A 72,089-nucleotide genomic window follows, 5' to 3' on the forward strand; every position below is an offset into this window, starting at 1 on the left:
TTAGTTTCGGATAAGACACCTTTTTAGCGAGTATACACGTCTTGTATTTTTATTTTCTCTATATGAAAGGGACGTACCACCTACGCATACAAACATTTTACACTGAGGTGACAAAATTCGTGGGATATCACCTAACATCTTGTCGGACCTCCTTTTGCCTAGTGTTGCACAGCTACTCGAAGAGTAGTTGGAAGTTGTAATGGTACTTGAATTACGTAACCATTACGGCACCTCACCTCAATCTCTCGATACCAGCAATATTCTACTGTGTTTCTGTAAAGTAGTTAACATATGTCTGAGCCAACATTCAGATTTGATTTCATTAATGTAGAGGTACTTTGATACATCGATACGTTTTTATTGCAATGATATTATTCTTATGTGAATTCTTTCTTTTGTCACTATGATCTTTGACGTACTTGTAACTCTGATGTTTGGGCGCGTAAGCGGTTATTAGAGAGAGTCAAGTCTTGGTCGTCATGTTGAAAAGACACAAATTGTAGACAGTTTATAAAATGTGAACTTTAACACTGAGGAAGATATTTTAAAGTATGTTTTATATTGTGTAGTGACGTTTTGTGAGTTACGTGATATTGCAACAAAAGTAATAAAAAAGAAGTGTAACTTAAATTCGGAGTTCTCGCGTCCGTCGGCCGTCGTAATTTAATATATTATTATTGTTATTATTATTTTTTGATTGTTGCCGACTTACGTGGTGGGCCTTAATAAAAATGATATTTAAGTTGAACAATGTAATAAACTTTTCATATTAATTTCCTCGGCTAGTCAGTCCACTTTAAAGCAAGAAATCTTTAGTTATTAATTAAAATTGCGGCCCCACACGCGCGCGAGAGTATTTTTCTTACCTCCGTTAACCATTGTATCGTAGTCGGAGTCCTGGCTCTGGCTCTCGGCTATGGTACTGAAAATAAGAATCTTAAAGCTAAGTATTTGCTGCAACGTCGGGCGGCTGTGGAGAAAAATTAATATTATGCTAATAGCGGGCGAGTTTTCCGCTTCCGCTAATTTTTCATAAGTTAATATCGCCACGTAATGGCGTCGTTGGCTGCATCGGCCGCTGCGATTGTTGAACTGTAAATTACTTGAATGCAGGTTAATTCAAGGAAGGCGGACATGAAATCGGGATCACCTCTTACAAATTAAAAGTGCACAATAATATTCAATTAATATATTATATGCTTAACTCATACAAATACGCTTACATTTGCCAGCACTCGCAAGATGTCCGTCTGTACATTATCAAGACAAATGAAGAAGTGAAGTCGACTAAAAAAATTAACAAAAGAGCGTATCTTGTTGACTCTTTAGATCATTTTGTCATAAATTATTTCTTTGCATTGCATTTCCTTGCATTTCTCGACAGAGAAATTATTGTTTTACGGCTACATGATAAAAATATATTATTCAATTTTTAAGTCTTTTCGTAATATAGCACTGGGAACGCTATAGAGTGCTGATTATGTTTTTTACGTCACCATTGTGCTAACTTGCAAAAGTTTAATCTTCAAGAATGGTTTATGAAACACATCTATAAAACTTTTGAATATCGCAGAATAACACCTAGGCCTCTTTGCATCCGAGCTTGGAATCATCACTACCTAGATTTTCGACGATTGAGCCATGATTTCACAACGAGACCAGCGTGGGAAACACGAAAAGACGAGTGCCTAGTTTATCCATTATTTCATTAAATGACTTTATAAACTGTGCTCTAATGACACCTACCACATAATATAACTTTGTTGTTGCCCGAAAATGCAATATTTAGCAGCGTGAGCAACACTACAAATCATAGCTAATTTTTGACCTTTGTTGTGGTAGGGTTGTTAGAAAGTGCCCCTGCAGAAATATTGAGCCTCTATATTGCTACCTCTATAGCCGTCCATAACTTCGAAAGTGTTACCAGTGCAGGATTTTATACACGAAAACACCTCTCGATTATGTCCCATGTCGGGTGATGTAGATGGCCAAATCATTTACTTGAATTGTCCAGGATGCTCTTCAAACGAATTGCAAACAATTACGGGATGGTGACACGGTGCACTGACATCCACGAAATTTCTGTCCTCGTTTGGGAACATGACGTCTGTCAATGGCTGCAGATGGTTTCCAAGTAGCCGAACATAACCTTTTCTAGTCAATCATCGGTTCAGTTGGATCAGAGGAAAAGTCCATTCCATATAAACACGCCCATGACAGGTACTGCAGGCCATGTCGTGCTCTTAGCAAAGGCACTCAGTCGTCTGTTGCTGTAGCCCATTAACGCCAAATTTCGCCGCACTGTCCTAACGGATACGTTAGTCACACGTACAGAATTGGTTGTTGTGTTTATTTTACTCATTCTAGCTTGACTGTTAGCACTGACAACTCTACTCAAACGCCGCTGCTCTCGGTCGTTAAGTGGAGACCGTCAGAGGTAATGCCTGATATGTGTTATTCTCGAAACATTCTTGACGCTGTAGGTCTTGGACGATTCAATTCCCTAACGATTTCCGAAATGGAATGTCCCATGCACCTAGCTCCAACTACCATTCCGCGTTCTAAGTCTGTAAATTCCCGTCGTAGGAACTTAATCACGTCGGAACCCTTTTCACGTAAATCACCTGAGTACAAATGACAGCTCCGCAAATGCACTGCCCTTTTATACTTTGTGTGCACTATACTAGTGACATCTGTCTATGGACATATCGCTATCCCGTGACTTTTCTCACCTCAGCGTAAGTTTCCCTGTATGGGAGGTATATTACAGATAAAGTACGTCACACACTTTCTACATTATGTATTTATTCGCTTCTACTGTTTTGTTTTAAGATGTGGCTCGTACACGATTGTATATTTAGTAGGCTTCCTTGCTTTAGAGTTGGAGGCTAATATCTTGAGTCAGCGTGAATCGATATCAGCGTAAAATCAGCACAGCGGGATCTTCGCTGAGAAATACCTGCGCCGTCTGCTTGCGTCACTTTGACGCATCCGCTTCCCACACCACCCATCGAACGGGATCCGCCGTCAGGAAATGCAGTTCCGCCTAACAGTCGCCAGTAATGAAAAACCAGCCGTAGCGGTCTCGGTTAACTATACGCTCTTCCGCTCGTTGCGACACGGAACGACTCTACGCAGTCAGGCGCTGTGGGAATCCACGGGACATCAACATTTCACGCACAATATCTCAAGTGGTAAATCGTTGAGATTCTACATATCCAGACAATAACTCACGCTTCGTACTCGACCCGTGTTTTGCACGCAGATAACGTTGCACGATCTGAGACAAGAAATAATGTCGGTTAAGAAACTGCCGAGAGAGGCTGTAGCGAGAAGTTTACGATAATAAGGAATACTACGGTACTCGCCGTTCTTTTTAAAAATACTAAATCGATACTGTCCACTCGATTTATTTGTTTGTTTCAGGTGAAAACTCCTTCGTAAATTATGACCTTATATTCTACATCATAAAAACTGATTCTGATGTAAAATAACAGTCACTTTCGGTGACTCAATAAAACTGCTGGAAATTTCCGTTTACATGTCTATATTATTACATGCATATACAAACATTAACTGTTTTCTTCGCGTAGTACAAGGTTTAATACTTGGTTTCTCTTTTAACAGTGATCCGCATCTGTACTAATATATTGTACTGGGAGTCATAATCACCTCTTATTCAAAGTGATGCAACATCTTTTCTAGGAGATAGCTTTTATTAACTAATCCTGCACAGCGTGATATCAGAGCACTCTTCATCTTAATTTTTGCAAAATCCTTTCGATAAAACTGATGTAGGCCTTATTTCAGTCGAAGTAACAGCCGGCTGGAGTGACCGAGCAGTTCTAAGCGCTTCAGTTTGCAACCGCGAGACCGCTACGGTCGCAGGTTCGAATCCTACCTCGGGCATGGATGTGTGTGATGTCCTTAGGTTAGTTAGGTTTAAGTAGTTCTAAGTCTGGGGACTGATGACCTCAGATGTTAAGTCCCTTAGTGCTCAGAGCCATTTGAACCATTCGAAGCAACAGGTCAAAACACATCTGAATAGTCAACTAGTTTTATTTACATCTACATGTACATTAAAACTTCGCAAGCCACCTGACGTTGTATGGTGGAGGGTACTTCTGGTACCACTAACTGATCCCCCCTCCCCTGTTCCACTCGGGAATGGCGCGCGAGAGAAATTATTGTCGATAAGCATATGTATTAACTCTAATTTCTCGAATCTTCTCGCCGTGGTCATTACGCGAGACATATGTGGGAGGACGTAAAAGTAGTCTCTCGAAATTTCAGTAGTAAACATCTCCGTGATACAGAACGCGTCTCTTGTAGTGTCTACCACTGAAGTTCGTTTGAGCATCTCTGTAAGGCTCTCGCAATGACTAAACTATCCCTTGACAAAACGCGCCGCTCTTCTTTGGATCTTCTATATCTTTTCTATCAGTCCTACATGATAAGGGTCGCAGATACTCGAGAATCGCTTGACAAGAGCCTCGTAATCCATTTCTTTAGTACATGAATTATATTTCCTTAAGATTCTTCCTATGAATCTCAGCCTGTCATCTGCTTTCCCTACAATTTGTTTTATGTGCTCATTCCACTGAAGGTCGCTCCGGATGATGTTTTAATCACAATGAATTAAGTAAACCGTCGTAAAGAAGTATCGACAACTCTCGTAATATACAAAATCCAGTCATGGTTTCGTAATCCTATGATCAAACAGAATCGTTTGATATGCGTTACAGCAACATTCTATTTAGTTTTTGTTTTAACATATTTCTATTGATTTTTGTTTTTGTATGTTTCTAGCCATCCCACTCCCTTTCAACCCGGATCAATCATTAGGCTATATTATAAACAAGATTTGCAAGCGAATAGAGGCAGCCATCTATGAGGGACTACTAATGTCATTCAGATGCACTGAATTAGCCACATTAGTGGCCATCATCAGCATAAATTAAAACTCTATGGATCTTAATTTATTACATAATTCTGACGTACGGCTTGTCTAACATTATAGGAATGATGTCACTAGCTACCACCATAAAAGAAGCAGCCTCTTCTGAAAGCGGGCAGTTGTGTGGGCGGCTTTGGAGATTGGTGAGGTAGTTGGACCAGTGACTGAGATTTTTCGATTTCATGGAGTAATATGTTGGCAACATGTCTCTATTTTTGAGCTATCCAATAATAAACAACCATTACTCAAAGTTTTCCCTTTTTACGAAGTTAAAAAAGGCCTGTATCAAAAAGTGAGTCCCTGAACCTTCAGCCTTTCACACAACCAACGATCACAAGATAACTGTATCCGCCAAAGCTATGTATTTGAGAATCTGCTAACGGGAGCTCGACTTTTGTACAAGAAAGATCGACAGCTCACGGTTATATTTCATACTTCGCTCTCATTGTTTTATTTCTAGTTTAGAAGGAATTCAGTTATTTCCTTTGGCGACGTGCAAAATTACGAAAAAAGTCAGAATTATCAAACCGATGTAAATAGAGGATATTCTTATGCTCGCTTGCAAATAATTACTATAATTACTGAGAATACATTGTTTTACTGAAAGACGTTCAGGGAGTAACACAAGACCATATGGAGTTCGTAATCACTCTTGGATTGTAGTAAAAAGGGCGCACATGGAAATATATTTAGAATTTAATTGAAATAAAGTAAGCTTTGGAAAAAGGAAACAAAGGTGTTGGAAGAAACAGTCTCATATTTTCAGCTGGCTTTGCTATACTTTCTGAAAACGTGGCATCTGCTGAAATGCAAATTAATCTTTTAGAAGAAATAGTCAATAGTGCCGGCTTAAGAATTCCTGCAAAAAGAATTCCCAAACGCTCGAGCAGTACTCAAGAATAGGTCGTATTAGTGTTTTATAAGCGGTCTCCTTTACAGATGAACCACATCTTCCCAAAATTCTACCAATGAACCGAAGACGACTATCCGCCTTCCCCACAACTGCCATTACATGTTTGTCCCACTTCATATCGCTCTGCAATGTTACGCCCAAATATTTAATCGACGTGACTGTGTCAAGCGCTACACTACTAATGGAGTACTCAAACATTACAGGATTCTTTTTCCTATTCATCTGCATCAATTTACATTTATCTATATTTAGAGTTAGCTGCCATTCTTTACACCAATCACAAATCCTGTCTAAGTCAACTTGTATCCTCCTACAGTCACTCAACGACGACACCTTCCCGTACACCACAGCAATCTTCTAGACCCTTATCTATCGACACTGTTCCCCGAGAACTCCATAAAGCGAATATTCATGGACGAACTGCTATACCGAAACCAGGTGTAAGGAGCATAAATCCTGGACGGATGATTAGTGGAAACACATCATTTGGTTGACGAGTCAACGTTTTCGTTATTTCGTACATTGGGACGGGTTTACGTTAGGAGAACGCCAAAAGATGCCTACAATCCTGTTTGCTCGATACCAACGGTAAGTATGGAGATGGAAGTGTAGTGGTGTGGGCAGCCATATCGTGGTATTCTGCTAGTCTCGTCATTTCTCTCAAAGGCCCTGTTACATTCAACGATTACGTGAACATTTTAGTTGATCAGGGACACCCCATGATTCAAATGTTGTTCTCCAACAATGATGCCATATTTCAGGAAGATAATGCACCCATTCACACAGCCAACACAGTACAATCGTGGTATGGGCAGCATGCAACTGAACTGCATCTTCCCTTACTACCACAGTCCCCGAACTTGAACATATTGAACCCATGTGAGAGGTATTGGAGTGCAGACTCCGGAGTAGATTTCCGCCTCCCTCGTCACTACAGGAATTAGGAGAGGTTCTCATCGAATAGTGGCATAAAATTCCACTGGAGACTATGCAATCATTATACGCCAGAATTCCAAGAAAAATCGCAGGTTTATTATGGGCAAATGGGGGTCCAGCCCCTTATTAACAAACCATTCTCAAGTAAGTATAGGTGTTCACATTATTTTGCCTATCCGCTGTAGGTTCAGTCATGGGTAAAGCAGGTGGTAGACTTCGGTTTGCTGGTAGAATACTGGGGAAGTGCGACCTATTCCAAAATATTTCTTAAGTGTGTGGGACCCATACCAGATAGCATTAACTGTGGATATTGAACGTATACAGAGAAGGGTTTGTTTAATATGTGGGAGAGTGTCACAGAGATACTGAAGGACCTGAATTGGCAGACTCCTGAACAAAGACGTAAACTATCCCGAGAAAGTCTGTTAACAAAGTTCCAAGAACGTGCTCTAGCCCATTACGTATAGCTCACATAGGGATCGTGAGGATAAGATTAGAATATTTGCTGCACGCACAGAGGTATTCAAACAATCATTCTTCCCGCTCTCCATACGTGAATGGAACAGGAAAAAACCTTAATAACTGGTAGAATGGGACGTACCCTCTGCCATACACCTCTGATGCTTTGCAGAGTATATATGTAGACGTGCTACTGTTCCCAATGAGTTAACATAGCAGACTGTGGTAACTAGGGCCAGTTTCCGTACCAAGCGACTAAAAACGCAGTTCTCCGTTAGTAGATGGTTCCTTAAACTCACAAATTCACCCGTACGATAGTTAAAATTGTATATCTCTTGTTCTTACCGTCTTATGATATCATATAATAGAAAATTTAGAATCTGACTCACGCCTTAGATGTTCGTAGCATCTATCAAACTCATCTCGTTTCAACTAAGATCGTTTTAGTACCAAATGATCAACTTCACTGCTGACAATCTCACTCTATATCGCTCTGGAACCACCTACCGTCAACAGAAGAACAGCGTTTTTAGTACTTGTAAAAGTAGTTTAGTTTTTGTATGCGGCTGCAGCTGTATTTCAAGACAATGGGCTCTGCCACTTTCGGTGACGATGTTCCGTCCACCTGGTGCTCGTCGGTTTCTGCCTTTGATCTGCTTTCTCCTTCTCGTTAACACATCTACACTAATTTTATTTCCATTGTTTACATACAGAAAAAGAAACAAATTCTTAAACCTATAATCCTACTGTCAGAAATATTAATCAATTCCAATGGGTCATGTGATGAACTCTCTCGCCACAACCCATCTGCTACTTGATGCGTCACAAAATGCACTAAATAAAAGGCGTAGGACCGAAGGTGCACGTTCAGGTGTTCAGCGGGGCTGATGATTGCAGTACTGTGTGCAACGTTTCGACGTCTAACGTAGTCATCCTCTCCAGGTGCTGTAAGGACTGGTGTAAGACGTTGCTGCAATTCAGAGGAATTCGAAGAATTCTTCTTATATTTTCATACGTCAACAACTACCGTTCTATCTCAGTGTGCTAGAAATGTAACATTCACTGAACAGATAGTATTGGTCAAAGCACCGAGTACAGCAAAGATTTTACTCTAGCATACCTCAAGGTGTGCAGTAGGAGCCATTGTCATCCTATCCAGCCTTTTTGACAAAGACTCAGTGTCATAACAGAAGACGTTTTACTTTTCTGACGGTAGATACAAACCATATGCAAATTTGCGAATCATCTGATGTATCACAAAGGTCGATACGATCAATACATAGAAAGTCGACGAATTTTTCGTCAGTTAAACCATATCAAACTAATTTTCCCCGGCAGTCAGTTATGATCGTAGGCTCGATTAGCCAGAAGACTGTTGAATCATGCGGGCGGAGTAATTTTCCGAGTCCTGGCTTAAATATTGGTTCAAAAATGGCTCTGAGCACTATGGGACTTAACATCTGTGGTCATCAGTCCCCTAGAACTTAGAACTACTTAAACCTAACTAACCTAAGGACATCACACACATCCATGCCCGAGGCAGGATTTGAACCTGCGACCGTAGCAGTCGCGCGGTTCCGGACTCAGCGCCTAGAACCGCTAGACCACCGCGGCCGGCACTTAAATATTCCCAGTAATTTGTAGTATAGCAGCAACCATAAAGGCTGCTCGAGCCGTTATTTTGAGTTTCTGACCACAGCATCTTCGTGGCAGTGGGACACCTCTCCGTCCCTCCCCTTTCGACGAGTTTCCGGCACTCCATGGAACCGTAAACCAAGGCCTTGCAGGTCAGAACAAATCTTAACTGCATTCTTATTAAGTTACCTACGGGTTCCTCTTTCTGCCGGCAGAAGCTTACTGGGTTGCATACTACCATTAAAAAAAGTAATGGGAGAGGCCCTCTCGTCTTCAGTTGCATTCAGTTGTTAGCTGGAGTATGTCCATGGGGTGCAGTAGCACAGAATTTGCCTCCATTTCTATATCTTTGTGTTCGCATACAGTCCTCAGTAGAAGCCAAGGACTTTACAACGGTTAGTACTGTTTCGCATTAAAAGTAATGCAACTGCTATAATTTCGATCATGAACCGTGAGAAATCCAACGATTTGCATATCGATCGGCAGGCGCGCGAAAGCTAACCATGTTTGCGTGACAGTCCTTTGTACTGCATTGGGCTTCAATTTATTGTTTCTCGTTGTTAATCATCATTACGATTTATGACTCGGTGTACAAAGTCTCTCTGTCTCTCCCTCTCTCTCTCTCTGTCTCTCTCTCTCTCTCACTCTCTCTCTCTCTCTCTCTCTCTCTCTCTCTCTCTCTCTCTCTCCCTCTCTCTGATCAAGGGCTGGACGAATTAACAGAACGCTTGTTTCTACTGCAAATTGTTTCTTTTGCCTTGTCCTGCAGCAAGACGTATTCTGTGCAAGCTTTGTGGTATTCGCATGTGCGTAGCATCCGACATTTTAATTTTAATAGTCTACCTTGCATTTCCATTTAACTGTTTACGGAAATATTTACATTATTTTACCAGATCTGTCCGACTTCTGGTCTATAGAACTCCCCTGTTGCCTCCTATAACCCTTTAATAAATAACCTGTTTCCCTGCTAGGGAAGATGAGGTCCGATGCTGGTCACAGTCAAGACAGCAGAAGATAAGCAGATAAGGTGAAATGTGCCTGTTAATTGGGAATCAGAAGTCGAGTAGCCGTTTTATTTCTACGACCCTGTCATCACGTTCGTTCTTTTAAAGAAGAACCGACGGAAGAAGCAACATCTACAGACAGTATCAAGTCAGATTACGATTCAACAAGACGTAGGTGTTTGTACGTAAACGAAGGTTACAAAATTATTACACGGCATACTACGAGGTTTCCCCAGAAAGTAATGCACAGCATTTTTTGTCTTCAACAAATCTTTAGTGAACATAATGAGAATTACACACACGAAAGAATGGTGTTCTATCTATGCACCCTATTTTTTCACGTAATAACCATCCCGTTTTATGGCATCCCGTTCTATGGCCGTCCTCCAACCCGAAACAAGGGTGTGTGTGCGCTGTCGGTACCAACCCTTGTCCTGGTAGTGGAGACAGTGCTTCATTGTGTGAATGCACTTCGCGGCATTGCGTCAGTCACGATGGGTAGTTAAGAAAGTTAAATGTGTGTCTCATGTCGCGCTAGGACCAATGCGCCCTGTGCTACTCTGTGAAGCACTGGAACATCTCTCTCGGTGCTGAACCGTACCACAGCTATGCGTCATCGCGTATGGGACCTGCGTGTGCGCGCCTTTGAGTTCTGTGACGTCAGTGTAACACGCGAAGAATTCTAACTGCATTCACGAAAATTGACCCAACTGCTGTGACCCTGCAGCTGTGTGAAAGCGATGGCTTACGTCTGGCGGTGGCTCGCGGAGGCGGCGGTGGCGGCGGCGGCGGCGGCGTCAGGCGTCGAGTGGCGTGACGTGTTTTTTTATTAGCAATCTTTTGTTTTGACTACATTCCATCGATTTCACCGACCAATAGAATGTTGCGAATTAAGAAAAACTACTCCATACATGTGAAGAATAGCGAGTTAATTAATTTGAATAATTTTTTATATCAATGTGGTGTCAGTGGTACAGTAGTTACGTAATTACGCCTCAGCGTAGCCATTAGCCACTCTGACTTGAAAAGTGAAGTCAGTTTCTTCCTCAACCAAAAACAAGGTTTTACGTTCTGTCGAGCACGCAGCATAATACACGTCGTTACAAGAAATACCGAAAATAAAAGCCCCAATAGTAGCTGCCATAAGGTAATCCAGATCTAATGCTTTACATACATGCCTGTTTCGGCTTATTGCAATTACCAAGTGCTCTGCGAAAATAACACAGGTAAGATTATCTATACGTAAATCGTGGCTGTTCCATGTTCACTTTTGCATTGGCACTGCATTGGTCTAGTTGGAAGTAACGACCATATTGCAACTATAGTAAGTTTTTTCTGTGACGACTTGGAAGATATAGTACTTTTTGTAGTTATGAAATGTAAAAAGTACGTTTTTCATAGATATTTTGACAGTTCCTTACTACGATGTTACGTGTTACGAAAGTATATACAGCTTAACAGAAATGATGTTACATTTTGTTGTTCTTATTTTCCTTAAAAATTTTATCTCTGGTCTGTGTTTGTTTTCTTTTCCCGTATGACTCTTAATGCAGTAAGTTACTTTGAACTGAAAATTAGCAAAGACGACAATCGCCACACATTTGACGTATACAGATTATCTACCACCGTTGATAATATTATAAATGCCAACTATTGTCATCCTAAAACAGAGAAGCATGCCTTCTTCCATTCAATGATTAACAGAATAACCAATTTACGGTAGAACAACCAGCTATACAAAAAGAACTGAAAGTACTCTGTGACACAGCCTACAAAAATGATTTTGATCCAGATATAGTAATAAAATTCTATAAAAAACCACACAAAATCTAAACCCATCACAATACATTATGACACACATCTTACTATAGGAACCTTAACAAAACATAGAACAATCTACATACATACAGTTTAAAAATCAAATAAAAATTTAAAAATAAAATAAAATAAAATAATTATTTAAATCCACACACATATAACTGGGTAACAATCCTACAACTAAATTACGTTGAAGCACAATAAAATTTCAGACTATGCCACTTCTGGAAGTCACCTATGATGCTGCTACAATTTCTATATATGCCAAACTGGACGAAATTTTATGACCAGATTTAAAGAACACACTAGAAACAGTGATAGTAATCCGCCAAGCTTCTCTTTACATCTAAAAACTCAACACCACAAAGTCGAGAAAATTGGAACTGCCTTAGAAATATCGCACAGAATACCGAAAGGACTTACTATGTACATTCTCGGAGAACTGGAAATATACATTCATACAAGAAAATATCCACACGAAATTCTAAATGAACACACAGATTTTACACATGAATACTATCCGGAAAACTTAATTGACAAACAAATACGAAAACATACAGTAATATGGAAAACAAAACATATACATACTGCAGATAAATAAAATTTATAGGAATATAAGAACAACAAAATGTAATATCATCTAAGCTGTATATACTTTGGAAACATACAGCACCGTAATAAAGATGTACTAAAACACTGAACCATCACGTTTCGCAACTACAAAAAATTTTATGCTTACCAAGCTTTGACAGAAAAACTTTGCTATAGATGCAATATGGTCGCCACTTCCAACTAGACGTAGGTAAACTACAGATGCAATATGGTCGTCACTTCCAACTAGACATAGGTACCAATGCAAATGTAAACATAAAATAGGCAAGACTTACATGTAGATATCATCCAATGTTGTTTTCGGAGGTGAGTTGATAATGGCAATAAGCCGAAACAGCCCCGTCGTGTAAAATAATAAGGGGGGGGGGGGGGGGGGGGGTAGGACGTCAAACAGGCCGACTTGGAGTAGGAGAGGCACCACAGGACATTTTAATTTCCACTGTCTGTACTTTTGCAAATAATTTCATAAAACTTTGTCAGCATGACCAGGAAGGATTGAGGATTCACACTCATAGCAGTGGAAGTTCAAAAACGTAGCAAAATACCTTTTTTTTTTACACGTGAAATTTCATCATTTTTTTCACTTACTACTGGCTGCATTTGATGCTATAGATACACTTTTCTTCCTAAGTAAGAGAGATTCTTCGATGAATTTTGCCCAGTGTACAGACAGTTCTTACAGGTGTATGAAACTCTAGAATTTTCCAAATCTATTAAAAAACTGTGATAAAAATTGAGATAATTAACTATAAAATTTGAGTTTTATCTAAACATGAAGTTTAAAATGTAACAGCTCATTCATTTTTTCATAAATTAAATAATTTCTAGAGTTTCATACACCTGTAACTATGGTTTGCATGCTGTGCAAAATTCATCGAAGGATCTCTCTTACTGAGGAAGAAAAGTGTACGTATAGCAACAAATAAAGCCAATAGTAAGTGAATAGATCATGAAATTTCACATGTAAAAAAATTATTATGTTACGTTTTTGAACTTCCACTGCCGTGAGTATGAATCCTGAACGCTTCCTGGTCATGCTTTCAAAGTTTTATGAATTTATTTGTAAAAGTATAGACAGTAGAAATTAAAATGTCATGTGGTGCCTCTCCTGCTCCAAGTCGGCCCGTTTGACGTCCTACCCCCCTTAAAACTATATTACCTTATTTCAGCTAGTCTTCGAGCTTTGATTTTCATCATGTCTCATAAAAACAAAATTTCCTTTAAGCTGTCCTAGCAGCTACTTAGTTGCGCATCCGCTGTTACAGTCTTATCTTTGGTTGACGCTATTCTGGACATTGGATAACCGCAATGCTGCAGGAGGAACTTGTCGGGTGGCGTGAATCCCACATCCTACAGGCGGCGAGCGCCGCTGCCGGGGCAGGATATGCTCCAGATATTCCCGAATTAACGGGGCGGACACAGAGCGCTCTTCCGGTTTCCGCCCCCCTTCCCCCCCCCTCCCGCCGTCTAAAAATACGCGGTCAGTGCCTGGCCGGCTCGCGCCTGTAGCCCGGAGGCTGGCTGGCGCTGAGTCAGCTGCTTGCGCCACTTCCGGCGCCTGATGCCACTTCCGGGCGTCGTGACGCAGATGGTGCGTCGTGCGTCACGGCTGTCCGCAGCTGGCGGGCTTTTCGGTAAAGCCATTCACGGAAATCCCGGCGCACTCCACAGCTGCATCCCGTGCGATGCAACACAGCCCCCGTCGCGCAGACTGGCTTCGCAATGTACAGGATGGGCCAGAAGTCCCCGCACCACCTAGTATCGAAGGCTGATGTTTTCGTTTGTGAGACCACAAGTACGTACTTGCCGTAAACAAAAGTGCTTACATGCTGTAAACATATTTCCATGGTTCAAAATGGCTCTGAGCACTATGGGACTCAACTGCTGTGGTCATTAGTCCCCTAGAACTTAGAACTACTTAAACCTAACTAACCTAAGGACATCACACACATCCATGCCCGAGGCAGGATTCGAACCTGCGACCATAGCAGTCGCACGGTTCCGGACTGCGCGCCTAGAACCGCGAGACCACCGCGGCCGGCCACATTTCCATATTCCCTGCGTTATCTTGCCATGTTTCTGGCACGTTCGGTATTACAGGGTGTTTATAAATGAATATTGGGATTTTAACGCTTTATAATATTTATTACAATAAACTTATAGTTATAAATGATATTTCAAATGAAAGAGCAACACAAACAGTTGTGTTTGGCACCAGAGCGCTTTATAATATTTATTACAATAAACTTATAGTTATAAATGATATTTCAAATGAAAGAGCAACACAAACAGTTGTGTTTGGCACCAGAGCGCATGGACTGGCACAGCGAAGTACGCGATTGATTGAACTTTGTAACGTCCCCATAGAAAAATTAATGAATTACTGCGCTGATAATCATCTTATGTTATTTGATTTTCAAACAGCAGAGCAAAACTGAACGTACTCAGACATTTACTAAAATGACACACAATATTTTTAGCGCAACGCAATCTGACTTTCAGTAATCCCTACAAAAGAATGGCCCTGAGTAACAATAACCTATACCTTTCATGATGAGTCACTTACCTCACAAAAATCTTCGTTACTCGAACTACTGCAATACAGCGAGCGCCACTACTGCCAGCTAAATAAAAGATTCAAACTACTGAAGGCACTAACTACTGATAGGCATAGTTAGCAAATGAAAGATTTTGATAGAGAACAAACAATGTATTTACCTTAATAGCGTTCAAAAGTCATAATATATATGTCAGTTCATGACATCCAGTCTTACAAATTTACTGTGTCTGTCCAGATCATCCGCTCTCAAAACTCCGCCAGCTCACTCCCCACATCCACCACTCCTGGCGGCTCACCTCCAACTGCGCAACGCTACGCGCTGTTAACATCCAGCTGCCCAACACTACAATAGCAAACAACAATGCAAACCAGCCACAGACTGCACACAGCACAGCCAGTGATTTTCATACAGAGCGCTACGTGGCGTTACCAATAAAAAAAACCTAAACAGCCTACTTACAACTTCACTGTACCCAAGCGCTGGATAGACCGCAAGGGGCCCAATGACAGGGCTTGCTTTGATTGGCCTCCACGTTCAACCGACCTAAAGCCATGCGATTTTTTCCTTTGGGGCTTCATCAAGGATCGTATGTACGTGCCTCCGCTACTAGCAGACCTCCCTGAACTAAGAAACAGGATTGAAGCAGCTGTTGCTACAATCACTGAAGACACACTTATCAACGTTTGGGAAGAACTCGGCTAAAGACTTGATGTGTGCCGTGTGACAAATGGTGCTCACATTGAACATTTATAAGGTTTTCTTTGTAAAACAGCGTGAGTCGCTCTTTCATTTCACATATCATTTATAACTGTATGTTTAATATAACAAATATTATAAAGCGTTAAAACCCCGATATTCATTTATAAACACCCTGTATAGTGCGAAATGCGTCCTCAGCAGTATTGCGCAGTTTGTTTTTTGCATAACGACGTACAGATAAACGCGCCTTAATGATTCCCCATAACGAATTGTCATGTGTGGTGAGGTCGAGACTTCTTGTTGATCATTTCAAGGGAGCTGGCGTTGCCGATGAATCACGACCTATCCACTGTCGTGGAAAGTGTTAATTTAGAAACTCGCGCACTGTAAGAGCGGATTGTGGAGGCTCTGAGCACTATGGAACTTAACGTCTGAGGTCATCAGTCCCCTAGAACCTAACTAACCTAAGGACATCACACACATCCATGCCCGAGGCAGGATTCGAACCTGCGACCGTAGCCGTCGCGCGGTTCCAGACTGTAGCGCCTAGAACCGCTCGGCCACACAGGCCGGCGGACTGTGGAGGCGCTCCGTCTTGCTGCAACCGTATGTTTCGTGAGGCCCCTTTCCTCAAGCTGAGAAATTAACCATGTTTACAATACGTAAATAATTTACGCCATCCATAGTCCCTTCAAAAAAGTACGCTCCAATCAGATATTGTGAAGTCATCGCTGCCCATATCACTACATGAGGCGTATTCCTTTACAACTCGATGTGTGATGAGAAATCTCTTTGGTCCAAACGACAATATTTCTAACACCTGAGCTGCAATAAATGGGCACATTCAACTGAAAACATAACCTTGGCACGGTTCACTGAATTTGGAAATTGAGTTAACAAAGCACGGCAGGCTAAAATGCATTCATTCCGCTCTGTATCTGGTAACTCGTTTACGAAAAGATCTGACCTTAAGATTCTTTTTCATGTGATCTCGCATTGTTGTCCACAGTATACCGAGTTCCGAAGCACTTTTACGTGTTGATTTCATAGGATGTTGTCCAATCGAAGCAGACTCCGGCACGTTTCTTGTTGTGTTGGCAGAAGAGCCAACACCGTGTTACTAGAGGAGGCCGAAATGCACGCGTTTTAGCTCACGCAGGCTGGCGTGAGGAGGGAAGAACTATACTGACGTGAGGTCTGGAACATGGCAAGGGGTTAGAATTCATAAAGCGGACATAATTAGCTTGATACTTAACTTTAATCCATTAATGAAGAACGTCGCTCTTGACGGTACATGATTCACAATATTATCTGTTCAGAATAGTAACTGAATATGGCGCCTTGCTAGATCGTAGCAAAGGACGTAGCTGAAGGCTAAGCTGAACTGTCGTCTCTGCGAATGAGAGCGTATGTAGACAGTGAACCATCGCTAGCAAAGTCGGCTGTACAAGTCGGGCGAGTGCTAGGGAGTCTCTCTAGACTAGACCTGCCGTGTGGCGGCGCTCGGTGAGCAATCACTGATAGTGGCGACACGCGGGTCCGACGTATACTAACGGACCGCGGCCGATTTAAAGGCTATCACCTAGCAAGTGTGGTGTCTGGCGGTGACACCACATTTCTCTTCGTGTCTTCTTCCTTCCACACCGCGGCCTGTCTTTAACACTGCCAAAAGCCAGAACACGTCTTTCCTAATTCACAAGTGTTGGCTTTCGCTATGGAGCTTTACTAAATCTTTCCTGGGATGTTCCCATAATCTGTTTCATTGTCTGCCCTGTGTGTTGCCGTTAGTGCAGACACAGACTTGTCACTAAGCGCTGCTTAGTAGTGTGACTGCTCACACTTGCCATGGCTACAGCTGCGACTGCGAAAACATATAAACATGAATTGCAACAGTTGATACAAATAAATGATAAGAAATAACACGTGGTTCCTGAGTTTCTCCCGGCGTATTTGAAATCAAAATATCCACGGGTGTGCTGCCGGTCTATAGTGTCCAACGGACACAATATTTCGGCGATCATACATGTCGCCATCATCAGGTGAACTGACGGACTGAGCTCCTGTGAACGTGCCGGCACGGAGATCCGTACGCTATGGCTGCTCAGAGGGAACTGGGTTCGGTCGCGGCGGCGGCCATAGCGTACGGATCTCCGTGCTGGCACGTTCACAGGAGCTCAGTCCGTCAGTTCACCTGATGATGGCGACATGTATGATCGCCGAAATATTGTGCCCGTTGGACACTATAGACCGGCAGCACACCTGTGGATATTTTGATTAAGAAATAACACAGTTACCAACTTGTATAATAACATTTGATACTAAGCAGAGTTACGCGAATACGGCGACTTCTCGTCCATCCTGTATATCTACATCTATACTCTGATGACCACTGTAAAGCTGCAAATGGTACTACCCGCTGTACCACGTATTAACATCTCTTTCCGTTTCATTCACGTATGGAATGGGGGAATAATGACTGCTTAAATACCCCTTTGTGTGCTGTCATTAATCTAATGTTGTCTTCCTACGTTCTTAATTTACTTATGTCTCTTTAAAACGTGTTAAGTAGGCCTTTGAAAACAGTTGTCTGTTTTCAAGGATCTGCCAGTTCAGAGTTTTCTGCACCTTAGTGATCCTTTCTTACTGTCGAAATAAACCTGAGACTATTTGCATTGTTCTTCTTTGCACACATTCAACCTGCAATGTTAGCTCCAGTTGGTCGGGTTCCACACATGAGCAATACTATACTATGGGTCGCACGAGTGTGAAATCTCCTTTGTAGACATTCCATTTTCCCAATGTCCTACCAATGGACCTAAATTTACCAGCCACTTCATCTATGAGTGAGCCTATGCGTTCATTACATTCCATATTGATAACCTTAGATATTTCTAAGATTTGGCCGATTCAATCTGTAACTTATTGTTATTACAAAGCAAACTACGTTTTTGCTTTTTGTGATGTGTGTAATTTCACATTTATTAACACTTACAGCAAATTTGCAGTCTTCGCACCACTTAGAAATCTTATCAAAACCTGAATGAATATTTGTGCAGCTTTTCTTCAGACAGTACTAGTAATAAAGCTTTTTGAAACTGTTGATGTTATCTGTTATAAAGTGCTACTTGAATCTACATACGAACAGAAAGGAACTCAGTTCCCTGGGACATGCCTGCAGCTACGTCTACATCTGTCGATGGCTCTCCATCCAAGATAACATGCTGCATTTCGTTTCATATTCCAATAAATTTCGTTTCATATTCCATTTAATCGTACTTTCGTAAATGAACGTCGATGTGATACTGAGCTAAATGTTTTCGGAAGCCAAGAAATACTACACGAACTGATAGCCTTGATCCGTGGTATTCACGTCGTTACGTGAGTGAAGACTGACTTGAGTTTCGCATGACCCAAGTTTCCAGGATCCGTAGTTGTTGACACGGAGGAAGTCTTTCTGTCAGAGATACCTATGAATGTTTGATCTTAGCACCTAGATGTCACGAGAGGATGACCCGACAGTTATTTGTTTCTATTTTTCTGTATAGCTTGATATGAGATTCTGAGGACGAAAATGGTTCAAATGGCTCTGAGCACTATGGGACTTAACATCTGAGGTCATCACTCCCCTAGAACGTAGAACTACTTAAACCTAACTAACCTAAGGACAGCACACACATCCATGCTAGAGGCAGGATTCGAACTTGCGACCGTAGTCGTCGCGCGGTTTCTGAGGACGAATGAGGAATCGAAAAAAGATGCAATGAAATTGTTATGTCGGTCACCGCACAAAACCCACAGCACACGGGCGATTTGCTTATGAATAACCCTTACGATAACTTCAAATAATGTACGTGAATGCAGCCGGGTGAGTCGCCAACAACGGCCAATATTTCGACAGGAGCACACCCAGCCATTTGCAAGGCATGTAGCGCTGTGCAATGGAATTTAAAACCTCGGTTTTCAGGGAAACTCCGGAAAGGTAACACTCACTCACACTGTAAACACTAGCGCCATCGCAAACCAAAGACGACAGACGCCATAAGTTATCGATAGTGAAATTCATGAATAACGGGTGGGGTAGCATTAGCTCTGTCCCTCCGTTTTTCACAAGGGAGAGAACAGGATTCTATGCAGAATTTAAACAAAAACTACCATGTATGAATGCATGGTTTCGCGGCGATATGAATTAATAAAATTTTCTCGTGCTTCCAGCTGCGTCAGGTGGTTAAAATCCCACGAGCTTTCGACCGAGCACTCCTCAGTTACTGTCAAGTGGTAAGACTGCTGTGTCGCCGTGGCCGCGTCGTTATATAGACGCCCTGCTGGTTGTGACGTCACTGGTGCTCTAGATATAACATCTCATCGGTGGTCAGGCCACCAGCGAAAATTCGACAGTTCATGAGGCCTGTGAAGGACGATCTAGGGCTTAGAACGCCTGGAGTGCACAAGATACCACGTCAGTGTAGCTGTTACTGCGTCGGCCAAACAGTACGCACCGTGGAGCAACGCCGGACGGAAGACGCGAGGTGCTTACGCTTACGCTATCAGCCGTGGCAGAACACGCCTTAGAAAATGGACACCGAATTCTATTCGACGAAACATCTGTCGTTACGAGGACGAAGGGATTTTGGGATAACGTCATAATGAAATAAAAACATCTGAAAACACCATCAACAAGGACGGCGGTTTGCAATTCAGCACAGCCTGGGACCCGGCCGTCGCGAGATTAAAACGGGCGCGCCGGATGCGGTATGAAAACATTACCATATATGGCGAGCAAGAGAGCACTAGTGACGTCACAGCCAGCAGCGCGGCTGTATAACGACGCGGCCACGGGGACACAGCAGTCAATTTTACCACTTGACAATGACTGAGGAGAGCTCGGTCGAAAGCTCGTGGGATTTTAACCACCTGACGCGGCTGGAAGCCCGAGAAAATTTTATTAAAAACTACCATATCTATTTATAAGGTTATTTGCTAATTTAATTTCAACAGTTTCCGTAATAACACTATCCCAATAGCTGAAAGTGCATGCCAAATTCTCCGTGTTGTTATATTCCATAGGAAGGTCGGTGCCAAGACAATGTTCTGCAATGGTCGGAAAACACCATCTAAGATCAGGGTCCTTTCAGGATCCGTAAAGGATGTTCATGGCTGGAGAAGGCCATACTATCAGGACTCTGGAGGACCGGAGTACTGAACGTAAGCGGCACACGCGCTTACAACAGCCGAACAAAACCGTTGTAGTCGGATGAACCCGTTCACCATGTTCATCGCTGACTGAACCGAGGTTCTTCGGGAAGAAGTCACTATGTGGATCGAGGAGATGAATCTTTAGGGACATGTAGGAATCCAGCCGCTTGTACTCATTAATACATACACTTCCGAACAATCGAACAATATTCGGCCGGCTAGAGTGGCTGAGTGGTTCTAGGCGCTACAGTCTGGAACCGCGCGACCGCTACGGTCGCAGGTTCGAATTCTGCCTCGGGAACGGATGTGTGTGCTGTCCTTAGGTCCTTAGGTTAGTTAGGTTTAAGCAGTTCTGAGTTCTAGGGGACTGATGACCTCAGCAGTTAACTCCCATAGTCCCAAAAAAAATTTAAAAAAATGTAATCAGCAGATTTATAACTTCCAAAGAAATTTGTTACGATTGATCTGAATGCTTCGTATATATAATTTTTCAGCAGTATTCGGTGGGTCTTGGAATTGGCTGTCAGTAATGATCGTCTTAATCTGCGGACCTATGAACACAGTTCCTTTCACTTTCACCTAACGCCGAGGGACTTGTTGCACAGGTATCGAAAAGCAGCTCAGTCTTCATATAATGCTTGTACGAAATTTGACATGGACCTTAGCTTTGTATGAAGCGGTGGCATGATAAATATTGATAGCTAAAGTGAAATTGATCAGAGGTCTTCTTATCCTTGTTTATAGTCTACATACAAAATCAACAAATCCGGTGGCAATATTACACTACTGGCCATTAAAATTGCTACACCAAGAAGAAATGCAGATGATAAACGGGTATTCATTGGACAAATATATTATACTAGAACTGACATGTGATTACATTTTCACGCAATTTGGGTGCATAGATCCTGAGAAATCAGTACCCAGAACAACCACCTCTGGCCGTAAAAACGGCCTTGATACGCCTGGGCATTGAGTCAAACAGAGCTTGGATGGCGTGTACAGGTACAGCTGCCCATGCAGCTTCAACACGATACAAACAGTTCATCAAGAGTAGTGACTGGCGTATTGTGACGAGCCAGTTGCTCGGCCACCATTGACCAGACGTTTTCAATTGGTGAGAGATCTGGAGAATGTGCTGGCCACAGCAGCAGTCGAACATTTTCTGTATCCAGAAGGGCCCGTACAGGACCTGCAACATGCGGTCGTGCATTATCCTGCTGAAATGTGAGGTTTCGCATGGATCGAATGAAGAGTAGAGCCACGGGTCGTAACACATCTGAAATGTAACGTGCACTGTTCAAAGTGCCGTCAATGCGAACAAGAGGTGACCGTGACGTGTAACCAATGGCACCCTATACCATCACGCCGGGTGGTACGCCAGTATGGTGATGGCGAATACACGCTCCCAATGTGCGTTCACCGCGATGTCGCAAAACACGGATGCGACCATCATGATGCTGTAAACAAAACCTGGATTCATCCGAAAAAATGACGTCTTGCAAACGTCCCCATTTGATGACTCAGGGACCGAGACGTGGCTGCAGGACCGTTACAGCAATGCGGATAAGATGCCTGTCATCTCGACTGCTACTGATACGAGGCCGTTGGGATCCAGCACGGCGTTCCGTATTACTCTCCTGAACCCACCGATTCCATATTCTGCTAACAGTCATCAGGATCTCGACCAACGCGAGCAGCAATGTCGCAATACGATAGCCGCAATCGCGATAGGCTACAATCCGACCTCTACAAAAGTCGGAAACGTGATGGTACGCATTTCTCCTCCTTACACGAGGCGTCACAACAACGTTTCAGCAGGCAACGCCGGTCAACTGCTGTTTGTGTATGAGAAATCGGTTGGAAACTTTCCTAATGTCAGCACGTTGTAGGTGTCCCCACCGGCGCCAACCTTGTGTGAATGCTCTGAAAAGATAATCATTTGTGTGTCACAGCATATTTTAAATTTCGCGTCTGTAGCACGTCATCTTCGTGTTGTAGCAATTTTAATGGCCAACAGTGTATGTTCTTGATGAAATGGTGCCACTAATTCGTCTTACCAAATTATGGGTGATTCTGCAGCAAACAGGTTTGTAGGCCTGACAATCCTCTGCTCATTCACTAACGCAAAAACTACTGGTGACATCATAAGCAATTAGAACCCGCCCCAACGACTCAGCAATGCCATCAGAAGTGAGAGGTTCAAATGGCTCTGAGCACTATGGGACTTAACATCTGAGGTCATCAGTCCCCTAGAACTTAGAAGTGAAGCGCCTGGAACCGCTCGGCCACTCCGGCCAGCAGTGAAAGGTTCATCTGCACTCATTACAGTGATTAGCGCTCTTAAATTACTTCTACCAGAGACCGAATTTGCCTCATAATAAGTCGAAACAGTGAAAAAATGGTGCATGGGGGCTTAATTAAATATGATTGAAAATACTTTTTGTTTTTAGTTGTTGTTATGTCCGATTACGCTGTTTCGTAAACGGTTGGCCCTGACTAGTGTTATTACGCTATCTGACTGCTTAGAACAACAACAAAGAATGAAATGAAAATTTTCGTTAACACAATTAATTAATTAAGTCCCCAGCAACTATAAAACCTACGAAACCAATAAGCACAAGAGTAACTGTTCTGTGTGTGGGAGTGTCACTCAACGCACATCTGGCACGGTTCTTCTTCAACAAGACAAGAATTTTTAAATACCAATTTTACTGACGTGATAAAAGAAAATTACAAATACTATAATTGCGTAACGAAAGCAGAATTAAACTCTAATACAAGAACACACGCCAGATGCTTTGTTGACTGAACCTGTAATGACGCATTATTTAAAACATGGAAATAATGAAAAAACACGCAATATTTTACCTTCATATATATTGACGAAAAGCACTCTGATCGTTACAGTATTTCCATTCGAACCATCTGCTGTCTATCCCATCAAACAACTGCATAAAACATGGAACAAGCACTCCTTACTACAACATCTCGACAAGCCTTGCCCCCTAGCACATCTTAACACGAACTGACAACTACGAGTCCTCGACAAGCACTCACTGACTACTACGAGCTCTCTCCACGCACTGACTACTACGAGCTCTCAACAGGCACTGACTTCTACGAGCTCTCGACAAGCACTGTCTTCTACGAGCTCTCGACAAGCACTGTGGAGGCGGCTTAATAATACTCTTTGGCGCAATCTCTGGCGCATTGGCTCAGTGTAGCCACCTTTCATATGCCCCTCCTCCACAGGCCAGAATTTGATGGTATTTTTGCCAGCATTGGTGGTGAAAATACCACCAAATTCGTCCACAAAATACAGACAAAAATAAAAGATAATATTCATACCTAAATATCACATAATTAGTTAAAATTTTGGCTTTGCACTGACCTTTCAATAACCTAGTATATAAAATACAGTAGGCAATACAAATTCTTTTCATACATGTGGCTTTACATAATAGTTCACACAATACACAAAAAATCAGTTTATACAAATGTTCACATAAAATGCTTTCAATGATTAGTTTATACAAAAAAAGGACACCAACAGGTAACATCTTTTCAGTAAAAGCAGTCCATCAGTGGTACCCAGCAAAGTTTAGCAGGTACAGACACCAACAAGTGACATCATTTCAGTAGAAGTAGTCCATCAGTTGCACCCAGCAATGTTGAGAGCAGGTGCAGACACCAACAAGTGACATCATTTCAGTAGAAGCAGTTCCATCAGTTGCACCCAGCAATGTTGAGTAGGTGCAGACAGCAGTCCATGATATTCACTATCACTAATCACACTGTTCATCAGCAGAAATTAAACATGTCCTAGAGGCACCAATCATGTAGAAAGGGTACAAGTAACAGTCCATAATATTCACTATCCCTGATCACACTGTTCATCAGCAGAAATTAATCATTCCTAAGTGTCACACATTACATTGAAAAGTGCAGGTAACAGCAAACATGTCCTAGTGGCACTAATCATGTAGAAAAAGTACAAGTAACAGTCCATAATATTCACTATCACTGATCACACAGTTCATCAGCAGAAATTAATCATTCCTAAGTGTCACACATTACGTTGAAAAGTGCAGGTAACAGTCCATAATATTTACCATCACTAATCAGACAGTTCAGGCATGAACAATAGTTTGAATACACATACAAATGCTTTTACAATGCTCTTACACTAAACATACAAATTCTAATAAACACACAAATGATGTCAGATAATTGTCATATTAACTATTACAAATACTCAAATATCAGTAAACCTATAATATTTATGGGTGTCAGTGCAAGCCACTACAAACAAATAAAATAATATTTACGAGATAGGTGGGTAGGATTAGGAAAGGAAAACACACAAAACACACTCATTCATCTTTCATTCACATTAAGTACTACTGTGTAATTGAATGGTGTTAACTGTGTAAATGTAATTCTGTCAAAATCTGATGTTCATCATGTGTATCAAGTAGTAGTGGCAGCAATGTATAACAGTCAATAATAGTTAGGTCAACGTCATAGTCATCATGTCAAGACCAATGTTTGCCAAGCCAGATCAAATGTACTGTTGTTGAACAACTGTCAGTGAGCCAAGATATGCAAATACTTCCTCTCTTAAAAAAAAAAGTATATACTGCTTAGTGATTTAACAAAGTGTGTATAGACTATCTTCCTTCTACTTTAGTGTTCTAGTCTGCTATCTTCATCCTCCTTGTTCCATAAGACCAACAAAAAAATATGCATCTCACTTACTTTACCTCTTATCCACCAAAACTCCAATAATCATCAGCATCACATAATCTCAATACTTCAATAATACCTCTTCAATACGTCGATACATATAAACCTTATTGCCAATATATGCTCCTCACTTACTTTACCTCTTATCCACCAAAACTCCAATAATCATCAACTTCACACAATCTCAATAATACCTCAATAATACCTCTTCAATGCGTCGATACATATAAACCTTATTACCAATATATGCTCCTCACTTACTTTACCTTTTATCCACCAAAACTCCAATAATCATCAACTTCACACAATCTCAATAATACCTCAATAATACCTCTTCAATGCGACGATACATATGAACCTTATTGCCAATATCATCTCACGTCCAACACAACTCTTTCCTCTAGCCAGTCTCCTCGAACAAGTACAGATAAAATCCTAATGCAAACCTCATCATCCCATACAATCCGAAGACACACTGTCAACACACAACCTCTGTGTAATCCATCTAACCCAAATCTTCTACTCATTATGAATTATAAACAAAAGAAAAGCATACATGACCTCTAACAGACTTAGTTCGGATAACTCTCAGTAATTAAGTACGATTACGGAGTGTGAATGGTCATAATATTTCACAGTGTGTACATCACTTCAAGAATTATGGCAGAAGCAAACATGTGGAGTATTTCTTGTGTCAAGTGTCACTTCCTATTTCAATTGCTCGCGAAAAATGCAGTATAATAACTGTCAATAGTCTAAACCTAGTTTTGGTATGTCATGTCGTTAGCTTCCTTCCTATTAGCATAAAGTTATACAGCTTCCATAAAACCTCCAGCTCATGTGACTTCTATGAAATTTCTTGTACCAATGTCGTTCGTCGAATTACAGCAGTTCTTTTTCTTATCTTAAAAATATAAGGCACTGAGCGTAAGCAAAACAAGCACTAGCGAGTAAATATACCAGTAGAGAACAGAATGTCAACAAGTGGATGCAGCACAATTCTTACAACGAGGCTCTGCCAAGCGAACAATCTATAATTACCACCATACTGTAACCTAAACTCTATGTTCGTACACTGTACAACAGCATTGCTATATACCAAATTAAAGAGTAGTTGTGACAACAACAGATATGTATAAATATGCAATCCATACGCAAAGCAGTAAACATGTCATTAGCATCATATCAGCATAAGCAAATAAATGTTCATATGTAATCTTAATAAGTAAACATGAAAGCGCAAGCAGATCAATCACAAAGTATAACCTACATACATAAACACAGTCAGCACAATTAATCAGGTTACAATTATAATTTAAATAAATAAGCACAGCAGGCACATAATTAAAAAAAATGACATCAGTGAAAAAGCAGTGCAGCCAAGCGATGCATAATATACACAAGTTACAACCCAGTTCATTAATAATCATTGTCAAAATCAGTTAACGTACGCAAGCACGTCGCTTCACAAGTAATTTCATAGAACATGAAATTTAGCACAAAGTATGAATCACGTAATTGCGAGCAGCAAATTACGTCTAAAGTACGTACCCAAGTGGAAATATGTTACCTGAAAAATGAACTCAATTAATAGTTACCTTTTTTAGTTTATTAGTTTCTTCTTGGAAATTACATTCTTTCTGAAAATTTCTCGATAGCAAGTCCTCTTAACGTCGGAGACACACAGAATTTACCTGAAGTTCTTAAATATTTTATAGAACCGTATCCTGAAAAATACTGAATGTTAATAACATGATTCATCAAGTCACTATAGCTTTATACTGAATTTAGTCGGAGAAATTAGACTGTGTATTTGTTTATGGCTGTCAGCGCATTCGCACTGAGCGCTCGATCAGCTGTAGGCGCGTGACGTAGGAAGCAATTGTTCGCGGTCAACGACTGCCTTGTGCGGCGCGCAGACTTGACTGTTGCTTTGAGTATGTGCCGCCGCCAAAACACAGCGCGGTATCCTTGTACTCTCCGCATGTTTACATGTAGCTGTTGGTTTCTCAAAAGTATGTCATTCCACAAATTTTTTTTTTTTTTTTAAGTATATCATTCCACAAAAATTTTGGAAACTACGAACCTCACGTTTTGTAGTAGGAACAGCATAATTACGAATAGCGTCTAATTTCTCTGGATCAGGAAGAATACCTTCTGTAGAAATAATGTGACCGAGAAATTTCACCTGAGAGCGACCAAATTCAGATTTTTCTAAGTTCACAGTAATGCCAACTCTTGCAAAGATACGTAATAATGAATCCAAAATTTTGTTGTGCTCACTCCAAGAACGTTTAGCAATAAGAATATCGTCAACATAAGAAGTAATATTGTCACGAAGATAAACAGGTAAAATTTCATTTAAGCTACGAATGAATGCTGCTGAAGGTACAGTAAGTCCAAATGGTAATTTACGAAATCACTTTTAGGTACAATTAGTCATATCCGGTTATTGTTTACTTACTCACTAGATAGATTGATAGTCGAAGAGTTGGTTTGACAGATGCAAAGAATAGTAAAAGAGTAGGCAGCGGTACAGAAAACTAAAAGAGAAATAGCACCACTACAGCTCGGGGCCCTATGCTCGCTACGGCACATATTCACTTAGAGTAGTGAATCCCCTGAGGACCTTAATAGCCGCACATAATTTCCAGTTTGTGACTTTGTGGCACATCTGGCGGAAGTGCGTACGTAAATTGATCTAGCCATGAACATGGATGTATGTCATTCTTAGAATTGCGGAAGATCTTAAATTTCCGAACAGTCAAAAAGTGTTTATAGTCAAAGTTTTCGCCTCGTGGCGACAAAGACCTACCGCGTCTGTCCCAGTCCGAATGTCGATTATTGTGAAGTTCGCGCGCCTGGCGCTCTCTTGTTGCATCCCGTAAATGAAATAAATTATTTTCTTCAAACCCTTCTGGTATCCGTGATTCTAAATTTCCTTTGCCGTCTTTTCCTACGATTTCGCCTTGAATTTGTTTGACTTGCTTTTTTAATACCTCAAATTCCCTTTTCACGCGTTCATTAAATTTTCCTTGATTTTCAACATGCTTATTTATGTTCTGGTACTCTTCGGTTTCTGCAAATGGCAATGGTGCTGTATCATCTGAATCTCTGTCCCCATTTAAACTAAGACTTGTCAATATATCTGAAATCTCCTCAACTCTTTCCGATAAGTCACCTATTTGTTCTTTCTGTTTATTTACGTCTTCTGTAAGTGCCGCGACTCGGGTTTCAGTATTGACACATTTGGTAGTTAACTGTTCATATTGTTGTGTTAGATTATTTAATCCGTCATTTGGTATGGATTCTTCGATTCTCTCAAATATTTCTTCCTTATCTTTTGCACGTTGTAAATTAAACTCTGAAAATTTCTGTACTATCACGCGATCTCTTTCTTCCTGTTCTCTATCCTGTTCCCTTTGTCTAATCTCTACTGCAACTAATCTATTATTGTGAGCATTCAAAATCGGTTGTACTTCTTCTCTGATTTCTTTCTTTAATTCATCTTTCATGTTTTTGAAACATGTCTCTATTCGTGAATCTAACCGTGTTTCCATTGTTTCCATCTCTGTTTTAATTGTTCCTATTTGCGATCCCAACTGGGATCCCAGTGAGTCTAACCGTGTTTCCATTGTTCCCCTATCTGTTTTTAATTCATATCGTAACTGTGATCCCACTGAGTCTAACCGTGATTCCATTGTTTCCATCCGTGTTTCCATTGTTCCCATCTGTGTTTTTAATTCAGATCCAAACCGTGTTTCCATTTTTAATATAGCACTCATCAACTGCCCCATAGTAACTGATTCGAAACTCCTTTCGCCCCTAACATTTCCCGCAAAACCAGTTTCCTTCGTCATAGTTGTAAAGCTATCTGTGTTCGATACTACACTCCTGGAAATGGAAAAAACAACACATTGACACCGGTGTGTCAGACCCACCATACTTGCTCCGGACACTGCGAGAGGGCTGTACAAGCAATGATCACACGCACGGCACAGCGGACACACCAGGAACCGCGGTGTTGGCCGTCGAATGGCGCTAGCTGCGCAGCATTTGTGCACCGCCGCCGTCAGTGTCAGCCAGTTTGCCGTGGCATACGGAGCTCCATCGCAGTCTTTAACACTGGTAGCATGCCGCGACAGCGTGGACGTGAACCGTATGTGCAGTTGACGGACTTTGAGCGAGGGCGTATAGTGGGCATGCGGGAGGCCGGGTGGACGTACCGCCGAATTGCTCAACACGTGGGGCGTGAGGTCTCCACAGTACATCGATGTTGTCGCCAGTGGTCGGCGGAAGGTGCACGTGCCCGTCGACCTGGGACCGGACCGCAGCGACGCACGGATGCACGCCAAGACCGTAGGATCCTACGCAGTGCCGTAGGGGACCGCACCGCCACTTCCCAGCAAATTAGGGACACTGTTGCTCCTGGGGTATCGGCGAGGACCATTCGCAACCGTCTCCATGAAGCTGGGCTACGGTCCCGCACACCGTTAGGCCGTCTTCCGCTCACGCCCCAACATCGTGCAGCCCGCCTCCAGTGGTGTCGCGACAGGCGTGAATGGAGGGACGAATGAAGACGTGTCGTCTTCAGCGATGAGAGTCGCTTCTGCCTTGGTGCCAATGATGGTCGTATGCGTGTTTGGCGCCGTGCAGGTGAGCGCCACAATCAGGAATGCATACGACCGAGGCACACAGGGCCAACACCCGGCATCATGGTGTGGGGAGCGATCTCCTACACTGGCCGTACACCACTGGTGATCGTCGAGGGGACACTGAATAGTGCACGGTACATCCAAACCGTCATCGAACCCATCGTTCTACCATTCCTAGACCGGCAAGGGAACTTGCTGTTCCAACAGGACAATGCACGTCCGCATGTATCCCGTGCCACCCAACGTGCTCTAGAAGGTGTAAGTTAACTACACTGGCCAGCAAGATCTCCGGATCTGTCCCCCATTGAGCATGTTTGGGACTGGATGAAGCGTCGTCTCACGCGGTCTGCACGTCCAGCACGAACGCTGGTCCAACTGAGGCGCCAGGTGGAAATGGCATGGCAAGCCGTTCCACAGGACTACATCCAGCATCTCTACAATCGTCTCCATGGGAGAATAGCAGCATGCATTGCTGCGAAAGGTGGATATACACTGTACTAGTGCCGACATTGTGCATGCTCTGTTGCCTGTGTCTATGTGCCTGTGGTTCTGTCAGTGTGATCATGTGATGTATCTGACCCCAGGAATGTGTCAATAAAGTTTCCCCTTCCTGGGACAATGAATTCACGGTGTTCTTATTTCAATTTCCAGGAGTGTAGTTCAGAATCTTCTATCGTTAATCTCGGATTCTGTGAATTATCTGATTGCGAAAAATTTTGAAATGGTTCCGGACTATTTTCCCGACTTATTACATTGTTTTCCACCTCATTATCCACCATACTGTTTTCCTCTGTTGGCGAGTTCGCCATGTCAACAATTTCGTCATTCTCACTATTCATCATTTTTGCCTTTTTCATCGACCGCGTAATCATTTACAAAACATAAAAAATCCGTCACTGTACGAAAATTACACACAATGACTCCTTATCTCCAACAATACCATTTACATAAAATGTTTCCCTCAAACACGATTAATCGAACAATTGAAATAATTGCACTAAATTGTCAAACCCGTAGACAAGACAACCAATTTAAATTCTGAAATACCACTAGAAGAATGACAATTACCAAATCTACACATGCAAAATAGACTACAATTACTAAACTCAAATTACTACAACAATACTACGGTCTACTATTTTTACAATCAGAAGAATTTCAAGGGACGATCCGAAGCAGCGGTCGCCACGTGCATGGGGTCTTAATTAAATATGATTGAAAATATTTTTAGATTTTAGTTGTTGTTATGTCCGATTACGCTGTTTCGTAAACGATTGGCCCTGACTAGTGTTATTACGCTATCTGACTGCTTAGAACAACAACAAAGAATGAAATGAAAATTTTCGTTAACACAATTAATTAATTAAGTCCCCAGCAACTATAAAACCTACGAAACCAATAAGCACAAGAGTAACTGTTCTGTGTGTGGGAGTGTCACTCAACGCACATCTGGCACGGTTCTTCTTCAACAAGACAAGAATTTTTAAATACCAATTTTACTGACGTGATAAAAGAAAATTACAAATACTATAATTGCGTAACGAAAGCAGAATTAAACTCTAATACAAGAACACACGCCAGATGCTTTGTTGACTGAACCTGTAATGACGCGTTATTTAAAACATGGAAATAATGAAAAAACACGCAATATTTTACCTTCATATATATTGACGAAAAGCACTCTGATCGTTACAGTATTTCCATTCGAACCATCTGCTGTCTATCCCATCAAACAACTGCATAAAACATGGAACAAGCACTCCTTACTACAACATCTCGACAAGCCTTGCCCCCTAGCACATCTTAACACGAACTGACAACTACGAGTCCTCGACAAGCACTCACTGACTACTACGAGCTCTCTCCACGCACTGACTACTACGAGCTCTCAACAGGCACTGACTTCTACGAGCTCTCGACAAGCACTGTGGAGGCGGCTTAATAATACTCTTTGGCGCAATCTTTGGCGCATTGGCTCAGTGTAGCCACCTTTCAATGGCTCAAATCGCTCTGTGCACTATGGGACTTAACTTCTGAGGTCATCAGTCCCCTAGAACTACTAAGCCTAACTAACCTACGGACATCACATACATCCATGCACGAGGCAGGATTCGAACCTGCGACCGTAGCGGTCGCGCGGTTCCAGACTGTAGCGCCCGGAACCGCTCGGCCACACTGGCCGGCCGAAACAGTGAACCCGATGATTGTTGTACCAATCTGAACCTCCCTGGCACATTAAAACTGCTTCTCGTGGGCAACTGCCCTGCCGGCTGTGTTATCCAATTGCGACTCACTACTCTGCAGACGGGAAATTCATTCTGCCAACAATCCACTAGGGTGCGGGTAAGAGATGTATCAGCAATTTTCTTTCCTCCAGGAGTGCTAGCCCCCCCGCGACAACTGTGGAGTAGATGAACTACTGGTTGAAGTAAAGCTATGAGATGTGAGGAAGAGGAAGCGAGTCGCGCTTGGATACCACATAGGCGGCAGAGCACTTGCGCACAAAATACAATGGTCCCAAGTTCGTGTCCCGGTCCGGCACATAGTTTTAATCAGCCAGGGAGTTTAAAATCAGCACACACTCCGCGGCAGAGTAAAAAGTCATGCTGGACAGCGCCACCAATTCAGAGTAATTAATCGTGAAAATTCATCGATATATGGGAAAATCATAGGCTGACGTCACTTTCATTTAATTTCCAGTTAGGATGCGATAGTAATTTACATGAAAAATAAACGGATACGAAGAAAGATTTCCGCCGCAACGAATAGCGCGAAATACGAAATGTTTTTAATAACTTCATGGCCTGACGCGTTAGAGCAAAATCGTTTAGGATATGAAGTTATTGTATAAAAAGTAAGAACTATGTCAAACATCTACATCTCGTACAATTTTTTTATCAGTGTTATTGTATCACTGTATAGTTCCTTTTGTTGAAGCTTTCAACTTCCGAGCATTCAAAAATCGAGTACCACATTTGACCTCACATTCTGTAGGGCGTTGCTCCGCACTTTTAAACAAGTACATAATCCACAATAAGAACGTTTTTATCATTCTCATGAACATCTGAAATGAACATGATTAAGGTGCCGTTCATACTCTGCATGTCATCCCCAGATCGATTCCAGAGTACATGTTGCCCAACACAAGACTGGCCCAAAGTTCTTGGCTTTTCGTAACAACGAAACGTAAACAATTAAGATATCATTACAAAACAATTCAAAACGAGTCCGAACACCAAAACATTGATCCGATAAGAAATGGCCTACAGAAAAGTCGAACAAAATTGTAAGGACGATCAGTTACGCAAGTGACAGCTGAAAACTATCAATTTCTATCGTGAATGTCTTAATGCTTTCTGAACAATCTGCGAATGTTTTATGCCACCAGCGATTGCTGCAGCAAGTGTGTGCTGCGCTGACGTTAATAGCGAGCGTTGCTTTAAACCTCTGACGTGTTTCCACCAGCACAGTGAATATCTAATGATGGTTGCGTTTGTTGAGTGAAACTAGCCAAGAAAATCGAATGTGAGGCGACCTGTAATCGTTTATCTGTACATTTAAGAGATTTACCCTTCTAAAATGGGATGGTTCCTTCGAATGTAAAAACTCTGTGATAGTATCGCTGATGATCATTCCGTGGTGTATGGCTGTGCTGTGCTCCTGGCGACGCTGAACCTTGCCCACTGTCGAGTCGGGCGTCGGAGAGCGACATAAATACTGTATAAAGTGGGCGTGGCCGAGTTTACACTTGATCAGCAGAGATAATCTTTGTCAATTATAAAACTGAACTATCGTTAGTCACCTTTCAATGACAAAAACTTATCTATTGATTTTGCAGAATCACTGTGCATATATCGCTGAGTCTCATGGCTCCTTCTTTTCTCAGGTTACCCTCCATTCAGAGGCTGTTGCTCGCAGCGACTGTTATTGACTTGTAAATAATAGATTTCACCTATCAGTGGTCCTTTTGAAATTTTATTGGCAGATCTAGATTTCAGCTAGAAACTAGCCATTTTCAACGCAGTAGCATTTTTGATCAATGCATGGAATGCCTGTTGGTCGGGCTTCATCCACAGTTCATTGAATACTCATAAACTGTGGATGAAGCCCGACCAACATGCATTGGTCAAAAATGATAGTGCTTTGAGAATGGCTACTTTCTAGCTGAAATATAGATCTGCAAATGAAATTTCAAAAGGACCACTGATAGGTGAAATCTATTATTTTCAATACAAATTTTTCTTTTCTCTTAAAAATATCACTTATTCGTTTTTTGCTAGTGCCTTGTCCCGTGTTTCTGCAGAGTCGACATGGTTAGGAACGGATTTGGCAATCTTACTTCAAGGGGTGGCCGGACGCTCTTTCTTCCGCCGCCATGTACTCCCCAGGATGGAATTAGCGTACCACAGCTGTCTGCATCTAGTGTAATCCATGGAATAGTGCGAACATGATCAGATGTTTGCGAGTCGTGTAACTGACGCGGAACATAGGGCCCAGCCCGGTATTCACCTAGTGGGATGTGGAAAACCGCCTAAAAACCACATCCAGGCTGGCCGGCACACCGGCCGACGTCGGTAATCCGCTGGGCGGATTCGATCCGGGGCCGGCACGCCTACCCGAGTCCAGGAAGTAGCGCATTAGCGCTCTCGGCTTACCTGGCGGGTTGTCTTCAAAATATCACTATGCCTATATATTGCAAGGGGTTCTCTGTATAGTTGTGGACAACAGTTTCACAATTAATAAACTCTCCGGGCTATTATGCCGCGGTCGACAGGATTTCACATTATAACTCAACGTTTCGTCTCCATCTGCGAAGAACATTTTCAAGGGGAACCATAGCTTCTTTGAACGTCCGATTCACACCTTGAGTCGCTACTGACTGCAACAAAATTCCGCTTCCACGTGCTTACGCGCAGTGATGTGACGTGACAAATGGTTCAAATTTCTCTGAGCACTATGGGACTTCACATCTATGGTCATCAGTCCCCTAGAACTTAGAACTACTTAAACCTAACTAACCTAAAGACATCACACAACACCCAGTCATCACGTGTGACGTGACGTGTTTTCTATACACGAGTGCAACTAGCCGTTGTCGACTGGCTTCGTCCGGGGTTCCTATCACGCCATAGTGGAAGACTGGTACACATCTTCTTCAGCAGCGGAATCCAGATATCATTTAATTTCACACCCTTACTGAAATTCCTGGGGTGTTATATAATCTCTATGGCCGGTTCATATAGCCTTTTATGGTATCTGCTTGTGGCTACCAGTACTTGACTCCTATCAAAATGAATGTGGTGGTCTTGTGCCACGGCGATAAAGTAGGAAACAGTGTCGTGTTGTGAAAATATGGTGACATGTGAAATGAAAACCAATACAGTATGTCCACAACATAGAAAATGAATAAAGAATAGCAGATGACAATGTTTGCTTTTGATAAACTCTTTAGCCTCTGGCGTAATAGACATATAAAGCGTCGCCAGAGAGAAAATTGACTAGCTCTCTTTTGTCTCGCTGTACGAGAGAGAAGTTGCAGAATAGCACCTCTGGCGCTTACTGCTTGTAAAACAAAAAGGTATGTACTGTAAATGTATTACCTTGCGCATAATTTCAGAATATAATTCAATAGATAAAATATTAACCTACTTTGTTCCGTTCTGGAAAGCTCCTGTCCTTGAATTATTAAGTAAATACGTAAGAGTTTTCTAATGGCAATAAGCCATTGCAGATCATTGACGCATCGCCGTCATAAACCACTAATAGCTTTATATTTATGTAATAATTTGCGGGCTTCACCTGTCTTCTTGTACAATGTTACAGGAATAAAAATCAGTAGAATATTTAGTCTTTTGATGATACCATAAAACATGAGTGCTCAGGAATAACTTTTTTTTGTTACATAATAAAATGCGCTGACTAGATCGATTTCGATTCACTAAATCTGATAACAGTGAATGTTTTTTTAAAGAATTAACTTGAAGACAAATACTGAACGTATAACCGAAGTCGAGTTTTTTCTTCATTTTTGATTCTCATATAATGAGAATTACTTCAGTACAATAACTTTTCGTTACGTGAGTGTTTGTATTGGCAGTCCCTCTCGATAGTGTATGTTGTACGTTGGTCAGACCTAAACAATTTCATACTATTGAATACTTTATCAGACATATTGGTTCTCAAGACTAATTTCAACAACATTTCAAAACCTTTTGCTCACGTAATGTCAAATCATTAACAGTGACAAACACAAGACATTTTTCCGTGCTTTATCGTTGGGTTAATTTCATTGTTTTCACACGCCGAGCAGCTACGGCTTGCTATATGTAAATCATTACGTGCAGTTCCGGTCGCATAACCTCCAGGCAAGTAAGATCAACACCATCATTCATTCATAGACCTTACGTATAAAATAAACTCAAAAATATACACTGAAAGAGGGAAGGTCACTAAAATCTCCTGGCTGCAAAGCATGTTCCGCAACAGCTGATCTATCAATCTCCTCTCCTCTGCAGTTACCCTTGTGCACTTCTAGTCGTTTTTTGACCATTCTTTTTGCATTATACACATATGCCTCCCCACAACTACACGGAATCCTATGAATTCCTAGCTTTCACTGGATGATTTGTATTAGTATGCCTTATGTGTACTTCACCCCAAGTTTCCATCTTCATTCGTGTAGAAGATTTAATGTAAAGCTATCTTCCACCAGTGGCTACATCGGATGTGATAGGATGAGACATGTGCTCAGCAAACCACTCTCCCGGTCATTGTCGGATTTCTTGACCTTCGAACCGTTACTAAACGATCGAGTAGCTCCTCGGTTGGCCTCATGAAGTTGAGTGCAACCCGTACAAATCCTCCCACCAAGGAAATTTCCTTAAAAGTACCGGGAGTCGAACGCGGATCCCCTGCGTGGGAGTCAGTCGCACTGACCACTTTTTTCTGTTTTTCGTGATCCAGAGGCAGCAACGCTAGCCACTTTTTTACGCTACCCTTTTAAACCATCAGCCTATCCACTTTTTTGTTTTTTTTAGCGGTGGCCTTGATATTTTTAATTCTATTTTTTGTTTTAATAGGCAGGTGCGCTAGCCACTTTTTTGCTATTTATTTTTTTATGCTGAGTACGGAAGGACGGTACAAACGCAAAGAGACACTTCTAGAACTCGCCACACGCGGCGTCGATACTCCACGAGCGCCGTAGCCCATCATTTTAAAAATATTTTTATTTACTTTTTTTTTACTGAAGGAGTGCATTCAGCGGCAGGAGGCAAGGCGGTCAGGGGTCGAACCCCGAGGTCTGGCCACGATGACCCCCCCCCCCCCCCCCACCACCACCACCAAGGCGAACCGTCACAGTTTTTTTAATATTTTTATATGAATTAAAAATCAGCAATGCAGTAGACCCATACGCCAAAAATTGTGACATCATGTGAACTAAAAAGAGTCATCTTACCCGCTGGGAGCACCTTATCGAAGCGGGCGGCCAGTAAGATGCGGTCGTCATTTCAACGGTCAAGCAACGGGGCCGCCGCACACAGGCAGAGACTGTTTCTGTTACCGTACGGGGATCGTGGAAACCACTGAACTATAGAGGTGGACATCTAGGAAATAATGAATTCCATAAATCTTTTTGGTACACACCAGACGTAACACGAAAACAAAGGTGACGTATTTGCTTTCCTGGTGTAACTTTTCCGGGAGCTTCACAGAGACTATTTCAACCATTTCACTGGTACAAACGCGCTCTTTGCATTCCGTGCTGAGAGGGCTTTTGTTGTGGCTGTACTACTCGCCAAACTCTGGTGCCTGTCTGAAAGACGGCGTTCCGGCCGGTATGAAATACTTAGCGTCCGATTTTTCGAAAACTGTGAGGTGAAGAAATTTGAGTTTTGCACATCTTACAGTTTGATATCTCCACTCGATAAAGAACTGAATTTCGTTATCTGACATACTTAGTTATCGCATCAAATTAAGTAAATGTTGCACGAAATTTTAAAGAATTCGCAGATGTACAAGCGCATTGCGTAAACATTGCGTACGGCTGATTGCAGCTCACACAGTGCCAGGAATGAAATGTAGATAAGCTACCGAAATTTTATTTAAAATGAAGAGCAGAAGGATATCTCATTTCGTTCGCGAGTTATTGGGTTTTATATTTGGGGGTGGTCGCCAACGACGCACCCATTCACATCCTTGTGCATCGTGAATCGTGTGGTCATAACAATAGTCATATCTCATAAACGATTCAAGATATCTAAACGAGGTTTCCTGCAAATGATAGCACGCAATGATGCACATGTTTTGTATGATAAATACTCGAAACCTTTTTATTCACGGAAATATGGGAGTAAGTCTTCTCCAGCAGTGAGAGGTCGGGTGCTCAGGACGTATTCAGAAAAGAGGTGTGCACATTCCGCTTTCAGCCCGCCCATGCTTACCTAGTAGCCAGACAGGCAACGAGCCACAAGCTATCAGCAGAACGGGTAAGCTGGTTTAATCCCATCCGAAGCAAGGTATGCCCTTCCCAAGCAGGCTAAAGGAGTCTTGGTTGCCTACCCGCCCTCCAGCTGTGCTATTTTTTTCTGTACGCTTTCATTGCAGTGTTATGAGTGGCGTTCAGTTGATGAAAATACCTCGGTGTTACAAGGTGAGACTCAAAAAATGGTTCAAATGGCTCTGAGCACTGTGGGACTTAACTTCTGAGGTCATCAGTCCCCTAGAACTTAGAACTACTTAAACCTAACTAACCTAAGGACATCACACACATCCATGCCCGAGGCAGGATTCGAACCTGCGACCGTAGCAGCAGTGCGGTTCCGGACTGAAGCGCCTAGAACAGCTCGGTCACAGCGGCCGGCAGGTGAGATTCTTTTCTACGTGTTTCAGGCTTATTTATTTATTTCTATATAAACGTTTTTCTCTGCAATTTCACCCTCTTTCGACTATTGCCCGCTATTCTCAATTCTAACCTCGTCGGGTCACCTCTAATAGACGTTTTCTACAATAATGAAAAGCATCTATGAAAACTGTGCTCATCTGCACCTAAGAAACTGAAGGTGTCTATTACACTGCAACGCCAACTAAAGTAAGGGTTTAGTTTCTGTAACCTTAGTACGTCCAGCCAAATATGACCCCTTTTCAGCAATTTGCTATAAAGGACCCATTTATAGCAATTTGCTGTAAAGGATGTGTACTGACTCCATTCTAAGTGGTCAAAATAGCTCATTCTTAATTCCTTGTGTGCTTAGCTAACACAAATTTCGTTTTTCATTTTATGTTAATCTAAAAAGTACATGTCGAAGGAAGAAGCTGTTCTCACATACTAAACTTTCTTTGCACTACGTTGCCTGCCACCAGAATTTGGCTTTTAATATCCACTGAGCTACATTTTTTCCTATTTCAATCAATATATGCACTGCTAAATGACGTCAAGTCCTTAGCACACATTTCCAGTCACTAAGACTTTGCCTTCTTTCAAAATATTTGTAGAGTGAGGAAATAGCTGGTCAAATTTACAACCTGTCGTAACATGCTCGAGGTTCTCAAATGCGTGTTTAGTAATTTTTTTAGACAAGTTGCATTGCGAGACTCTTACCGATTTGTTTGATGCTGCCTCGTAAACACACGAAAGCTTTTCCCCTGCTAGACTAATGCTCTGTTTTCGTGACTACTACATATTCCCCACTTTTTAATTTCTCTTCAATCTCCTTTCAGTTTGGTTTGTTCATTTTGCTGGTACTACAGTTCCGATACATGGGCTGTAGAGAAAGTACCTCACTAGGCTCTACACATTGACAACGCAACCTGTTGTCAGGTGCAGCAGGCTGAGAGGGTGAAGCTTGCCAGGCTATCGGAAACCCAAGTTGATCTCCTTTAACCACCGTGCTTCAATACGCATGTACTCCTGTGTCTACGTTGCGGCGGGTTGAGTTCTATTAGTGGTTGCGGCGGAGACAGGGGCAACCAGGCTGAATGCAGAACTTGTACAGGGTGCGGCGTTTAAATCCTTTTTTAAAAGCAAATTTATTGAAACAAAATACAAATGAAAATGAAAATTCTTTTACATATAAGTAGTGGTATCTTCCAAGAGTGACGTTATTCAATGTTAACCCCCTTCAGCCCCAATGACCGCCTTCAATCTTGTCCTGAACCGATAGCATGCGTTCTTTAAAACAGCGCTGTCCATATTCCGGAATGCTGTTTCGAAAACAGTGCGTACAAATGCCACATTAGGGTTCCTCGTCAGATTGGTAACTCTTTCGACTACAAACATAGTAGTCGAGGGGAGTCAAATCCTGGCTATTCGGGTGGCCAGAACTCCTTTGACCACAACATGTCAACAATATCCGAGAGCCAGTTTTCGACTAACTGGTTCGTATGAGGTCGCCCTCTGCCATCCGACACATCGTTCGCTCTCTGGTATTCAATACTGACGCCAATTTCCTCGACGATTGCTCCGGGTCCTCCGAAATCAGCACCTGAGCCTTTTCGATGACTACCGCAGTTCGTGACACGCGCTTCCTCGAACGAGGTTTCCTCGTCGGGTAAGCGGAACCTTCCCCAGACTTCTCTGAATCATTACACTTGGTCTCAGTATCGTAAACAGCTGGTCTCGGGTACCCGAAGAATCGAACTGTTTCAACGGGCGAACGCCCAGCTCGAAGATTTTCGAAAATCGCGTCTCTTCGCTTGTACTCCGCACTTGTCCTTAATATCTCGGCAATTCTGAGTTTCTGGCTGTATACTAGGTGCATATGGCTTTCAAGAACGCCAGTCGCGACCTCCAGCGGAACTACGATACGACGGGAAATTTAAATTTAAATTTTTCCGGATTTAAGCGACGCCACTGTACACCTCTCATCCAGACGTACATAACACTGCTGAGCGCGTATACATGGTGGTCCACTGATAGTGACCGGGCCAAATATCTCACGAAATAAGCGTCAAACGAAAAAAACTACAAAGAACGAAACTCGTCTAGCTTGAAGGGGGAAACCAGATGGCGCTATGGTTGGCCTGCTAGATGGCGCTGCCATAGGTCAAACGGATATCAACTGCGTTTTTTAAAATAGGAACCCCCATTTTTATTACATATTCGTGTAGTACGTAAAGAAATATGAATGATTTAGTTGGGTCACTTTTCTCGCTTTGTGACAGATGGCACTGTAATAGTCACAAACGTATAAATACGTTGTATCACGTAACATTCCGCCAGTGTTAAAACTGACCGTTTACCAATTGCGGTAAAGGTCGATATCGTGTTGATGTATGGCTATTGTGATCAAAATGCCCCACGGGCTTGTGCTATGTATGCTGCTCGATATCCTGGACGACATCATCCCAGTGTCCGGACCGTTCGCCGGATAGTTACGTTATTTAAAAAAACAGGAAGTGTTCAGCCACATGTGAAACGTCAACCACGACCTGTAACAAATGATGATGCCCAAGTAGGTGTTTTAGCTGTTGTCGCGGCTAATCTGCACATCAGTAATAGACAAATTGAGCGAGAATCGGGAATCTCAAAAACGTCGGTGTTGAGAATGCTACATCAATATCGATTGCACCCGTACCATATTTCCATGCACCAGGAATTGCATGGCGACGACTTTGAACGTCGTGTATAGTTCTAGCTGAAGGACATTTGCTATCGTGATCCACCGACAACGCCTGGCAACATGCGTCAGCGCATTGTCAATGTATGTGCGAAAATTACGGAAAGCTAACTACTCTCTGTTGAGAGGAATGTCGTTACACGTATTGCCAAATGCATTGAGGTTGACGAACATCATTTTGAGCATTTATTGCATTAATGTGGTATTTACAGGTAATCACGCTGTAACAGCATGCGTTCTCAGAAATGATAAGTTCACAAAGGTACATGTATCACATTGGAGCAACCGAAATAATATGTTCAAACGTACCTACGTTCTGTATTTTAATTTAAAAAACCTACCTGTTACCAACTGTTCGTCTAAAATTGTGAGCCATATGTTTGTCACTATTACAGCGCCATCTATCACAAAGCGAAAAAAGTGGTTCAACTAAAACATTCATACAGGGTGGTGCACGAAATGTGTTACCAATTGTTTCTTTCACAATTTACGACACACATTAGATATCCCGCTGGGATCTCTACAGCAGTACCAGCAGAGCTTGGAAAAACAAATGACATACGAAATGACGTGTAATTCATGATACTGTCGCTAGGAGACTAGTAAGCAGCAATGGCTGACAATGGAAGACTGACGACCCAGCAACGATCGACAATTGTGTTACTTTTTCATGAAACGCAAAGCCTTGTGATTCAGAGGCGTTTTCGACAACCGTTTAACACACGATGGGTCCCTTGCAAGAAGACCATCCACAGGTTGTACGATAAATTTGTACAGGAAGGAACATTATTGGAAGCGAAGCGACCTCGGCCTAAGCCTGTTTGTTCGCCGGAGAATACTGAAGCGGTACGAGTTGCTGTACAGAGAAGCCCCGGGAAATCGAGTAGAAAGGCAGCAGTGCAACTGGGAATATCCAGACGCTCCGTTCAACGCATTATTAAAAGTGACCACCATATGTCCCCATACAAGATGACCTGTGCACAGAAGCTCACTGAAGAACACAAGCAGCAGAGACTACTGTTTGCTCGATGGGCGGAGGATAGGGAAGAAACTCTCAACAACATTTGGTTTTCAGACGAGGCGCATTGTCATTTAGACGGTGTGGTTAACAAACAAAATGTATGCTTTTGGGCCACTGAAAACCCGCAAGTGCTTCATGAACGACAACATTATGATCCGAGGATTACAGCATGGGCAAAAATTTCCAGTCACCGACTTATTGGACCCTTTTTCTTTGAAGAAACTGTGAACAGCGAGCGTTATTTGAACATGCTTCGCAATAGCTTCATTCCACAGCTTTGCCCTTCAATACGCAGTGGTTCATGCAAGATGGAGCAAGGCCACATACCGGAAACAATGTGTTGGAGTTTTTACACGAGCATTTTGACATGCTAATCATTTCACTCAGGTGTCCAGGTCGCTTCAATGACGGACAAAATTGCCCCCCCCCCCCCCCCAACAGTCCAGACCTCAATCCATGTGACTTTTTTCTTTGGGAGTATGTAAAGGAAAAAACATTCCCGGAAGGTCCACGTGATTTAATGGAGCTCAGAAGACTTATTCTTCAAGCTTGCAGTGAAATTACGGAAGACATGTGCCGTAGGGTAATCACTAACTTCAGTGTTCGTTTGAAGGACGTTAGGAAACGAAATGGTGGACATATTGAGCATGTGCTGAGTTAGAACAAATCTCCATGGACGGCTCTCCATTGTAGTATATGTTCCTTTCAGATTGTATTGACAATAAAGTTTATATTCAAAAACAAAATGGTAACACATTTCGTGCGCCACACTGTATTTCTTTACGTACTATACGAACATGTAATAAAAATGGGGTTTCCTATTTTAAAAAAACGCAGTTGATATCCGTTTGACCTATGGCAGCGTCATCTAGCGGGCCGACCATAGCGCCATCTGGTTTCCCCCTTCAAACTAGACAAGTTTCTTTCTTTGTAGTTTTTTCGTTTGACGCTTATTTCGTGAGATATTTGGTCCGGTCACGATCAATGGACCGCCATGTACACGTTCAAAACACCTGGGCAACTGCATAACAGGACGTGTATATACACCCACACCAGCGAAAGCGTTAAAGACGTTTTCAGGTCAAAATGGAAGCATCGATCCTGCTAGACAACCAGAGATCCATCAGTCATTCCAAGAACCTTCAGAAAGCTCGTCGCCACTGTGACGTCCTCTTGAGTAAAGAGTAAAAGAGGCCGCAGACGTAAAGAAGACGCGGAGAGGCCAGACGAACTGGGGCGTGCCTCGTCATCGCCGAACACCTGCGCCGGCGATCTGTTTGCAGCGGCTAAAACGAGCGACGTCAGCGGCAGTGGGGCCGCGAACGCCCGCCCACTCGCTACACACCGTCCCGCCCGACAAAGGGCGCCGTGTAAAACACGGCGGCTCCCGTCTCTTCCACGCTGTCCTCTGGCGGCCCTTTTGTTGCGGTCCGCGTACTCTGCGAATAGCCGACGCGTCTACTGGCCGTGTCGCTGTGTAAATGCATCCCACGGCAGCGACCTCCAACCGCTTGTGTGCTCTCGTTTCGACGGCTGTCGTTCCAAAAGTAATAGCTGCCACTTGCTTCGTTCATTAGCTTTTAGCGCTCGCCGTCTGTGATGTTGGAACACACGAAGCCGACATCTCAGTTGGAGCTCTTTCAGACAGCTACATCTTTTATTTTCATTAGGGCTGTGTTCGAACACGACCAGAACTGTTCGAACAGTTTACGTCACTGTTCGGGAACTGTCGCGGTTGTTCGCTCCTTCGATGGGCATGCGATCTTGTAACTTCCGTTGGTACTTCTACAACTTAGCATTTTTAATGCACTGTGGATTTTAATAATAAAAGTAATTGTTAAACACGGTGCTGAAATATCTCCTAGAGTGCAGGCCATGTCTCACAATGGCAACTAATGAATAAATAAAAGATTTCAATTATGATTCTGTCCAAATCTCGAGCTTTCGTTCGCACTGCGATCTAGTGACATCAGATGGTACTACACTACTAGCCATTAAAATTGCTACACCACGAAGATGACGTGCTACAGACGCGAAATTTAACCGACAGGAAGAAGATGCTGTGACATGCAAATGACTAGCAACTACCTCGTATCACTAGCAGTCGAGATAACAGGCATCTTACCCGCATGGCTGTAACGGATCGTGCAGCCACGTCTCGATCCCTGAGTCAACAGATGGGACCGTTTGCAAGACAACAACCATCTGCACGAACAGTTCGCCGAAGTTTGCCGCAGCATGGACTATCAGCTCGGAGACCATGGCTGCGGTTACCTTTGACACTGCATCACAGACGGGAGCGCCTGCGATGGTGTACTCAACGACGAACCCGGGTGCACGAATAGCAAAACGTCATTTTTTTGGATGAATCCAGGTTCTGTTTACGGCATCATGATGATCCCTTCCGTGTTTGGCGACATCGCGGAGAACGCACATTGGAAGCGTGTATTCGTCATCGCCATACTGGCGTATCACCCGGCGTGACGGTATGGGGTGCCACTGGTTACACGTCTCGGTCACATCTTGTTCGCATTGACGGCACTTTGAACTGTGGACGTTACATTTCAGATGTGTTAACTACCCGTGGCTCTACCCTTCATTCGATCCCTGCGAAACCGTACATTTCAGCAGGATAATGCACGACTGCATGTTGCAGGTCCTGTACGGGCCTTTCTGGATACAGAAAATGTTCGACTGCTGCCCTGGCCAGCACATTCTCCAGATCTCTCACCAGTTGAAAACGTCTGGCCAATGGTGGCGGTGTAACTGTCTCGTCACAATACGCCAGTCACTCTCTTGATGAACTGTCGTATCGTGTTGAAGCTGCATGGGCAACTGTACCTGTACATGCCATCCAAGCTCTGCTTGATTCAATGCCAGGCGTATCAAGGCCGTTATTACGGCCAGAGGTGGTTGTTCTGGGTACTGATTTCTCAGGATCTATGCACCCAAATTGCGTGAAAATGTAATCACATGCCAGTTGTAGTACAATATATTTATCCAATGAATACCCGTTTATCAACTGCATTTCTTCTTGGTGTAGCAATTTTAATGGCCAGTAGTGTAAAACAAGTAGCAGCGGAAAGCAGCATGACATCATATAAGTAGTTTAGAGACGCTGTGGTCCCATATTACAAGTAATTCTCGTTCGAAACTAGCTGCCATTAAGTCAAATATGAACGAGTCTAAAATGGAAGACTAAAGTACAATAGAGCCTTTATCTTGGTGTGACTGGAATGCAGCCGCTTCTCGAACTTCGTGCACACAACTGCAGCACCTTCTCTTTGTTATTGCTTCGCGTTGCACGATGCACCAGCCGCTCGCTACATAGCGCGTTGTAGTCCCGGACGCTGAACTCTGCGGCCGCCACACCTCTTCGCAGAAGAGCTAACCTCACGCGGTGCTGCGGGCGCAGAATTAACAGACGCCTCGTGCATAATTGAACGACGCCGTGTCGACACGCCGACGCGTAGAGTTGGCGCAACAAACAGGCAGCCGCAGCGGCAACCGCAGACCCGCACCCAAACGCACCCATCTGTCTGTTCACACCTGTCACCACACACACACAGCACATCGTCCTGAAGGGTCAACTTGAGCTTTCGATACCGTCTGTCCGCTATGAGACGTGTCGTAGTGCGGTTTTGTAGTGGGTGATACCAGTTCTTAACGGGCCTACACCCCCCAATCAGTAGGGCATTAGATATTGTCCTTGACTGACCTAGTAACGAGCGATAACAGTTGATTACATTTTACATGAATTTGAAATTATTGTGAACACATTTTCCTTTCGAGTATATTATTGTTTTGCGTGGTAATTGCTTTAAGGGATCGAGGTGCAGTTTGTGTGCTACAGAGATGGTAACCTTTTACACTACTGGCCATTAAAATTGCTACACCAAGAAGAAATGCAGATGATAAAAGGGTATTCATTGGACAAACACACTATACTAGTTCTGACATCTGATTACATTTTCATGCAATTTGGGTGCATAGATCCTGAGAAATCGGTACCCAGAACAACCAACTCTGGCCGTAATAACGGCCTTCATACGCCTGGGCATTGAGTCAGACCTTGAATGGCGTGTACAGGTACAGCTGCCCATGCAGCTTCAACACGATACCTCAGTTCATCAAGAGTAGTGACTGGCGTATTGTGATGAGCCAGTTGCTCGGCCACCATTGACCAGACGTTTACAGTTGGTGAGAGACCTGGAGAATGTGCTGGCCAGGCTAGCAGTCAAACATTTTCTGTATCCAGAAAGGCCCGTACAGGACCTGCAACATGCGGTCGTGCATTATCCTGCTGAAATGTACGGTTTCGCAGGGATCGAATGAAGGGTAGAGCCACGGGTCGTAACACTTCTCAAATGTAACGTCCACTGTTCAAAGTGCCGTCAATACGAACAAGAGGTGACCGAGACGTGTAACCAATGGCAACCAATACCATCACGCCGTGTGTTACGCCAGTATGGCGATGACAAATACACGCTTCCAATGTGCGTTCACCGCGATGTCACCAAACACGGATGCTACCATCATGATGCTGTAAACAGAACCAGGATTCATCCGAAAAAAATGACGTTTTACCATTCGTGCACCCAGGTTCGTCGTTGAGTACACCATCGCAGGCGCTCCTGTCTGTGATGCAGCGTCAAGGGTAACCGCAGCCATAGTCTCCGAGCTGATAGCCCATGCTGCTGCAAACGACATCGAACTGTTGGTGCAGATGGTTGTTGTCTTGCAAACGGTCCCATCTGTTGACTCAGGGATCGAGACGTGGCTGCACGATCCGTTACAGCCATGCGGATAAGATGCCTGTTATCTCGACTGCTAGTGATACGATGCCGTTGGGATCCAGCACGGCGTTCCGTATTACCCTCCTGAACCCACCGATTCCTTGTTCTGCTAACAGTCATTGGATCTCGACCAACGCGTGCAGCAATGTCGCGATACGATAAACCGCAATCGCGATAGGCTACAATCCGACCTTTATCGAAGTCGGAAACGTGATGGTACACATTTCTCCTCCTTACACTAGGCATCACAACAACGTTTCACCAGGCAACGCCGGTCAACTGTTGTTAATCCTCATTTCAACACGTTGTAGGTGTCACCACCGTCGCCAACCTTCTGTGAATGGGCTGAAAAGCTAATCATTTGCGTATCACAGCATCTTCTTCCTGTCGGTTGATTTTCGCGTCTGTAGCACGTCAGCAGAGTGAAAATCCGATTAATCTTTGCACAGTTTTGTTGGGTCGTGTCTTTAGTATGCTCGTCGACCTCGTTACATTGCTCTTCTCGGTTCTGACTGCGCAGTGAGCATGTAAAGATGCCTAGAAAATAGTGTCTCCCACCAAGTATGAGGGCTGGTAAGGGATTTCGCCTCATGTTACGCAGCCCACATAACGTAACTGTCAAGCGTTTCCTTCTTCATGACAATTGGTCCAAAATGGTTCAAATGGCTCTGATCACTATGGGACTTAACATCTGAGGTCATCAGTTACTTAGAACTACTTAAACCTAACTAATCTACGGACATCACATACATCCATGCCCGAGGCAGGATTCGAACCTACGACCTCTTCATGACAATTCTCGGCTGCTCTCTGCAGAGTCAGCGATGATGCTTCTGCAGTGTTTCCTGCAGGCTGTATGTAACTGGCTACCCCGGAGTTCCATTTCTGCCCATACGAACCGCTGGCTGTGAAGGCAATATTTTGGCTCAGACAACTAGCTGTAGGCCAACATAGAGAATTGGCGGAAAGTACAGGTGCTTCCATTCTATGACGAGGGTATTGGAAAGTTGGTACAAAGCGACGGTAGATGCGTAAGTTGGAGCGACGACTTCGTAGAGAAGTAGCTGGAAGGTGTAGCTACCTGTTGCAAATAAAACATTTTCGATTTTCATAGTGGTTTTCATATCGCGACCGATCGGACATTATTTTCCGAATAGCCCTCACATTAGGCATTAATTTTGTTTCGATACAACGTTTTGTCGACTGCCGCTATGTTTGGCTGTATATATTGGTATCGCATTTTGGCTTTATGTACTGCTATTGGTTTTTTGCTTTTTTGTTTTAGTAGTTCAGTTATATACGTGAACCGAATATTTTGGTACCACATTTAGTTTGTTCACTTGATTTTTGGCTGTCTGTATTGGTGTCTCTTTGTACTGCTGTACAGATCAAGTGATGTTTTCGATACCGCATTTCGTTAATTCTTGCGATTTTGGCTATGTGTGTTGGTACAGCATATCGGATTTTTGCCCTGCTGTCTGATTTTGGCTTTCCCTATTCGTATCGGAGTTTCAAGCTAAGCTACATAGCTCTACTGATTAATTCGATACCACACTTCGTTAATTGCCATCGTTTTTGGCTGTCTGTGTTGGTATCACTTATTGGCTTCTTTATTTATATTTTCGACTTTCCGGATTGATATTGGTCTTTTAAATGAACCATGTATGTTAAGTGATGTTTTCCATACCATTTGTAGTCGATTTGCACCAGTTTAGTGATTTCTGCATCTTTTAAGTGGACCACTGTATCGTGTTTGGCTGTTTCGTTTTGTATAATTTGCCATAATCGTAATTTTTTCGGTTGTTACTTTAGGTTTTTGTTTGTGCCTTCTCAAAATCCTCACTTTCCCGCGGTTGCCCCGTTAGGTTCAATATTTATTATTATGAATTTGTACGATTCTGTGTTTAACGTTTGTATTTTGGCGCCATGGGAACTGTTATTGTCACTCACAGCTATTTTGAAATCATGTTTGTGTCGAATTTTGGATTTTTTATGATGTTATTGGTCAAAGTCAAATGAGTGTAATCGAAGGCTCTGGTTTTATTAGTCCTGGACACTCGCATGACAGCGCTAACCGTTTGGGGTCCCTCTGGCGAGCAGACCTCAGTCTAGCAAATTGTCGCCCCTTATAGTACACTCACTATAGATGGCGAGAACTATGCCCCTTACACGAAGTCATTAAAGATCACCCAACTCACGTTGAGTGAACAGTAGGGCTGAACAAAAATGACTGACAAGGCGCAATGCATCTTGTTGAGGGTATAGTATGGACGTATTGGAAATTAATGTTGGGTGATGGTTTTAAAGTAATTCACGTGACATGAAAACTTTGTGGAAACGTGTTGATTTACTGGAGGCTAGTTTATCCCAAGAAAGTATTCAGAGTTGAGTGCGGCCTGGCTGGGGAGCAGTGAAGGGAAGCGACAATAGGCAGCTTAGGATGGCTCAAACTCTGAAAAAGCCATAACGGGGTGCGGCCTCCAGCTGCCTTAAGATGAGTGACAGTGAGGGGGGGTGATTGACCCCATGCTGGTGTACCGGGAAGCAGACGGAGAACTTGTACGCCTGTTGATAAATGTCTGTCATCCCGATTTCAGTGAAACATGCGAGAAAGCCGCACAAAGCTACGGTGGTGCGGTCAACAGAAGTCAAAAATATGCGTGTTCGTGACTATACCAATTCACGTTGAATTCACGGTCAGCAGAGTCTGCAGTAAATCAGGTGAAGAGCGACAGAATGAAATACGCCAGCCTCCGCTGGGAACATAGGACCAAGGAATTTGAAGTACTCTCCTGGGAGTCAGAATTCCGGAAAACTTGGTGTTTGTGCAGACGCTAACCTTGATGAGTGGCCTGGGAGGAGCTAAATAGCAGAAGGTGAGAGGAAGGGAAAGTTTGTGGGAATTTGTTCACTTCCCAGAGCAGACATTGGTCAGCGCTGGGAAGCGACACATAATTAACGCGACTTGCGGTGCAATTGGCGTAAGTGATTTTGCTGGAGGGGAAACTGAGGCAAAGAGCAGACTGGCAGAAGTCTCCATAAAAGTCTTCCGTTCCCAGCTTGCCTAGAGTGCAGACGTGGTATTCTTTACTCAGCTTGCCTGAGAGAGAGTGAGCATCTCTGCAGTTTAGGACTTAGCAAACGGAACGATTGAGCTTGGGGATAGAAAGTTTTCGTTCAGCTATGTCCTGAGCAAGATAGCTAGGAGTTAACAGACGAGTGCAGCCTTGCAGCACCATGAGGTCAGCCGACGTCCGCATAACGGCGCCACCCCGCCATGCTGAATTTGGTGATATTGCGCCTGCTCCGGGTTGAGTTAGGCCACTGATTAATTTGTTGGATCACATCGGCAAAGTTTCCACGAGGGTTTCATGGGCCGTGTATTGTAGAATTCTTCTCGCACTTTGCATTATACCTGGGTCAGTTGATAGGAGTTACTTTTGAGTTATCGCTCTTCACGCAAACGCAATTTATTACCACTGCCTGTTAGGAGAGTCATGTAATGTGATGATTGAAGGTTGTGAGTTAAAATAAATTTGTGTTAATCGACGCCGGCCGCAGTGGTCTCGCGGTTCTAGGCACGCAGTCCGGAACTGCGCGACTGCTACAGTTGCAGGTTCGAATCCTGCCTCGGGCATGGATGTGTGTGATGTCTTCAGGTTACTTAGGTTTCAGTAGTTCTAAGTTCTAGGGGACTGATGACCACAGCTGTTAAGTCCCATAGTGCTCAGAGCGATTTGAACCATTTTGTTAATCGACTGCATCTGTTTTCAATCAAGTAGTTGAAATCCCAAGTCACTTTCTTAATTAATTTTATGTTCAACATTTGCATCTGTTGTTCAATAGGTGAATATAACATCAATGTGCACCCCTTTTTAATTAAAGGGGATCAATTCTGAATCAATCAATGTCAACACTGCCACCGCAGTTCAATCTGGAGTCACAGGGCCTTATTACTTTCTTTGTGCTATCCGACATTGCAGCAGTTTTGCACTCTCTGTTGATCTGTTAGTCAGTTACTTGGGGGGAACACCCGCCAAAACCAGATAAGTGACGCGTCGGGTGTTACAATACCACAGAGAGATGATCCGTGGCAGCTGGCATCGGTATCGTTAGTTTCCAATTGCAATGCGTAAACCGAGGCTGGCGAAAACTATAGCTGCCTACAGATTAGCGACAACAGTGATGTTTTGTCGTAGGAGACGTGTGCAAAGCGCTTTATGTGATTGGTTGAGGTAGACGCTCAAAGCAGCCATGCCAAGACCAATGCAATGTTCAGGGACATTCTTTCGTCGATTCTACTACGGTCGTTGTGGCTGTTACTCCCAACGCTGGCAGATCAGGGGACTACTCACAGAACCTCAGATAATGAAACCATTCTTGTACCATGTGGGGATAAGAAACTCCAGACACTGTCGGACGCAATACACAGTGATTACTATTAAATGCTCGAAGTTTTGTTAGAACATCTCTTATGCACCGGAGATACCAGCTGGCCTGCAACAGGCCAGATTTAATCCATAATTTATCCAGCTGTTGGACAGTGTGGTAATGTGAAAAAGAAAACTAAACCAACTCCCAAATTTCACATTCACCACCGCAACCTGAGAAGATAATTGTCGATATTGTAGCGACAGTGCACTATTGCGTATGACTTTACAGAAATATCAGTGATTATAAAGAGCTTGTTTGCGTGGCCATCCTCCGCAGTAAACACAGAAATACTTGTTTTGTAAATAAAAACGCCTTCTCTTGCTGCACTGTATCTTATTTTCCCAGACGCATTTCGACTTTTTTCACTTTGAGGCAGTGGGATCTATAATGATGCATTTTTGTTTTGATACGTATTATTCGTTGATTATAAAACAGTTCACTACTCGCTAAGTGATTACTTATCGTTCTTCCTGAAAGGAAACTCCGATGCCAACTAAAGACAGGAAGAACAGTAAATAATCACTTATTCACATAAAAAGCGACTAGTCAACTGTATTATAATCTACGAAAAGTACATATTAAAACAAAAGTATATCATAACTGTATCATTATAGATCCCACTGATAATGTCTTAAAGTGAAAAAAGGCGTCTGGGAAAATAAAATACAGTGCAGAAAAAGGAGGCGTTTTTATTTACAAAACAAATATATCAGTGATTATAGTTTGGATTGTCGTAAAGTTTTTCAAATTATTAAGAAACTTAATACTGGGTGATTACGTGATGATGTTGCAAACAATCAGCGATGATGGAGAAGAGTAAATGTACCAATTTAAGATAAGCGACCCCGGTCCGGAAACGACCGAGTCGACAGTTATAAGCGAATACCGTTGTGATACGTTTGACAGTGGAATACACGTACCGATACTGTTGTTGTTAAGACGGTAGGGTAAGCAACGTTTCAGGGGTGGTGGTATGGACCAAACCAAAACAAAACATGTCCAGTAAACATGGCCTCGTTAATGCATGCGTTAAGAGCTATGAGCACTTGTTCATCTTCGACATTGTGAATTACCTCCATTCTACTGCAATCCTTTTCGTATCCATACTTTTGGAGGGGGTATTATGGGCCAAAACAAGAAAGAAATACTCTGTAAATATGGGCTTTAAAACGCACAACTTAACATCCATGGGCACTCGTTCAATAGAAGATATTTGTTTTACAGTGGCGAAGACCAACAAGTACTCACAACTTCAAGGTATGGACTTCAGAGCCCACATTTACTAGACTCTTTTTCTTGTTTTGGTCTAATTATTTTTACAGTGGAGGTGGTCTATTTGGTCTGGCGACCGTCTCAATTTTCCATATTCTATGGAACAAACAATTGTCTTATGTAACAACTTTGCCACGATCCAGTTCTGTTCATAAACAACACTGTTGTTGTTAGAATTCAGTCCGATGACAGATTTGATGCAGATTTCCACGCACTTCAGTCCTACGCGAGTCTCTTCATCCCTGCGTGATTACTGCAACTTACACCCATTTGAACCTGCACACCCTTGTCTGCCTCTCCAATTTTTACCGCCCTTCGCATATATATTCCTTTCCACATTACCAACCCAACAAACCATTGCAGTCGCAGCGTATGTCCTGTCAGTAGCCCTTCTTTTAGTCAAGCTGTAGCAGACGTTTCTTTCCTTTGCTATTCGTTTGAGTCCCTACTCATCTGTTAATCTATTACCCTTCCCTGCCCCTCTTACCGCTCCAGTACTCAGTACTATCTTCTAGTACCACGCATCAAAAGCATCGGTTCTTTTCTTGTCTAAACTGTTTAACGTCCACGTTTCAATACCGCACACGGCTACACTCCAGCGTAAAACCTTCAGGAAAGTAGGACGAGTATTGCGTGTTTCTACATTTCTCCGGTACGCAAACTGAACTCACCCTAGATCGGTTTCTACAACGGTCTTTCCACTCTTTTTTAAATGACACTACAATTTACCGATGAAACGTGTTCATAAATGGCTCTGAGCACTATGGGACTTAACATCTGAGGTCATCAGTCCCCTAGACTTAGAACTACTTAAACCTAACTAACCTAAGAACATCGGACACATCCATGGCCGAGGCAGGATTCGAAACTGCGACCGTAGCAGCAGCGTGATTCCGGACTGAAGCGCCTAGAACCGCTCGGCCACAACGGTCGGCCCGAAAACGTGTCATCATCATTTTAATAAGCAGTAGGTACTTGGCCGTGAGATGCACGCTTTCCCCATTTTGATTTAGACCTATTCGGGAGTGACAGTCTTGCTCCTGACATCCTTAGTTGCACGATCACACGGTCAGTTAATTGATCGGCCATGACGGTCCACGGAAATCCTGATTAAGGTTTGCATAGTTTTCCCTAAATGATTCATTCTAAATACAGGAATCATGCATTTGAAAAACGTCACGCAGCATGTGCCCCCCCTCTAATGACCTTATAGTCCATGGGATGTTAAAATATGATTTTCTTTCTTCACCCCGCGCGCAGTGAAAAGAATAACCGTGTATTATAGACTTCAAGCACAGTTTTAAACATGTCCATTAATGTGCTACCAGATTTCATGACCGTCGTAACGTACATGCGCAATATTCATGTTGTGTAGCAGTTGTGTCTCTCGCAGCTGTTCTGACTCCAGTATGGTCCTGAAATAGGTCTACTGATGCCGGTGCTCAAACCAGGATACCACTGAAGAGATCATCTTCGTAAAAGGTATCTATGCTACTTATAGGGCAGCCGTCCCTTCCCAAGCTGTAACCGGAGAGATGTAATAGCAGTGAAGCCGCATACTAATGTTCCTCTGTGACGCAACAGTGCCATGGGGGCTATTCAGCTAGAGACAACTCGGCGGAGGTAGAACGGCCGGCCGCGGTGGCCGTGCGGTTCTGGCGCTGCAGTCCGGAACCGCAGGTTCGAATCCTGCCTCGGGCATGGATGTGTGTGATGTCCTTAGGTTAGTTAGGTTTAAGTAGTTCTAAGTTCTAGGGGACTGATGACCTAAGATGTTGTCCCATAGTGCTCAGATCCATTTGAACCATTTTTGAGGTAGAACGGCTGTCTGTCACCGTGATACCTGTGTTAGTTGACAGGCTACTTAGGTAGTACAGCTGGTAATAACAGCAGTTGAACATGAATACGGAAAATATTACGTAAAGGAAACAAGCCAATTATCTGAAGAGTGCAAGAATATTGCTGTGGATCTGAAGAGGTGGTGCGCAGAAAATGGACTCGAAAAAGCAGACACATCGGCTGCTAGAATCGCATGGCCGTATAGTATGAGGAATACGCATATGCAAAGGAAAGCAGCGGCGTACTATGAACAAATCTACCCGTGACCGTGAAATTTGGTGATGCTGATACCGTTTCTCTACATACTGGCTCTACAACGCGACACTTTTTTCCAGCGATAGATGTCTTGGAAGATATCTTGCATGTAGAATTCTGCATTTCGGCTGTTCAGGAAACGTTCCGCTTCGAAAATCATCTCGTTATCGTCCAGGAAATAAGTGATAATCAATGGTTTTTTCTTCCGAGGAATGTGGAAGAAGACAATCAGTGCCATATCAATAACATACGGGGGCGACAAAAAATTTGATATCCCTAAGAAGCAGCATGCGTGGCTGTGTCCTGTGCAACAGGAACTGTGGCATTGTTCTGGAGCGAAAGCCCATCCCCTCTCCCATTCTGGAGAACTTTCCGGTACATATTCGTCTTGACAGCCTCATATAGTCTTAATAAGAGACTTCCATAGTAAGTTTGCTCCTTACAGTAATAATCTGCTAGCTGGCTCTATGGCAGTTGCAAAGAAACGCTCAGATCATCTTGCTCTGTTATTGTTAGACTTCTACTTTCTTGGCGAGAATATTTTTTCAGTAAAATGATATGGGGCTACCAGGCCAGAGAAGGGTGCGTCTGTTATGAGGAAGGTCATGTACGATCTGTCCAAGTAAGGTCAAAGAATATTTGAAAGAGAATTAAAAGAAAATTAGCAGATCCCCATAACCTGCCATCGCGTCTCTACGATTGAGCGGGGTGTTACAATATAAATTTTAGAGCCCGCTGCTCTAGAAGTTAGATGTTCAAATCTCTGAGATTTGTTATTATTGTGTTGCTAGACCTGAAGGTATCTAGTGCAATTCTGGTGCTGGAATAAGTTCTTGAAAGCTCTCCGTCAGTGGAATGTGAACATTAAGCTAGTCAGCTAACCGCTCCCTTTCCAAAAGGAAGGACTGAAAATTGCATTATAACGTCATGCAGTTCCAAAGCAACGCTCAGATCATCTTGCTCTGTTATTGTTAGACTTCTCCTTTCTTGGCGAGAATATTTTTTCAGTAAAATGATATGAGGCTACCAGGCCAGAGAAGAGTGCGTCTGTTATGAGGAAGGTCATGTACGATCTGTCCAAGTAAGGTCAAAGAATATTTGAAAGAGAATTAAAAGAAAATTAGCAGAACCCAATAACCTGCCATCGCGTCTCTACGATTGAGCGGGGTGTTACAATATAAATTTTAGAGCCCGCTGCTCTAGAAGTTAGATGTTCAAATCTCTAAGATTTGTTATTATGGTGTTGCTAGACCTGAAGGTATCTAGTGCAATTCTGGCGCTGGAATAAGTTCTTGAAAGCTCTCCGTCAGTGGAATGTGAGCATTAAGCTAGTCAGCTAACCGCTCCCTTTCCAAAAGGAAGGACTGAAAATTGCATTATAACGTCATGTCGACGTGAGGTCATCAGAGACGACTCAAAAGCTATATTCACTTGCTACCACGACAGTTCATACTCATTCAAAAATACCACCGGCATGATGCAGCAGCGAAAATGTTGTAGCTGTGTCACTCCAATTCAAATGAATCCTTTATTTGCATTATCATTATGGAAGTGTGTAGAATGTACCACCAGAAGCCAGGGTCGTCCTGACAGTCCCCCTGACTTTGGTTATACACTGCAACAGCTAGTAGAGAGAAAGCTACACTTCTGAATACTGTATCTGACGTGTGCGAACAGTATCGTTTATGTTGATTTGTAACATAGTTTTTTTAAAATAGAGAGCACATTTAGCACCATAAATGCTGTATATGACTTTGTACACAATGGCGAGGAGATGCGGGTTACAGAATGGTGTGGCAACTGTCATGATAGGAAAGCTGGACAGGAGCAGAAATGATTAGCGAACTAGTTAACACAACAAAGAGAAGATTTACATAACCAGTATTTCTACAGGTGTACAAAGATTCATTACAAACAATGCAACAAGAAACAGTAGGCCACTTATCAACATGTCAACTAGGATGAAGCTTGCTGCAACGATGGTGTTGCAGTAAAGAGATTACAAATGGAACCTGGGATGCGAGTGATTTCTGGCAGCCTCCGACATAGTATGTCGCGGCCACAGAGGATGCTCATAGTCCAGAGTTGCTGGAGGTATGGCTCGGTGGGCGCACATCATTGGATCCGGCAGATCCCGCGCAATCGCTATCGCCATCAGACAGAAACTTACGATTCCGTTGGCAACTGTGACGCCCGCAGGGTGGTATCGATATGTGATACCACAATGAAAATCGGCACTAGCTAAAAAATTACATCACATTTGTCTACATGTAGTTTCCTGAGGATCCTGGTAGGTATGGAACAGTACATTACAGAACAGTTCATTTACGATTCTCCCATATAGCGGCACCACCGTTTAGGCTAGGGAAAGTTAGTTTTGTCCGATATTCGAAGCACGAGTTACAGCCAGGTGCGGGCCAGATTGCAGTAAGTTACGCATACCAGCAGTTGCGAAGGCAAATAGAGGCCACAGGGGTGTAGAATGGCCGGAGAGGGCGCACACAGCAGTTTTCCATGGCGCAAGTCACAGGCAGAAGAGGGCCACTGGCCAAGCAAGGTGTTAGACATACGTTACGCGAAGTGGCATGCTTGGCAAAACAGAGGCGCACAGCTGATTATAAGTAGGTGCCGTTTTCTAACGAGATTCATTCAAGTGTGGCAGTTCTCCTGGACAGCAGGGCATATCACACCACCGAGCTAAACGCAGCATCAGTCAGCGTCCCAATCAACGGCGGGTCATTGGTTTGGCCATCTGAGGTCGACGCGGGGTCCGCAGCCAGCCAGGGTGGGCCACTCTTTGGCTCGCTACCACAGGCAGTCGTCTCAGCTTCCGACACACGCTGGAGACTTCCTGAGGCGAGGGCTACAGATCTGGACGCCGGATAGTGGGCGCTTGTTCTGCCATGGTCTCAGCCACGCCAGCGAGAAGAAGGACGCAGCTGGCTGCCCGCAGCTCACACCGAGCTGGCGCAGCCATCCTGACATCATCGGAACTCTGCGGGCCAGTCAAGGCTGGCTCGACACAGCGTTGCATTGCACAGGCCACTGGGGTGCTTCCTCAGCATTGCGGGGCCCTGTGACACAGACCGAGGTGGATGGAGCCATGTAGTGGAAGCAAATAAATCATATAGAAAGTTCTCGCCGAGTTTTAATATGGCACCTCCTGGCACCCAACCCACTACACCAATAACATATATATGTGTACTGAAAAAGTCATTTTCCTTTAAGAACAAAAAACTGGCTAGTAAACAATGGAAGACCTGACCCTTCGGAGAAAGACGTCGTACGTATGCTTATCAACGTGGTGTTTCCTTTACTCGACTTCCAGTCAAATAACTGAATGTGAAACGTAAAAAAACTTGTATGGAATGCTATACCTACATTATCAAACGTATCAAATTAGCCACCACAACTGTAACTGAAGGAAAAACCTCACATATGTGACATTAAAACGTCGAAAGCAATAAAACTCTTTCCCAACACAGAAGAAACCAGTTCCGCAATTGTTCCTACATCTGAGGCACAAGTGGCAAAACTCTTCAACTCATTCGCTTTTGATGCAAAACTAATCACATTTCCAAAAAATTTATTGTATTAGAAGGTGGAGTGAAGTGTAAGAATGGGCGAATCATTAGACTCCACACAAAATTTTTACTTCAAGGAAAGTACCTATTGCAAGCAGGACAGACAACAACACAAATATATGCGCCTCACTCATGAAATATGTATTTATACACCAGTGGCCATTAAAACTGCTACACCACGAAGATGACGTGATACAGACGCGAAATTTAACCAACAGGAAGAATATGTTGTGATATGCAAATCATTAGCTTTTCAGAGCATTCACATACGGTTGGCGCCGGTGGCGACACCTACAACGTGCTGACATGAGGAAAGTTTCCAACCGATTTCTCATACACAAACAGCAGTTGACCGGCGTTGCCTGGTGAAACGTTGTTGTGATGCCTCGTGTAAAGAGGAGAAATGCGTACCATCACGTTTCCGACTTTGATAAAGGTCGGATTGTGGCCTATCGCGATTGCGGTTTATCGTATCGTGACATTTTTGCTCGCATTGGTCGAGATCCAATGACTGTTAGCAGAATATGGAATCGGTGGGTTCAGGAGAGTAATACGGAATGCCGTGTTGGATCCCAACGGCCTCGTATCACTAGCAGTCGAGATGACACGCATGTTATCCGCATGACTGTAATGGATCGTGCAGCCACGTCTCGATCCCTGAGTCAATAGTTGGGAACGTTTGCAAGACAACAACCATCTGCACGAACAGTTCGACGACGTTTGCAGCAGCATGGACTATCAGCTCGGAGACCATGGCTGCAGTTACCCTTGACGCTGCATCACAGTCAGGGGCGCCTGCAATGGTGTACTCAACGACGAACCTGGGTGCACGAATGGCAAAACGTCATTTTTTCGGATCAATCCAGGTTCCGTTTACATCAATATGATGGTCACACCCATGTTTGGCGACATCGCGGTGAACGCAGATTGGAAGTGTGTATTCGTCATCTCCATACTGTCGTATGACCCGATGTGATGGTGTGGGGTGCCATTGGTTACACGTCTCGGTCGCCTCTTGTTCGTATTGACGGCACTTTGAACAGTGAACGTTACATTTCAGATGTGTTACGACCCGTGGCTCTACCCTTCATTCGATCCCTTCGAAACCCTACATTTCACCAGGATAATGCACGACCGCATGTTGCAGGTCGTGTACGGGCCTTTCTGGATACAGAAAATGTTAGACTGCTGTCCTGGAAAGCACATTTTTCAGATCTCTCACCAATTGAAACGTCTGGTCAATGGTGGCCGAGCAACTGGCTCTTCACAATACCCTAGTCACTACTCTTGATGAACTGTGGCATCGTGTTAAAGCTGCATGAGCAGCTGTACCTGTACACGCCATCCAAGCTGTGTTTGACGCAATGACCAGGTGTATCACGGACGTTTTTATAGCCAGAGGTGGTTGTTCTGGGTACTGATTTCTCAGGATCTATGCACCCAAATTAGTGAAACTGTAATGACGTGTCAGTTCTAGTAAAATATATTTGTCCAATGAATACCCGGTTATCATCTGCATTTCTTCTTGGTGTAGCAATTTTAATGGCCAGTAGTGTATTCTCTTGTTTTCATCGGAGCAAGCTGCAATCATTCACATATCCGAAAGTATTTCTTCATGAATCGTCTACATCTACATCTATATCTTGCAAACCACCGTGAAGTGTATGGTGGAGGTTACGTCCCATTTACCAGTTATTAGGATTTCTTCCCGTTCCATTCACGTATGGAGCGCGGGGAAAATGATTTTTTAAGTGCCTGTGTGCTTGCTGTAATTATTCTAATCATGTCCTCACAGTCACTATGTGAGTGATAAGGAGGAGGTTGTAGTATATATCTAGAGTCATCATTTAAAGCTGGTTCTTGAAACTATGTTAGTAGACTATCTCGGGTTAGTTTACGTCTATCATCAAGAGTCTGCCGGTCCAGTTTCTTCAGTATCTCTGTGACGCTCTGCCATGAGTCAACCGCGTGACCATTCGTGCTGTATTAATGAAATTCGCCTGTTTTCAAATTTATTTCACGATCATTCATGTCTCTTGAAAATTTACTAATGCTAGGGACGCAAAAATCTAATAACTATTTCGTTAATTAAGTAGAAAATTACTAAAAACAAACATCAATCTTATGACTGGCTTTCTCGCCGCTAGGGGCGCAAGTATCGTTTCAACTGTCAGACGGTAACAGTTTTCGCAGCGGTGAGTGGCGCGACTGATTGAATTTAATAGTTAGTACCAAAAGTTACTGAATGATATTTGAAACACGCAAAGGATAACTTACAAGGGTAAGTGGGATTATCAGAGGAAGGGACGTGATAATTAATTGAATTAGTATCTGACATTTCTGAGGCTCATGTGTGTTTTGAAAGCAATATATGAAGACTTTCCTACTGGCTTGCTAGGCCTAATGCAAAAAAAGGATTTTCTGTTGGGGTTGTCTCCCATAGCTTTTGGAGTTTCTCCTCCACCACAAGGCAGTGGTTCCCTTCTCATTTAATCCCCAGAGAGGAGGGTTGCCTCATCTGCCAGCTACGCCGTTCCGAAGTCTTACTTCTCCACTGTTGCTGCCATTAAGGTCTTCACCAGTAACTCCGGGCATGGGTTCCGTGTTATACCCCACGGGATTGGTCCCTACCTGAACTCAGTCATCCTATCACTCCGGCCTACGGAAGTGTAGGATGACCACCCTCGCGACATGGACGCACCAGACAGGAATTACCCCAGTGGAGGAATAGGGAAGGGGACTCTACCTCCCTGGAGTCGGGTTAATGATTGTGTATGATGCCACAATCAAAGGTACTAATGTAATAAAGTAACGTAATCTAGTAATGTAATAAAGACAATGTACAAAGGACACAACTGTAGAATTAGAAAATCATTGGGGAATTCTGAATACTTCGAAATAAGACAAGGACTTAAACAAGGAACTATTCTATTTCCTGCACTTTTTAATATTGTGATGGAGGGAATGAATAGGGCAGTTAAAGATATACTAACAAAAGACAAAAAAATGATTTTTGCAGATGATATGGTAATATGGGGTTATAAAGACGTAGATGTACAGTTACAACTTGATGTGTGGAAGGAAATAATGAAAAGGTATGGATTAAAAATGAATAAAAATAAGAGTGAAGTAATGGTATTTAGAAGAGACAAAGGGATCAACGGAAATATTACTCTGAATGGAGAACCCCTCAAAGTGGTAGACAGTTTCACTTATTTAGGGAGTGAAATATCTAGTGATGGAAGAATAACCAACAAAACTAATAGGAAGTTACGGAAGGGAGGCAATTTCTACCAAACAATAAAACACCTAATTTGGAGTAAGGAAGTTTCAGAAAAAGCAAAACTCCTTATGTATAAGAGTTATTACTTCCTTATTGTCACCTATTGAGGAGAAACATGGACAATGACAGAAAGGAACTGGAGCAGACTGCAAGCAGGGGAAATGAAATTTCTCAGAGCAGTTAAGGGAAAAACAAGAATGGACAGAGTAAGGAACGTAGATATCAGAAAGGTGCTTAAACAAGAAAGTATGTGAGAAGTAATTGAAAAAGAAGGGCATGTTAAGAGGATGTGTGGGCAGATTCCCCAAAATTATGGAAGAACTAAAGATGGATGGAAAAAAAACCTAGAGAGCGCCCAAGAACACGGTGGAAAACGGGAGTGAGAATATCTGTAGAAAGGAGAGGTGTGATCTGGCAGCAAGTTGAGGAAGGAATGTGGTGGGAGGACCGAGCCAAATGGAGAGGACTCGTCAGCACCCAGACCCGTCAGTAGCTGGAGCGCGATCCGGATATAGATAGACAGTATTTGACATTTGGCCTTAAAGTACTCAGATAGCGCACACGCTCGTGCTTGCGTAGCCTACTGATCTCCAGTCTTTGTATTCTTTTAATGATTATTCAGGAATTTTGTTTCAGGCATATTACATCAAATATTCTGTTACCTAATGATTCAATAAGGTGTCATGTTGTCAATATTCAATATGTTTTGTGTGGAGGAAATGATGATTTGAAGCTTAACTGAAAATACTGATAATTTAAGTTTACTATATCTTACAAAAAAATAAAGTTACAGATTTGATATTTACAATGTTTGTCATTTTAATGATGCTCTTCTATATGAAATATCGATCGTTAAGGTCGACCAAAGCGTTCAGACTTGAGCATTCAGGTATTTGTTACAAAAGTTGTTAATTTCACATTAACAGTAAATCCTAAACTATTAGAGATGTGATCAATAGTAAAGTTTTATTGGGATCACCATGAAAATGTATGGAGGATGGTAGATTAAAATACTGTGACTTCATTCCCTGCGCTACTACTGAATTAAATAGTTTTCATAAATGTTTCCCATTATGACCGATCTTAGGTGAGCCATATTCAACACTGCTACGTCTCCTTGGCCACTAAAGCCTTCTACTGGGTTTCCCTGTGACGTAGGTTCTCGTCTGTCTCACTCGCACACTACAGCGCTTAGGCCTCAATAGACAATAGACGCCTGTGAGTTTCCCCACCTCGTGGTGAATCTGCGCCCTTTGCAGCACACGGTCCTGGACGACAACGTCCGTTTCACAATTCCTGTAGGCTGACTCTTTCGGCCATATATTTACATGAGAGCGCTATGCTCTCACTGTAATGCAGAACGCAAGTCACGTTGTACATAAATAAAACTTCATCAAATCTACACAGATGATCTCACATAACAGAAGCTGCAAAGTCCCTAAATTAAAACCCTGATAAAATTACGATCCCTGTCCTATTTCATCAGCGATAATACCCGTGAAGGGAAGAGATAATTAAACTTAACCACGAAATAAGCCGTTCTAATACCTTTTTTTCCAATCATTCTATACAGGCTTTCTGAGGGAACGTCCGGTCACTTACCCGTCTTCTCAACAGTGCACAAAGATGGCAGACCCAGAGGACCTCTTCCTGTGCAGCACAAGCTATGGGGTAAACCGAACCAGTCGCCATGACAAATCTCTGCATACCAAACCGTTAGCTTCTCGCTCATCTTGGGTTACACCACCATGTTCCTGTTCTTTGTCTTACCTAGACTGAAGTTAGGTTGATACAAGACTTAGAGTCCATCTATACCTTTGGTTCGTCTGCTACCACATTCAAAACAATTCAAATTTGGCCACACACGATGGGAAAAGATAGGGAGAGGAAGAAAGGACACAGGGCGTGCTCAACAGGAAATAAAGAAGACATTTAACCATATTTATTTCACACGCTTTTCGTTGTACCTTCCATAGTGATGTGACGGGGCCGAAATGACAGAGCACAAGCAGTTAAACACCCGCAAAATTGAACTTACAGCCACGAAAACTAGGAAATATGTTTATACAGCATGAACAGTCACCAAAATGCTGCAATCAACTATGGAATAGCACAGATTGTGCCGTTCCACTGTGTAACAACTTTATCTTCATGAATATTTGTTGAACCTTCATTTGTCAGCGCATCCTTTGTCGGTATTTGGCAATTCACATGAAGACCTAAAGCAGGGGGAAAATGGATTTCACCAAGACATGCATGAAATTTGGTTTGATACTCAACCAATCTTGATACAGTTATGTGCTGTATGCCAGAAAACAGTCGCATTGACTACCGACTTTTTTCTTAAGTACACGGTACATAAATAGCTGCAGCCCGTTTGAAAAGCATAAACAATCCGAACGGTGTTTACGAAATTCGCAGACAGATGACGCACGCGGTTCTGACCCACTCACCTACTGGGTGGAGGTGACGCTGCCGACGATACGAAGGACATCCGGCGACGGCGAGTGGTCGCTCCTGTCGTGAGGAGCATCGGCAGCTGAAACAAAGCCAGCAGAGGCGAAGATAGATTCATTAGCACGCAGCTGTAAAATATCTAGACATGTTAGAGAACAGCATTCACACTTTGAATTTTTTTCCACTTTTACTTGTCCGATAGTAAAAACCGTACCAACTAGAGGCCACACGACTAATGACTAGAACAGGGAAATTCGTGCCGTAAATACGAGACTCGATTGTCTCGGAACATAAAAAAGGGAGTTACTGACCTGCTTGCGTTTCTCCTGCAGTGAGAGTACATTTACGTCTACATCTATACTCCGCAGACCACTGTGAAGGGCCTGGAAGCCCATTGTACAACATATTATGGTTTCTATCATTCCGACTGGCACAGGAACAGCGTAAAAATGATCTGTTCAATGCCTCTGTGTGTGCTGTAGTTCGTGCATCTTATTTTGGCAGTCTCTATGGAAACCACGTCAGTGTATTCCCTGAGTCATCACTAACTTTGTAGGTACACTTCCGCGCAACAATAGCCGTCTACAAGAAAACCACGATTCTTTAAGTAATCGAACTCCCGCGTATAAAACAGCTTCAACCGTCTGACTTTTTAGCAAATGAGTTAATATGTTTGTCTTTAAGCATTTTACAGAGAAAAAGTTTAGGAAAAGTTTTAAATTATACGCAAAGTTTATTGAAAGTCGCTAAGTGCTCTCATTATGAAACACTGCATGAATATTGTCTGAGTAATTGGCGCTCCATTATAAGCAATGGCTAGTTTTTCACATATACAAATCCTTACGATCTCATACCTCCTGAACTATGCACCGCTCAGTGATACACTATGTGATCAAAATTATCCGGACACCCCCAAAAACATGCGTTTTTCACATTAGGTGCTTTGTGCTGCCACGTACTACCAGGTACTCCATATCAGCGACCTCAGTAGTCATTAGACATCGTGAGAGAGCAGAATGGGGCGCTCCGTGGAACTCACGGACATCGAACGTGGTCAGGTGATTGCGCGTCACTTGTGTCATAAGTCTGTACGCGAGATTTAGACGCTCCAAAACATCCCTAGATCCACTGTTTCCGATGTGATAATGAAGTGGAAAAGAGAAGGGACACGTACAGCACAAAAGCGTACTGGCCGACCTCGTCTGCTGACTGACAGAGACCGCTGGCAGTTGAAGAGCGTCGTAATGTGTAATAGGCAGACATTTATCCAGACAACCACACAGTAATTCCAAACTGCAGCAGGATCCACTGCAAGTACGATGACAGTTAGGCGGGAGGTGAGAAAACTTGGATTTCACGGTCCAGCGGCTGGTCATAAGCCACACTTCATGCCGGTAAATGCCAAACGACGCCTCGCTTGGTGTAAGGAGCGTAAACATTGGAAGATTGGACCATGGAAAAACGTTGTGTGGAGTCACGAATCACAGTACACAATGTGGCGATCCGATGTTAGCGTGTGGGTATGGCGAATGGCCGGTGAAAGTCATCTGCCAGCGTGGGCAGTGCCAGCAGTAAACTTCGGAGGCGGTGGTGTTATGGTGTGGTCGTGTTTTGCGTGGCACTATTGCAGCGCAGGCCTACATAGGTGTTTTAAGCACCTTCTTGCTTCGCACTCTTGAGGAGCAATTCGGAGATGGCGACTGCATCATTCAACACGATCAAGCACCTGTTCACAATGCACGGCCTGTGGCAGAGTGGTTACAAGACAATAACATCCCTGTAATCGACTGGCCTGCACATAGTCCTAAACTGAAGCCTACAGAACACCTTTGGGATGTTTTGGAACGCCGATTTCGTGGCAGGCCTCACCGACCGACATCGATACCTAAAGTGTGGAAGAATCGTATATCATTCGTTATTGTACTCTTTCAAGCGATATTTTGTTTTGTATACATGAGTTTGAGTGCGCTATTTACTTTTACTGTAGTGGTTTGATTTCTGTAACTTCTCTTTTGATTTCCTATCAGTCCAGCTCGAAGATTATCCTGGGAAACCGGGCAAACGTAGCAAAATATGTTCTCTGCATTTTCGGGAACAGAGCGTAGACTGAACAGCAATTTCGTCAGTCCGTAGTAAGAAAAATTCTGGATTACGAAAGGAGCTTTTTGTATCACATACTCTCTTCTTGGTTGTTGTAAACCTATAACAAAAATTAAGAACAAGAACTAATCGAAACTGTAGCCTCCTAATGTTTTCGGGCATTTAACGTGGCGGCGCCGGCTTAAAAACAGTGCACAGCGCAAGTTTGTACAGGCATCTCCCCTTATTATTCCTCCATGATAGCGCCAACCCACCTTATTAAACCTCTACACCAAAATCTGTGAACAAATAGTTTTTCCGCTAGGATGTGTACTTAAAATTAAAAGTTTTCGACATTCATGCACTCTACGGCTAATTTCAGGTGATCGGAATATGTATTTTTCTTCGGCTCACAGTTTAAAGACTTTTTCAAATATATGTGTACAGTTGATTATAAGTCTCACAGTGGTCACAACAAAATAATTTTCCTTGCAAACACATTGGATTGTATGTATAATTCAATGACTGTTAATTATTTCAACAAACACTTCGTCTGAATTTATTTTCACTAGAGATATACTACGGTAAGCGATGCAATAAAAAATCTTTACACATTCTTGAAAATTGAACTTTATTCTCGTGTGGCCAAGAAGAGACTGTATACACTCTGAAAGACGTTCATTTCGTCCATCATCCACTCCGTTATTTCATTATAAGGTCATAATCGCCGCAGATGTGATGTAGCTCAGATCTCACGTCGCAGTGGACGATGGGTACGGAATCTGGCGACGTGATGAGCTGATACGGCGCTTAGTAGATCCTCAACGCTCGCCAGATCTCCGCGTCTTGCTTGTAACGAGAAAAAAAAACTAAGCAATATGCAGGTTCCACAAATATCTCTGATAATAATAAAAGTGTGAAACCGTGTCTCTATCTGTCTGTCTTTGAATACTATATTCGCCAAAACTACCAGACGGAGTTTTATTGGGTTTTCGCTGATAACTTAAGGGTAGCTTGGGGTAACGTAAAGGCTTTATTTCATCAAAATATGACCACACAAAATATTTTCTTGTCTGTCTGTTTGAACAGGCTAATCTCTAAAACTACTAGACGAATTTTGATGGGGTTTTCGCAGGTAACTTGAATATTGCTTACGGCATCGCATAGGCTTTATTTCATCAAATTCAGATCCCGAGAAAAAATCCATGCATATTATAAAAAAGCATGTACGTATGTTTCACATCTTCTCCGAAACTACTGGTCCGATTTCAACCAAACATGGTACATGTACTACTTGCTGTCTGTAAAGAATCGCTGTATTATTTCTTTGCTACTAAATGAATTTGCGACACCCGTTACAGTGTACACATATACCACTGAGAGTACCTGCAAAACTATATCATAGTTCAGAATATATGACGTCATAAACAGTGAGGTGCATGAAAAACCTCAGCGTCATACATGACGTTTAAATTCATTGTTACCGATTTCGATGAAATTTGGTAACGAGGAATTAGAGAAAAATACTTTCTCTTTGAAAAATCTTTTTACCCCTTGACTTTTCAACTTCATCATATTTGTATAAATGCTTTTATTGGTTGATATGTGCTACATGATACGATTCAAAGTAATGAATACAGTGCTCGTACAATATTCAATGTGTTTAATCCATATTTCTACACTATTTGTTGCCTAATGCACACGTTGCATAATATATACCTACGATGCAAGCTTTCCAGCATTTCAGAACGAGAGTAGTTAGTGATCTGCAACATACTATACTCATAATTTCAAAGCTTTACGAAACTTTTTGTCGCTTACAACCCCCAAAAGTAGTGAAAGGAAAAAAACGTTATCACTCACCACATTTTCGCTGTTCATTTAGTAAAACTGTCTCATAATCCATGAGGTCATGATGTTTAAATTTGTTATTTCTTTGCAAATAACTCTATTCGCAACATAGATAGCAGGCAGAATCCACATATGCAGCTGAATGTACCTAAATAATTATATCTTTTTACGATTCAGCGAGGAGGAGGAGGAGATGGACAAAGAAAGGAATGAGGGGAGGTGGACAGCGAAAGGGGGAAAGAGGAGACGGACTTAAAAGGGAAGAGGGTGTCGACCGACAGAGAGAGAAGAAGGAGGAGATGGACAAAGAGAGAACAGCAGATGGCCAGAGAGAAGGGTGGGAGGAGATAGGCAGATAGAGGGGGAAGGCGAGATCGACTACTAGAAGTGAAATACATACATAACTGGGCAACGGCGAGTACCCAGCTAGTTATTATAATGAAATCACTTAATTATAAACAGTACCACACACTGTGTGGGGGGCAAAGATTTCGGTGATACTGAACAACTTGTGTATCACTACAATGTCCATGTTCGTTGAAGGCACTAAGAAGGGATCTTTCCTTATTTTGCACTTTTTGCCCGTAGTGGTAGGTCTTAAGCTACACGAGAATGTATAATGTAGAAGGAAAGTGTAATGTGACCTTGATGACCATCGCAACGTAGCTTAATCGTCCAGGATGTGTTTCATCGCGGTGCTGCACCGCTAATCATGAGAAATACTAGGGGCTCCACTGTTGCAAGTACATTCCTGTCCGTGTTGTAAAAGGAACTTCCTCATAGAGTTCTGGCTGCTGAGTGTGAAGACTTACACGTACCACACTCACGTAAGAGGCTGTCTACAGAAACAGTTCCACTGTGTTGGTGATCAATAACACAGAGCCAAATTATAATGTGACAACCTATTTATATATTCATGAGATGCTTACGCTTAGTCACGCCTTTTCCTATAACTGCGATATAATTTTGATAAGTGCGACAGCATTTTGGCTAATTTGATGAACCTCACCATAGTTTCCTTTCTTGCGTCAATCTCTTGATCTTAGAGTAGCTCTTCGTCCTAAGTACTCAATTCCTCAATTACTAATTCTGTGTTCACCTACAGCTTTTGCCCTCTGTGGCTCTTTCTTCCCTGATATTCCCTGATGGCATAACACATGTCCTATCGTTCTATCCCTTCTTTTAGTTAGAAATTTTGATATATTTCTTGCATCACCGATTCTGAAGTAAAGTCATTTTATTATCTATTTATTTCTCAGCGTCCTTCTGTAACACCAATCTCAAAAGCGTCGATTCTATTCTTTTCGGGTTTCCCGCAGTCCATGATACGTTTCCATAGAATGCTGTACTTGATACACACATCCCAAGAAATTTCCTTCTCAAGTTAATGCGTGTTTTGAGACCAGTAGACTTCTAGTGGCAAAGAAAGTTTTCTTTCTATGTGCTGCTCTGCTTCTTACATCCACCTTGCTTCGTCTGTCACACATTATTTTGGTTGCAAGATACGAGCATTGCTTCACTTCGTCTACTATATAGTCTCCAATTTTGATACTGCGTTTTTTGCTAATCCTGTTTCTGCTGCAACGTAATATTTTCGTACTTTATGGTTTACTTTCATTCCTACTCTGTGCTGGTAAGACTAATTCCTCCTCTCTTTGTCAGTGTTCGCCCTTTTTGTGTCTGCACAGGGAGTGTACTAATATGTGCAAACTTAGCTTACCACTTAGTGCACAAATGGACAAAACATCTGAAGTGTCTTCTCAAGCCCAGAATGTTAAACAGACATTCTAAATAAATATGAACCTGGTCCTGTAAGGGAGCTACTATTAGGTGCAGATCGTAACAAAAATCATTAGAAATGCTGCTGTCACTTAACTAGAAAGCATGAACTAATAAAAGCGAAAGTTTGGGATCTATTCTAGAAAGACAAAACAGCTACTCCATTTTTTCCTACATATAATTTATCATCTGTGCTTTCAGAGGTCAAGTGATACACTTCAATCATGTTCAGTTACTTTCAACACTTAATAAAAAAATATTTAACTCTTGTACATATTGAACTGACGATTATTAAAATTGTTATCTTTACATAAGTAAATGTTTTATCACAGGAAAGAATTATTAAAATCTTCATCAGCTCATTTACATCTACGATGTCATAGCTGGTCAGTGCACTCAGTTGGTGGAGAATAAACTTACTTTTTGAACCAATGAAAAACTCTCATATACTCAATGTGAGGGTGGGTTAGTATCCAAGCTTTTGATATTCAATGGTCAAAGTCTACGCAAGTTGGAGTGAGCAAAATCTCGACTCAATATTTGTTGTGGCCTAATGTGCGATGGTACTTTACCAAACAGCATCTGGAACAGTGTTGTCTCCGTGCTGGATCTGAAACGCTAATTCGCTGTTCTGACCTTGACTGAATTCACTCAGTCTCAATTTTCCTGCATTCCATAGAATGTTAATCTTCCCCTAGTCAAAATAATGGCTATTGCACACTCGCTAAGGGTTGGAGCGACGTGCACAGTTTCTTTACCCACAAAAATTCCCGCAGGAATAATTAACTACCTCTTTGCTACCTGTCACCGTGACACATGAAGTGTATCATCCACACTTCACAGAAAGTAATGCTCTCAACGCCCTCGCTATTTTCCACACACTTGTGGGGACCGCCGCAAGATGAGAGCGACATCTAGCCATTTTAGTTCTAAAAATGCTTTTATATAATGGGGATCTCCCCACTGTGTCCCGTCTGCATCGCCCAGTATGGCTTCAGCCAATCGCCGTCTCGCTAGAGGTGAATTTTATTTTTCTTGCTGGGTCGCAGCGTAGCCCTGTTAATGACATGCAGCCAGATACCCTCGGTCCCAACCGTACTTACGTTAAAAGGAATAATGTATTGTTCTGGCCTTATCCTTTCTGCACTGAAGCTCGCTATTCTCTTGTTAAGCTCTGTTCGGTTCATCTCCAAAATGTGTTTCACTTTAACTCGTTTATTCATGCCCCTGTCCATATATTGGTAGATATTGTTTTGTTAGTTTTTGGTACATGAGATTACTGCAATTGCCTTTCGTTGATATAATATAATTATTTTTTTCTGAGGATCTCGTACTGTATCGTGCTGTCATTATGGATCAATCTCATGTAAGATTCATAAAATCCGGACACCTTAAAACTTTCACTGAGACAGCATTGTGAAGTAATCATATCATTGACATCATTTTACCCCAAATTTTAATCCCACTGTTAAACCTTTCTATTACCTCCTCCACTGATTACTCGATATATGTCATCGCTAAACATTCTAAATGGTGAGGTTTTGTAGACAAGCAATGCACAGCTATGTTGACACAGTGACTGTGCATGCCCATAAATAAGTTTTGGAGGTCGTGTAACCCCTCGTTCTCTTTG

The 72,089-nt window shown here is 42.7% G+C and overlaps 1 long non-coding RNA gene across 1 annotated transcript; it reads left to right on the top strand.

Moving 5' to 3' along the window:
- Positions 1 to 9,212: 9,212 nt before the first annotated feature.
- Positions 9,213 to 58,560, top strand: LOC126456695 (uncharacterized). The gene is made up of 2 exons (XR_007585377.1): positions 9,213 to 9,295; positions 58,086 to 58,560. It is a non-coding gene; the product is annotated as an uncharacterized LOC126456695 (long non-coding RNA).
- The last annotated feature ends 13,529 nt before the right edge of the window (positions 58,561 to 72,089 follow it).

This window comes from Schistocerca serialis, chromosome 2 (genome assembly GCF_023864345.2).
Source record: "Schistocerca serialis cubense isolate TAMUIC-IGC-003099 chromosome 2, iqSchSeri2.2, whole genome shotgun sequence".
Taxonomy (NCBI): domain Eukaryota; kingdom Metazoa; phylum Arthropoda; class Insecta; order Orthoptera; family Acrididae; genus Schistocerca; species Schistocerca serialis.